We start from the raw sequence: 71,175 nt of genomic DNA on the forward strand, positions 1-71,175 counted from the left end.
ACTTTTCCGGAACTCTGAGGTCAGCGGGCAGCATGGTTTCCAGGTGATACCCAAGGCCGTTGCTGTTTTCTGGACTAAATCCACCACAAATACTGGTCCGTTGTCTGATCCGATGCACAGGGGCAGTCCAAACCTAGGGATAAGATCTCGAAGCAGCACACGGGTCACTTTATGGGCCTTTTAAGGCCTCTCCCCACCCAGAGTATGTGCACACCAGGACCAACAAATACTTATGTCCCCCACACTTGGGCATTTCAGTAAAGTCTACCTGGAGATCTTTACACGGAGCTGCCCCATAATACTGAATGCCAGGGAGAATAGTTGGGACCCTGCCTCGCGTTGTGTTGCCGACATGTAATGCATGCATCGCTGTGCCACAGTTTTAGTCAAGGCTGAAAAGTGTGAGTGTAAAAGTTCCAGCCCAGCATCTTTTCAAGTGACTCTTGACCTAAACGAGTGGTCTCATGTACGGCTTGTACGACCGCTGCACATAGCAGGCACTGGTATCTGGCAGGCTTACCAATGAGGTCTTTTGGTATTCATTAGAGTCACCGCTGTGTGGGGTGCTTTGATATTTAAATTCTTCCCAGAGTTGAGGCTAGAATCTTTGATTGCCATTTTTTTTTTTTTTTCTGACAGCATGAAAAGGCTGTGTTAAATCAGCTAGCCCCAAAGCCAGGGCTGACAGAAGTTTCACTTTTAGCTTCTGCCCCTTTTGAAGGGTGTCTTGTCTTCTCCCCTCCCCCTTTGTCACTTTGTGTAAGGGTTTGGCTATTACTGCGAAGTTTGGAAATCCACAATTTACAAAACCCACCGCTCCCAGGAGCTCTCTCACCTGCTTTTAGTCTCGGGTTCTGTGACTTTGCAAGCGGCTTGCTTCTTCTCTGCTTCTAGGCTGCGTTCCCCCTTCCGGAGGGTGAGCCTCAGATATTGCATTTGCTTTTTGGCTAACCTGGGCTTTCCTTTTAGACCCTTTATACCCACAGTCCTCCAGGTGCCGAAGTAAGGCATTTGGTTGCATACTCGACTGCCGTGGGGTGTCCCAATAGAAGGTAATCAGCATACAGGGGCAGCAGGCAAGCAAGAAGCTTCTAGGGGGCAGTCACAGGCTGATGCCTCCCCAGTGATGATGAGCTTCCGAGCCCCTGGGAAGCTGGGTCCAGGTGTATTGAGTGGTTACACCTGCTTCTGGGTTTCTCCCATTGAAATGCAAATAGTTTTTGACCCTCCAAGGCCAGTCCAATGCTAAGGAGGTATTCTTTAAGTCCAATTAAGTGAACCAACTATCCTCTGCTGGCAATAATCCCAGCTGCATGTATGAGTTGGGTGCAAAGCCACGCAAGCCCTGCACGGGCCTGGGCCATAATATCAGTCTTCTGCTTTTGGCTAGGAAGTCTCCACCCTCCTTCCCAAGGGACCATGAGAGCCTGGATAACCCCCGACGGAGGCAGTTTTAACTGCAGGTAGTCTTTTTTTTTTTTTTTTTTTTAATGGGATAGTGGCCTTTGATTTGCACAACAGGTTTTGCTGGAGAAGCGGGGCAGGGGCAATTCATTAAGTACAAGAACGTCTGTTCTCTTAATACCTCAATAGATTTAACAACACTGGCTTTGTTTTTCTCAATAGGGGGTTACAGGGCTGTCGTCCGGACCATGGGCTCTTTGGGGGCATATGAGTCCAGCCCCTCTTTCTTTCAGTCCAGTGACTGTTCCATTAGATTGAACAGAGCCCCTTCATGCTCATTTGGATCCTCGTGCTTAGGATCATCCTATTCCTCAGTTAACTGTGGACATTTTTTCTTCCAGTGTCCTATTTCTCGACAAAATGCACACCGATCGCAGTGCAGGCACAGGCGGGCAGACTGTGGGGCTTTCCAGGAACTCCCTTTTCCTGCCCTCTAGGGGGCGCTCCTTTAATAGCGGCAGCTATCAAGACAGCATTTCGCCTGAATTTCCTCTTCCCTCCGATTTTCCCTCTGGCTTACTGCCTCTCGGTTTACAAATACCTGGTTAGCGATTTCCAATAACTGTGAAGCATTCATACCTGCAAATCCTGCCTGTTTCTGCAATTTTCGTCTAATGTCTTCTGCACACTGACTGACTAATGCCATATTTATCATACGCTGATTTTCCAGGCTCTCAGGATCAAAAGGTGTGTAAATGCGGTAAGCTTCACAGTCTTTCATAGAATTGGGTAGGGCTTTCCTCTTTTCCTTGAAGAACCTCAGAGACTTTATTAATGTTCGTAACTCTCTGGGCCCCTTTTTTTCAATCCTTCCAGCAAGGCTTCTCTGTACCGGATTATCCTTTGCATGCCCTCTGGAGTGTTTGGATCCCACTGGGGGTCAGTTCCTGGTAACTGGACCCTGACATACTCTTGGGGGTTCTGGTAATCTGCAGGAACATGCTGCTCCAGCCAATTGGAAGCAGCTTGAAGTATTCTCTGCCTTTCGTCAGTGTTAAAAAGATGCATAAGCAGCTGATGGCAATCAGCCCAAATGGAGTTCTGAGTCTGAATAATAGTTTGCAGTAGATCAATGAGAGCTTGGGGTTTCTTGGTATAAGACGGGTTATTTTTCCAATTGATAAGATCAGCTGAGGTGAACAGCAGGTACGTGAAAACACACCTTTCTACCATGCGGCCGTCCTCGTCCACTCCCGTGTATGTCTGCTCTCTTTTTTTTTTTTTTTTTTGAGTTTCGCTCTTGTTACCTACGCTGGAGTGCAATGGTGCGATCTCGGCTCACAGCAACCTCCGTCTCCTGGGTTCAGGCAATTCTCCTCAACCTCCTGAGTAGCTGGGACTACAGGCACGCGCCACCATGCCCAGCTAATTTTTTGTATTTTTAGTAGAGATGGGGTTTCACCGTGTTGACCAGGATGGTCTCGATCTCTTGACCTCGTGATCCACCCGCCTCAGCCTCCCAAAGTGCTGGGATTACAGGCTTGAGCCACCGCGCGCGGCACCTCTGCTCTCTTAAAGGCATCTGCACCCCGGCCTTGGGTCACAGATGGGCTGCCAGAGGGAGAGTTCCCTCCAGGAAGCGGGCAGCAATGGACGGAGTTTTTCCACACTCTTTTGTCTGCTCTGGAGGATTTAGGGGTGTGCAGCTCTAGTGGGGATGCTGAGCCTTCTGGCCCAGGGGCAGGGAGTCCTTGAGGAGGAGGAGGAGGCATTATTGGCAAAAACTCTTCTGCCGCTGGGTCGTCCAAAACCTTGGGAGTCCACTTTTCTCGGTGGTGAGGGGGATGATGGTTTCTAGCAGTCTGTCCCTTGGCTACTAAAACAGTCGCTGCCTGCTCTCTTAGCCACTTTGGAAGGTTTAACACTAACTGCAACCAGGAGTCTGTGTATGGAAATTGATCGAGGTGTTCTAGCTCGCCGTATATAGCCTCATGCCTTACTTTGAAGACAAGGGACCTACCTAGGGTCCCCTCTGAGGGCCAACCGACCCTAAATGCTGGCCGATCTTACCTACATAAAACCCTTAATTTCTCTGATGTCATAGTTGCTTTATAATTCCCACTAAATCCCTTCTTGAAATTTTTCAGCTTGGTTTCTAAAGGGGTGGAATGGCTATGGGAGTGACCCACATGAACACTCAGAGAAACAATTCCCACAGTTAGGAGAGTGTTAGTTCACTCACAGCAGCACAGAGCACTCTGTGATTTACATTCACTTCAATCCTTTCACAATGCCCAGAGGCTTCTTCACTCAGCCTTATGTGGCTGTCTCTAATTCTTATAATTGCTCGATGCATGAGGCCCTTTCTAATGGGCCCGATACCTTTCACAACTGATGAGTCCAGTCGGACACATCTACACACACAGACACACATGCAGTCTCTCTCCTTCCAATTCAAAACCATAAGCAAAAAGCTTCCAAGGTTAGTTACAGAGAGGGCTAACCTCAAAAGTGCCGATCTGGCACCCGTAGGTGATCAGGCCATGCTTCCACCCAAAATGGGGTGGGCTACTTTCCCGGGTTCAATCTTACCAAATTCAGCGGCCCGGACTTCCCCAAATGCTCGTTCCTCCTCGGTGTTCAGCCACTGGGTGGATCCGCACTGCAGGGCCTCCCTGCTCCGCTCTGGTGAGGCTTTCCCACCGGGCAAATACCCGCCCGGGAGCGCTCTCAGGATGCGTCACCCCAGCGAGCAGGAGTCCCCCTGCAGGGATGCTCTACAGGGCTAGGCAAACCACCTAAGAGACTTTTTCCCGCCGTCTGCTATCCGAGACTCACTTCCTGGCCAACACACCAAAAATGTAGCAGGAGGGGCCGTGGGAAATGGATCTCTTGAACACCTAATAAAGGAGGGAAGAGTTTATTCGGCTGGGAGACCAGGTGGTAATTTGTCAAAAGCCCAGCTGATTTAACAAAGGAAGGTTCTGCCTTTATATAAGCTCATACTTTAGATGTTACATGTGGAAGAATTTTAGGTTTATAGCTTTAGGAATCACATATGAAAGGGTTCCGGTTTACAGTTTTAGGAATCACATGTGAAAAGGTCTCTGTTTACAGTTTCAGGAATCACATATGAAAGGGTTCTGGTTTACAGTTTTAGGACACACATGTGAAAAGATTTCTGGTTTGATCTTGTTTTAAGTAAGAATAGTGTCTTCCAGAGAGCTTCCCCAAGACCAAGCGTGTTATTTTCAGGAAGGAGATTCAGGAGGTGCCAGCTGGCCTGCTCTCTCTTCTATTGAGATGCACAGTGGATGACAGAGGGGGAGGGAATCCCAGATGCCTGGGTCTCCTTCCTCATCGGGACAGGAAGAGTTCTCACATTTGCGGGTCAAAGGTAGCTAAAAGAGAAACGTGTAACTGATAGATTTAGGGGTAGGAACCTGATGTCTGCAACTGACTTTAGACACATAAAAAAGTCGTATAGAGTGAATACAGTAAAATGTTAAGGGCACAGGTAGTACGTATGCAGATACTTGCCGTATAATTCTTTTGACTTTTCTGTTTGAAAGTTTCACTAAGAAGATAGAGAAGAAAGGATATACAAAGAAATTGAACAAAGTTATCAAAAGAAAAAAGGATAAAAGCAACATTAAAAAAAAATTCAGAGGCCAGGCACAGTGGCTCACACCTGTAATCCCAGCACTTTGGGAGGCCAAGGCAGGCAGACCAGGAGTTCGAGACCAGCCTGGCCAACATGGTGAAAACCCATCTCTAATAAAAATACAAAAATTAGCCACATGTGGTGGTGCATGCCTGTAATCCAAGCTACTCGTGAGGCTGAGGCACAATAAGTACTTGAATCCAGGAGGTAGAAGTTGCAGTGAGCCAAGGTCACTGCGCTCCAGCCAGGGTGACAGGGCAAGACTGTGTCTCAAAAAAAACAAAAAATCTGATGAAGAATATGCCACTGAAAAATGCTGGTAGGCCAGGAAGTCCAACAAATCCAAAGAATAAATAAATAGAATAAAATAGATTAAAAAAGAACAAAATAAATAAAATTAAACATCAATTCACTTTTTTTTTTTTTTTTGAGACAGAGTCTTGCTCTGTCACCAGGCACCAGCCTGGAGTGCAGTGGAACAATCGCGGCTAACTGCAACTTCTGCTTCCCAGGTTCAAGCAATTCTCCAGCCTCAGCCTCCCAAGTAGCTGGGACTACAGGTGCATGCCACCACACCCAGGTAATTTTTGTATTTTTAGTAAAGATGGGGTTTCACCATGTTGGCCAGGATGATCTTGATCTCTTGACCTTGTGATCTGCCTGCCTCGGCCTCCCAGAGTGCTGGGATTACAGGCGTGAGCCACTGCGCCCGGCCTCAATTCACTTTTTAAAAGAATAATTTAAAAAGCATGTCTAGAAACCACAGAATACCAAAGACAATGAGATAATCTTAAAAGTGGCTAGAAATAGGGCTGGGCACAGTGGCTCATGCCTGTAATCCCAGCACTTTGGGAAGCTGAGGTAGGTGAATCATGAGGTTAGAAGTTCAAGACCAGCCTGACCAATATGGCGAAACCCTGTCTCTACTAAAAATACAAAAACTAGCCAGGTGTGGTGGTGCTCACCTGTAGTCCCAGCTACTCGGGAGGTTGAGACAGGAGAATTGCTTGAACCTGGGAAGCAGAGGTTGCAGTGAGCTGAGATCATGCCACTGCACTCCAGCCTGGGCGACAGAGCGAGACTCCATCTCAAAAAAAAAAAAAAAAAAACAAGCGATGGGAAATAAAGAATGGATGACACATATGAAAACAAAATTAGACTTTCCACTGATTTCTCAATAGCAAAAATGGGAACAAGAAGATGATGGAAGAATACCTTTGATGTGCTGGGAGAAAACGAACACCAATCCACAGCTGCAGTCCCAACAGTCTTTCAAGGATGAAGATGAACTAAATACACCTTCAGAGAAAAACTGAAATATTCTGTGACAAACATATCTCCCTAAAGGAAATTCTTAAAAAGTTAGATCAGGGCCGGGCGCGGTGGCTCAAGCCTGTAATCCCAGCACTTTGGGAGGCTGAGGCGGGTGGATCACGAAGTCAAGAGATCGAGACCATCCTGGCCAACATGGTGAAACCCCGTCTCTACTAAAAATACAAAAGATTAGCTGGGCATGGTGGTGCGTGCCTGTAATCCCAGCTACTCAGGAGGCTGAGGCAGGAGAATTGCCTGAACCCAGGAGGCGGAGGTTGCGGTGAGCCGAGATCGTGCCATTGCACTCCAGCCTGGGTAACATGAGTGAAACTCTGTCTCAAAAAAAAAAAAAGTTAGATCAGAAGAAGGAAAAGTAATACCAGAGGGAAGATAGGAACTGCAAGGTAACAGGCAATGAAAATGACAAATGTGTGGGTAAATCTAAATGGACAGTGATTGCTTTAGTCCATTTTTTGTTGCTATAATGAAATACTACAGACTGGGTAATTTGTAGTGAACGGAAATTTATTCAGCTCGTGGTTCTGGAGGCTGGGAAGTCCAATGTCAAGCAGGTGGCAACTGGTTGGCTTCTGGTGAGGGGCTAGTGCTGCATCATAACATGATGGAGAAACAGAAGAGAACAGGGATGTGTCAAAGGGGAAAACGTAAGGAAGCCTCACTTCATAGCAGCCTGCTCTTGCAATAACCAAGCCAGTCCCAAAAGAGTGAGAACTCGCTGCCTCCAGAATTAACCCCATCTCAAGAGAATGGCATCAGTCTCTCTTAATGATCAAATCACCTCTTAAAAGTCCCATCTCCCCTTGGCCGGGCGCGGTGGCTCAAGCCTGTAATCCCAGCACTTTGGGAGGCCGAGGCGGGTGGATCACGAGGTCAAGAGATCGAGACCATCCTGGTCAACATGGTGAAACCCCGTCTCTACTAAAAATACAAAAAATTAGCTGGGCATGGTGGCGCGTGCCTGTAATCCCAGCTACTCAGGAGGCTGAGGCAGGAGAATTGCCTGAACCCAGGAGGCGGAGGTTGCGGTGAGCCGAGATCGCGCCATTGCACTCCAGCCTGGGTAACATAAGTGAAACTCCATCTCAAAAAAAAAAAAAAAAAAAGTCCCATCTCCCAACACCACTGAACTGGGGACCAACACATGAATTCAGGGAGACACACTTAAACCATAGCAGTGACTGTATAAAACAACATATTTTGGGGTTTCAGGTTAAAAAAAAACCAGGATAGGCTGGTCTGATGGTAGTGGGTTATCAGAACTTATTAACGTTAGTGTCACTGAAGTTGTTATACAACCCATTGCTAAATTTGACGGTTTTAAAAAAAAAAAGTGTGAGGCCGGGCGCGGTGGCTCAAGCCTGTAATCCCAGCACTTTGGGAGGCCGAGGCGAGTGGATCACGAGGTCATGAGATCGAGACCATCCTGGTCAACATGGTGAAACCCTGTCTCTACTAAAAATACAAAAAATTAGCTGAGCATGGTGGCGCGTGCCTGTAGTCCCAGCTGCTCAGGAGGCTGAGGCAGGAGAATTGCCTGAACCCAGGAGGCGGAGGTTGCGGTGAGCCGACATCGCGCCCTTGCACGCCAGCCAGGGGAAAAAGAGCCAATCCCCCGTTAAAAAAAAAAAAAAAAAAAGTGTGATAGAACTGAAGTATACAATAATAGCAGCCTAAAGTTCAAGATGGATGATTGGAAAGAAAGCGTCCTAAAGTGTTTGTGTTGATCAAGGAGAGTAAAGATGCTGATTAGACCTCCTGGGCTCAAGTGATCCTCCCGCCTCTGCCTCCCAAAGTGCTGAGATTACAGGTGTGGGCCACTGCGTCCAGCCTGATACAAAGTTTTGTGAATACAAATTTTTCATAAACGTTTGTTACCTAATTTGGATGTGATCCAACATGAGCTGAAGGAAGGGGCTTAGGCCTTGAAGAAGTGGGAGAGTTTAAAGACTCTGGGGGCCAAGTGAAGGGAAAGATTTGGGCTCTTACAGCCTCTTCCTTTCCTTGGGCCCCAACTTACTTAGTCAGAATACTCTTTATCAACGTCATCATGAAAGTTTCTTCCCTTATAATCTGAGAATGGAAAAGCCAAGTTTCCATTTCCTTCATGGTGGGATGCAGTCTATGAAGCTCTCCAGCCTGTGACCCCTCTCTGAGCCTTCCTATTGCCAATCAAATGCCCTCTGGGGGTAGCCTCTTCCTTTATCATCACCTGCCCCTCATGAGGTCCTAAGTACGGACCTAGAGCCAATACAGAAGGCCTACTGCACTTCAGATGGCAGACACTGATTCTTGGCCCAAAGAGCAGAAGGGGCTGAGCTGGAACATTGGCCCCTTGGCCACAGCACCACCCTGAACTAGCCCCGCAGACTCTGGGCGCCATCTCTCAGGGAAGAAAGTGGAGGAGGGTGGTAGGACAGCAATGAGGAGAAGGGCAGGTACAGCTGGCCAGTGCAGGTGGGCCTGTGGTATGGAGCCTCAGAGTGTCCTGATGAAGCAATGTTATTGGACCAACAGGCTCACACGCCCACTGTGCAGTGACAGGTCATGTCACTGAGACAGCAGGGTTTGCAGCAGAGAAACAGTGTCATGATCACAGGGCGCCAAGTGAGGATATGGGAGGAAACCCTCAAATCCATCTCCCCAAGGGGTTCTGGGCTGGCAATTTTAAGGAGATCATGAAAGGATGAGGGGCTGGAGGATTGGGGTTGTCAGTTGGTTGGGGTCAGGGTATGAAATCAGTGTGCAGAAAATGCATTCTTTGGTGAGTCAGCTCCTATGGGTTCCTTCAGACCAAGTGGCATCAGTGGTTTCATCAGTATACAGAACCTGAAAGAATATCTCAAATGGAAAACTTAACATTCCTTTTTTTTTTTTTTTTAATGGAGTCTCGCTCTTGTTGCCCAGGCTAGAGTGCAGTGGCATGATGTCAGCTCACTGCAATCTCTGCCTCCTGGGTTCAAGCGATTCTCCTGCCTCAGCCTCCAGAGTAGCTGGGGTTACAGGTGCCCACTACCATGCCAGCTAATTTTTGTAAAGTAGAGATGGGATTTCACCATGTTGGCCAGGCTGGTCTCAAACTCCTGACCAGGAGATCCACCCGCCTCGGCCTCCCAAAGTGCTGGGATTACCAATGTGAGCCACCGTGCCTGGCCAAAACTTAACATTTCATAATGTTCAAGTTCTTACCTCTAGAGCAGTTAAGCGGAGCTATCATCTTGGAACAGATCTGTGTGATGACAACAGGCACCAAACCACTGTGAGGAAGGGCAGGTCAGAAAGCAGATGACCTCATGATGAACGCTGAATGTGTTTCAAGCTTGGTTCATTTTCATTTCTCCCCCTCCCTTCTTCCCTGATTAATTTAATAAAGTGAATATGGACAGTTTCAGCAGAAACACTGGTGGTGGAGGAAGGGCATGTCATTCACATCCTTCCTGCAACTGATTTGCCTCAGGGAGGAGCACTGCCTGGGGACCACAGAAGGAGAAGGGATTCTGACCCCAGAGGAGTGAGGACAGTTTATAGAAAAAAAGGCAGGGAGCAGGGGAGAACTTTACTGAAAGTCAGTATCCAAAGGCTCACTGAATTCTTCAAAGAGCATTTCATCACTTCTTCCTTTTTTTTTTTTTTTTGCTACAGAGTCTCGCTCTGTAGCCCAGACTGGAGTGCAGTGGCACAATCTCAGCTCACTGCAACCTCCACCTCCCAGGTTCAAGGAATTCTCCTGCCTCAGCCTCCCGAGTAGCTGGGATTACAGGTGTGCACCACCATGCCCAGCTAATTTTTGTATTTTTAGTAGAGACGGAGTTTCACCATGTTGGCCAGGCTGGTCTCAAACTCCCGACCTCAAGTGATCCATCCACCTTGGCCTCCCAAGGCGCTGGGATTGCAGGCATGAGCCACCCTGCCCTGCCACTTTTCAGTATTTCATTTGAGCAGAGAATACATCCTGAAGAGGAGCAGGAAACGGGAAGAAGATGCAGGAAAGTTAGCCACTATTTGAGAAGGTAAAAGCCACTCTCCATGGTGCTGATAGTAATTCTTTGTGCACCATCGTTGACAGCTCTTGGTCCGGAGGTTACAACCACGCCCACCAAACCACCTGAAGACTGGCCCTGGGTTAATTTCCTGCGTCTGCTTCCTCTCTAGTTCACATTGAACTTTGCAAATCCCCTTCATCGATTATTCATTTATTCCACAAATATTTGTCGAAGGTGCTAGAGATACGATGGGAAATAAGTTTCCTGCATTCAAGAAGCTTTTAATGTAATGAAATCATTGTCTTTGCTAGCACATATTGAGAATTTACACCTGGTGAATCTAACTTCAAAAATGAGAAAGCAGGTACGTCAGTGGACATTTATTTGGTAGGAGATTAACAGAGAATTCCAGAATGACGAAACAAACCCACAATTTTGGGGAGGAGAACAAAAAGAAAGAATGAAGACAAAATCCTCCAGAAATACTCGTAACAGTGAGGAAAGAGTGGTCAGAGGCTGGGTATTGCTACATCCTGGAAAGAACATGTAGGAAATTAGGAAATTTAAGAAGGTGATTTCTTGTTCTAACTCTGCCTGACTCATGCCAATTCCAGCATATCTATTTATGCCTCTGTCCCTCGGTTTTCCTCATCTGTACAGCTAACCTTTCTAATGCAGATGGGTGTTGCAAAAATGCAACAGTGCACCTAAGTCCATTGGGAACCAAGAAGCATTTTTTGTTTTTTTTTGTTTTTGTTTTTTGAGATGGAGTCTCACTCTTGTTTCCCAGGCTGGAGTGCAGTGGTGCGATCTCGACTCACTGCAGCCTCCACCTCCCGGGTTCAAGCAATTCTGCCGCAGCCTCCCAAGTAGCTGGGACTACAGGCACGGGCCACCACACCCAGCTAATTTTTGTATTTTTAGTAGAAACAGGGTTTGTCCATGTTAGCCAGGCTGGTCTTGAACTCCTGACCTCATGATCCACGTGCTTTGACCTCCCAAAGTGCTGAGATTATAGGCATGAGCCACCATGCCTGACCTGAAGTTCTATATAAATAGAAAAGAATAAATATTTTTAAAGTCCCTCTTAACATTGCTGATGTCTATCTTCCAGGCACCTTCCTTCCTGGAGTACAGCTCACCAATTCCACCATCTGCTGGTTTCTTCCTAGATCATATAAGCAGTTGTGAACAGGGCTCCATGGAGAGGAGACCCTACTTGTTTACTTCTCTCAGGGGGCCCACAATGGAGTTAGAATGGCGAGACCAACAAACACAGGAAACTGCCATGAGCCCCATCACTGAGCATGGGGTGGGGTGGGTGAACTAGAATTTGCAATCTGAGCAGCTGGTGTTTGACTTGAATCTTTGAAGCACCTGGAAAATAAGAGCACACGTCCTTGCTGTTCCATGTTTGCCCTGACCGCACCATTATCTGAAGGCCCCTGAGGCCTGAGGAGACCCTTGAGGGTCGGGGCTTTACATGTTTCTTTATGTGTTTCACACACAGGTGGCGTGGAGCTCTTCCATAGCACAGTTCCATTCATACGCAAGTTTCTTACAGTGTGCAATGACCCAGACTTGCAGCCTTTCTCAACCTTACCTGCACAGTAGAATCCCAGAATCCCCAGGGAAGCTTTTAACAATCCAGGTGGCAGGCTGCACCCCAGACCATCACAATCACAATCCCTGGGGGGTGGTCCCTTGCATCAGAGATGTTAAAAGTTCCTCTGGGCGGGGCGCAGTGGCTCATGCCTGTAATCCCAGCACTTTGGGAGGTGGAGGCAGGCAGATCGCCTGAGGTCAGGAGTTCGAGACCAGCCTGGTCAACATGGTAAAACCCCGTATCTACAAAAATACAAAAATTAGCCGGATGTGGTGGCGGGAGTCTGTAATCCCAGCTACTCGGGAGGCTGAGGCAGAGAATTGCTTGAACCCGGAAGGCAGAGGTTGCAGTGAGCTGAGATCGCACAACTGCACTCCAGCGTGGGGACAAAGCAAGACTGTCTCAAAAAAATAACGTGTGAAGACAAAAGGAAAAATAGGTGGTTCGAAGACAATGCGTTGAAAACAACTTGTGTTTGTCACATGATGTAAGTGAGTGGGTCTGGGAGCAGGGGGGAAGCAGAAGGAAAAGAATTCAGCAGTCATGAGAAAATAAGGCAGCAGGAGGTACAATCCTTTCTGCCTCGTCTCCCATGAGAGCAGGGGATTGGGAATGAATCCATCTGCCTGAACTAGAGAAGAGATTTGTGCAAGGTCACTGGGCGGAGCCTGTAGGTTTGGGCTTCTCGGCAGGCCTGTTACCATGAAGGCTGTTCTCTTCTATGGCTGCACACCAAGTTACCATAAACTTAGCAGCCTCAAACAACACCCGTTTATTATCTTGCAGTTTTGTAGGTCAGGAGGCCAAGCAGCCTCGCCTGGGCTCCGCTCTGGTTATGGCAAGGCTGAAATCCAGGTGTCTGCCAGCTGGATTGTGGGGAAGAGTCTGAAAATCATGCAAAAATTCTGTTAGCCAGGGCTTCTAACATCAGTTCTTCTCGGCGGGGCGCTGCTAGGGACGTTCTGACCACCAGAGGGCACTAGAACCACAATCCGGTCCCAGGAAACTTGGCCTGTGCTCCAGCCCCTTTCTGCCAAAAGGCGGTCCAGACACTAGCGGCAGCAGCATTCGAAAAGCAGAACCTCGTCTTAGCCAGGCTGGTCACCAGAACTACAATCCCGGTTGTGGTTCTAGTGAACTAACATCAATTTACTGAATTAACTGAACTAACAGTTCACTGAACGAACTGAACTAACATCAGTCCTCGGATGGGCGCTGCTAGGGACGTTCTGACCACCAGAGGGCACTAGAACCACAATCCGGTCCCAGGAAACTTTGCCTGTGCTCCAGCCCCATTCTGCCAAAAGGCGGTCCAGACATTAGGGGCGGCAGCATTCGAAAAGCAGAACCTTATCTTAGCCAGGCTGGTCACCAGAACCACAATCCCGGTTGTGGTTCTAGTGAACTAACATGAGTTCACTGAACTAACTGAACGTCAGTTCTTCTCGGCGGGGCGCGGCTAGGGACGTTCTGACCACCAGAGGGCACTAGAACCACAATCCCGGTCCCAGGGAACTTTGTGCTCCAACCCCTTCTGCCAAAGGTGGTGCAGACACCAGCGGCAGCAGCATTCGAAAAGCAGAACCTCGTCTTAGCCAGGCTGGTCGCTAGAACTACAATCCCGGTTGTGGTTCTAGTGAACTAACATCAATTTACTGAACGAACTGAACTAACATCATCAGTTCACTGAACGAACTGAACTAACTGGACATCAGTTCTTCTCGGCAGGGCGCTGCTAGGGACGTTCTGACCACCAGAGGGCACTAGAACCACAATCCGGTCCCAGGTAACTGCGTGTGCTCCAGCCCCTTTCTGCCAAAAGGCGGTCCAGACACCAGCGGCAGCAGCATTCGAAAAGGAGAACCTCATCTTAGCCAGGCTGGTCACCAGAACCACAATCCCGGTTGTGGTTCTAGTGAACTAACATCAGTTTACTGAACGAGCTGAACTAACATCAGTTTACTGAATGAGCTGAACGAACATCAGTTCTTCTCGGCGGGGCGCTGCTAGGGACGTTCTGACCACCAGAGGGCACTAGACCCACAATCCTGTCCCAGGGAACTTGGCCTGTGCTCCAGCCCCTTTCTGCCAAAAGGCGGTCCAGACATCAGGGGCAGCAGCATTCGAAAAGCAGAAACTCATCTTAGCCAGGCTGGTCTTGAACACCTGACCTCATGATCCACCCCCCTCAGTCTTCCAAAGTGCTGGGATTTACAGGCGTGAGCCACCGAGCCCGGCCCACACGTTAAATTTTTTTTTTTTTTTTTTGAGACGGAGTTTCGCTCTTGTTACCCAGGCTGGAGTGCAATGGCGCGATCTCGGCTCACCGCACCCTCGCCTCCCGGGTTCAGGCAATTCTCCTGCCCCAGCCTCCTGAGTCGCTGGGATTACAGGCACACGCCACCATGCCCAGCTAATTTTTTGTATTTTTAGTAGAGACGAGGTTTCACCATGTTGACCAGGATGGTCTCGATCTCTTGACCTCGTGATCCACCCGCCTCGGCCTCCCAAAGTGCTGGGATTACATAAATTTTTAATTTACATTCTGTAAACCTGAACCAAGCACTGCCCACCGAGAAAAACAGACATGCTTTGGTTCTCAAACACTGGAGGAAATCTTTCGGACACTCGCGTCACATTAGCAGTGGTTTCCAGGGCCACACGTAGAAGAGGATGTTTTCTATAGTGTGGAGCTAGGCATCCCTTAGTGGCCACCCCATTTTATGAAAAGGGATTTAGCAAGACTAGAGGCATTTTTACTGACTCTAGTATTACTCTGCACACAGCTGCAGTCAATTGGAGCCACAGTGGTCTTCACCCTCTGCTGAAGAGAGATTACCAGGAGTTCCCTCCTCCCATGAGAGAGATCCATGTGCATTCTCTTTTTTTTTTTGAGACGGAGTTTCGCTCTCGTTACCCAGGCTGGAGTGCAATGGCGCGGTTTCAGCTCACCGCAACCTCCGCCTCCTGGGTTCAGGCAATTCTCCTGCCTCAGCCTCCTGAGTAGCTGGGATTACAGGCACGTGCCACCATGCCCAGCTGATTTTTTGTATTTTTAGTAGAGACGGGGTTTCACCATGTTGACCAGGATGGTCTCGATCTCTTGACCTCGTGATCCACCCGCCTCGGCCTCCCAAAGTGCTGGGATTACAGGCTTGAGCCACCGCGCACGGCCCATGTGCATTCTCTATGGGGAAATCCTCTGAATTTTTCTATGAGAACCAAGGGAAACTGGAGACACACAGTCTGGTGCATTGCAGGCAACAAAGAACAGCGGTTTTAGTAGAGGACGTGTTGGCAGACCTGAGCACTAATATTTTCGTACAACAACTATTGTATGAACTACTCTCTAGTAGGTTTCAGGCACTGCCTTGGGAATGGTGTTATGGAGGAAGGCAAGGCACGTAGCCAGCAACTCAAATCAGGATCCGTTCCAAATGCAGCAAACCCTCATCGTAAAGCACAGAAACCATGAGATACTATAAGTAAATGTGGAAGAGTATTTTTTTTTTCTTTTTCTTTTTTTTTTTTTTTTTTTTTTTTTTTTTTGAGACGGAGTTTTGCTCTTGTTACCCAGGCTGGAGTGCAATGGCGCGATCTCGGCTCACCGCAACCTCCGCCTCCCGGGTTCAGGCAATTCTCCTGCCCCAGCCTCCTGAGTCGCTGGGATTACAGGCACGCGCCACCATGCCCAGCTAATGTTTTGTATTTTTAGTAGAGACGGGGTTTCACCATGTTGACCAGGATGGTCTCGATCTCTTGACCTCGTGATCCACCCGCCTCGGCCTCCCAAAGTGCTGGGATTACAGGCTTCAGCCACTGCGCCCGGCTTTTTTTTTTTTCAAATTAATGTCAGCATTGGGGCAGCCTGTCTATATATGATACCATTAAAACTAAAAGTATCATCGGTCACAGTGGGTCACACCTATAATCCCAGCACTTTGGGAGGCTGAGGCAGGTGGATCACCTGAGGTCAGGAGTTCAAGACCAGCCTGGCCAACATGGCGAAACCCCCATCTCTACTAAAAATACAAAAATTAGCTGTGCCTGGTGGCAGGCATCTGTAATCCCAGCTACTCCGGAGGCTGAGGCAGGAAAAGCGCTTGAACCTGGGAGGTGGAGGTTGCAGTGAGCCGAGACCATGCCACTGCAGTCCAGCCTGGGTAACAGAGTGAGACTCCATCTCAAATAAATAAATAAATAAGAAAACTCATTTTAAGAGATATGCAAGTGAGTTTCCATATACTTTCCTCTCCTCTTCCCCAATGCCAACATCTCGCAAGACCACAACACAATTCTCAAAACTAAGGAATTCACGTTGGTACAATCCTATTAACCAAACTCCAGACTTTATTTGGATTTCATCAGCCAATGTTTGCATTCCAGGGTCCCACGTTGCACTTACTTGTTATTGTCTCAGTGATCCCCAATCTGTGATCGTTGCTCAGTCTTTTCTTAAAGAAGGACACTCGAAGGCCGGGCGCGGTGGCTCAAGCCTGTAATCCCAGCACTTTGGGAGGCCGAGGCGGGTGGATCACCAGGTCAAGAGATCGAGACCATCCTGGTCAACATGGTGAAACCCCGTCTCTACTAAAAATACAAAAAATTAGCTGGGCATGGTGGCGCGTGCCTGTAATCCCAGCTACTCAGGAGGCTGAGGCAGGAGAATTGCCTGAACCCAGGAGGCGGAGGTTGCGGTGAGCCGAGATCGCGCCATTGCACTCCAGCCTGGGTAACAAGAGCGAGACTCCGTCTCAAAAAAAAAAAAAAAGAAGGACACTCGAGCACCACCCTGATAGGCAGAGGAAAATGACCCTGCGGAGTCCACCAGTGAAGGAATTCCCAGAGGGGTCTCAGAAGATGTGAGGGAGACTTTCTCACTGTGGAGGTGGGGCATGGAGAAATGGTCTCATTCCCATTCGTTGCAACTCCCTCTTGACTGTGCATCAAAGCCTCCCTTCTCCCCAGGACAGAGGTGCAAACTTCTCTCCGTGGGTGTGGTGGTGCATATCTGTAGTCTCAACTACTCGGGAGGCTGGGGTGGGAGAATGGCTTGAGCCCAAGGGGCCAAGGCTGCTATGAGCTGTGACAGCACCACTGTACTCCAGCCTGGGTGAGAGAATGAGACCCTGTCTCAAAACAGAACAAAACTATGTGAAGGGATGCATCTGTTAATTAGCTTGATTTGGTCATTCTGAAGCAGGATATTTCCTTGACCCCTTCCTCAGTGGAAACTAGAGTGCATGGGCTCTGGCAGGGACGAGGGGGAGTGCAGGTGCGCAGGTGCAGGAGCTGGAGTGAGCTTTTGGATGCCAGCAAGAGCGAATTTTATACTGGCCCTGCGGCAGCACCTAGGGGAAAATGACTGTGACTCTGAAGTCCCAGAGGAAGTGTTACAGTGTCCTTTTAGCTTTGCCATCTATGGATGGCTTAATTGTTAACAGCTCAGTGGAAGGTCAGCGTGACAGCCTTTTGTACCCACACTCGTGGTACCCAAGTTCTTGTCTGGCATCCAGGAGGAATGAGATCACACAAATGAATTGAAGATGGTAAATACAGGCGATTTTATTACTGGTGAAAGTGGCTCTCAGCAGGAAGAAGAACTGAAAAGGGGATGGAGCAGGAAGGTAATCTTTCCCTGAAATTCAGCCATCCCTGGCCATCCTCTCCAAAGCTACACAGTCAAGCTGTCCCTCTGAAGTCAGGCCACTTCTCTCCAACATCCAACCATAGTCTTTGATGTCCAGCTGCTTGCTTCTCTTCTCTCTGCTGGGTGAACCTGAGGTTTTTATGGGCACAGGATGGGTGGCAGGGTGAACCACGGGTGGTTTTGGAAACAGCAACATTTGAGTGGGAAAACAGGGATGTAAGTTCTCACTTTGGGCTGTGGTATCAGGCTTTTCGGCTTGATAGACCCACCCTCTTCTGTCCAGAATTTCCCTGCCTCCTGTCCCTATCAATTCCACAATGTATGTGTATTTCAAAGCATTATGTTGCATATAGTAATTACATATGATTTTATTTGTCAATTTAGAAAAACAAAAAAATGTAGCTATAATAAGAAAATAAAATCAAGTAGGCAAATGTTACTACAGTGTCTTTTCATAAAAATCGTAACTATTATTTCTGAGGCAGTACCTGCTGAGTTAGAGTCATTGTATATTTTGACAAATATCTAAAAGACTGCACAGAGGTATGTCTTCCCTGCCACCCCACAGCAGTGTTTGTGAGATTCTTGTGATGATGATGTTGGTAATGACAATAGCTTTTATGCAGGCAGCAGGAACTGTGTCCTGGGCCCTGTTATCTATCATCGTGAACACCCAACGGGTTCTTCTTGCCCACTGCAAAAAGACCACAACATTGCAGTAAACAAAGTGTTTAATTGACAGGAGGCTGGCCACGCCATGCGAGAGACAGACAGATTTATTACTCAACTCAATCTCCCTCAAAATTCAGGGATCAAAGGTGTTTTTGTTGCTGTTTTGTTTTGTTTTAAATAAAGACGGGGTTTCACCATGTTGGTCAGGCTGGTCTTGAACTCCTGACCTCAGGTGATCTGCCCGCCTCGGCCTCCAAAGTGCATGGATTACAGGCGTGAGCCACCACGCCTGGCCAGGGATCAGAGGTTTTTAAGGACAGTTTGGTGGGTGGGGGGCCAGGTAGTGGGAAGTGCTGATTGGTTGGGTTAAAGATAAAATCATAGGGAGTTCAAGTTGTCTCCTTGCGCTAAGTTCCTGGGTGGGGACCACAGGACCAGATGACCCAGTTCATTAATCTGGGTGGCCCTAGCTGATCCATGGAGTACTGGGTCTGAAAAATATCTCGAGCACCAATCTTAAGTTTTACAATAGTAGGCCCCGCGCGGTGGCTCACGCCTATAATCCCAGCACTTTGGGAGGCCAGGCGGGTGAATCACGAGGTCAAGAGATCGAGACAATCCTGGTCAACAAGGTGAAACCCCGTCTCTACTAAAAATACAAAAATTAGCTGGGCGTGGTGGTGCACGCCTGTAGTCCCGGCTACTCGGGGGGCTGAGGCAGGAGAATTGCTTGAACCCAGGAGGCGGAGGTTGCAGTGAGCGGAGATCGCGCCATTGCACTCCGGTCTGGGTAACAAGAGCGAAACTCCGTCTCAAAAAAAAAAAAAAAAAAAAGTTTTACAATAGTGATGTTATCCCCAGGAGCAACTGGGAAGGTTTAGAACCTTGTGTCCTCTGGCTGCATGACTCCAAAACCACAATCTCTAATCTTGTGGTGAATTTGTTAATCCTACAAAGGGAGGGTTTGTTTTGGGAATGGGCTGTTATCTTTATTTCAAAGTAGAACTATAAATTAAGTTTCTCCCAAAGTTCAATAGGCCTATGCTCAGGAATGAACAAGGACAGCTTGGAGGTTAGAAGCAAGATGGAGTTCGTTAGGTCAGATCTCTCACTGCCATACTTTTCTCAGTTATAATTTTTGCAAAGCTGGTTTCGCCATGAGACATGTAGTGTTATTTTTCCCATTTTATTTACTGGATTTCAATGGAAGTCCCTGCTCTAAAATTAGAGCCACACTGGAGTCCCCAGAGGGTTTGTTAAAACAGAGAAGGAGGCCTGGCACCGTGGCTCACTCTCATAATCCCAGCACTTTGGGAGGCCGAGGTGAGAGGATCACTTGAGCTCAGGAGTTTGAGACCAGCCTAGACAACACAGGGAGATCCAGCCTCTACAAAAAATTTAAAAATTAGCTGGGTATCATGGTGCACGCCTGTAGTCCCATCTACCTGGTAGGCTGAGGCAGGAGGATGGCTTGAGCCCGAGGTGGAGGCTGCAGTGAGCTATGATTACGCCACGCCACGGCACCCCAGCCTCAGCAACAGAACGAGACCCATCCCCCGCCTCCCCGCGAAAAGCAGAGAAGGCTGAGCCCCATCCCCAGAATTTCTGAGTCCTTAGGTTTAAGTTGTTGCCCCAGAACTTGCATTTTCAGCCAGTCCCCAGGTGATGCTGACGTTGCTGGTTTGAGAAGCCCTGAATGACAGCAACATTTAATATCACTACGCAAAGACCCCGCCCATTGGGTACTATCAACATTTTTCAGTGTGAATTTAGGTCCCTTAGGGGTCAAGCGGCTCGCCGCCGCCCACACGCGCAAGAAGCGCACTGCCTAGGCCTCTCCTGGACCTCCGAGGTGGGCGGGGTGTAGCTGGCAGCCGCAGGCTCGGGAGCTGCCCCTTTAAGACGAACGCCCGAGGGCTGCAGGCGGCGGCGGCGGGGACGCGGCGAGGTGGGCTCTCAGTCCCGCCCCGGACCCCCCACCAGGCGAGAGGCTGTGCAGGAACTCGCGATCCCCAGGCCCGGCCTGTGTGTCAGCGGCGGGCGCCAGCCCTATGACAGTCCGGGAGAGGGCGCCTCTCCGGGCCGCCTGGGTGGGGGCCGGAACTTCCTGCGCTGCAGCCTCACAGGTCATTTCCCGGCGGGGAGGCTGAGCCCCCAGGAGGTGGGGCCGACCCCGTGAAGCAGACCGCGCGAGGGACTGTGAGGCCGGGACCCCCTCCGCGCCTTTGCACCAACCGTGACCCCTTGCAACTGGGGTGCCCGGCGGAGCTGCGCGCTCTCGGCGCCCCCAGAGCCTGCGCGCCGGGCCCCGTGCGCATTTTGCACGGGGGAGACTGAGGCTGGGAGTGCAAACCTCGCACGGGACACCGCCAGGTGGTGGTAGCCTGAGCCCGCGAGACCCCCACCCCCGCCCCGCGGTCGCCCGCACCCTGGAGCCCTGCTCAGATCACCGACTCCAATGGCGGCGGCGGCGGCGCTGCGGGACCCCGCGCAGGTGAGTGCTTGCGCGTCAGGCCCTCCTGTTCCTGGCGTTGAGATGCAAAAGATGGCTTTGTTCTAGGACTTTTCGCCTTTCCCATTTCCTTGCTTTTTTGTCAGGGGACCCTGGAAGGGAGACGCTCCCAGCTGGGATCCTGAATCAAGGCAGGGTTTATATAGAGAGGCTTCCGTTTCTGAAACGTAATGGGATGAAGGGAGAAAGGACTTTGTAGGCAGAGGAACCAGCTGCGCAAAAGCTTGGGGGTGGGGTGGGGTATGGTGTGGAGACTGAGTTGGGAGTGTTCAGGAACCCCGTCCAGGTCACTGTTACTAGTATTATGTCTGCTGGAACCGGAGAGCTGGTGGGCCGAAGACAGCCCAGAACGGCAGGCCGGAGAGTTGGGCCTCTGTTCTGAGGGCGATGGGAGCCATGGAAGGTTTAGGGCAGAGGAGGGGGATGCTGTGACTCTGGTCTTAATAGCCTCCCTATGGATGCAGAGTGGAGAACTGAATACGGGGTGAGCCGCAGGCAGGAAGGCCAAGGAATAGCCTAGTGGAATAGCCTAGGCCAGCGCTGCTGCCGGCCGGGCGGGGGTGGGGACTAGAGGTAGAGAAAGTGATTGGGAACCTGATGTCTTTTAAGTCAGACTGACGAAATTTTCTGATGTGGAGGGGGAGAAAGAGGGAGGAATTGGTGGTTTTTGTTTGATGAACCCAACTTCGTGAACTAAGTTGGTTGTAGGAGGAATTTTCCATGGAACCAGTGGAAGTTAGATTTTGGCCAGGTCGAGCCTGTGATGTCCCAGAGACCCAGGAGTGGAGTTGAAGAGTGGGCCAGCTAGACACACAGTTAGGGTGTTCTGAGGGATTTGTTAAGGTTATGAGAGACTGGATATTCATGTGAACAATGGCCAGATCGTGCCCCAGAGCCTGCCCAGGAAACCAACCCCCTATCTACAATAAACAATCCATGCAGCAGGAAGCCAGCCTACTGTCTGTCAGACCGGAGGGAAGCCAGATTGCTATCTGGACTGACAATCCAGGAAGTTAAAACAATAACTTCTGTAATGAGCAGTCCCAACGGCCAGGGTTTGATTAACAACAGACACCTTCCCTCATTTTAACTCTTGCTTCTGACTTAAGACCAACCAGAGAAAGGCAGTTATACACCCTAACCAATCACATAGGATGCCCACTTCTAGTTCACCCACCTGCAAATAGGATCCTCCAATCATGGCACGCCTGAAACCTTCCTTTTCTTTCTCTTCTTTCTTTTTTTTTTTTTTTTTTTTTTTTTCGAGACGGTTTCTCACTCTTTTTGTCCAGGCTGGCGTGCAATGGTGCAATCTTAGCTCACTGCAACCTCTGCCTCCCGGGTTCAAGCAATTCTCCTTCCTCAGCCTTCCCAGTAGCTGGGATTACAGGCTTTCCCACTCTTGGCTTGCATTGAGTCTCTTGCTATAGCGAACTTTGAATAAGTATCCTGGGCTTTTCTCATTTCGTTGGTCTTTGTTTATTTCAGCAGTTAGAAACATCCAAAATGTGGCATCTGGTGTGTGGACGGGAGCGTAGCTGTGTGTCAGATTTTGGAGGTAAAACTTCAAGTAGTGGTGACAATGATGTTGAAAAAAGAGGAAGGTGGGGCTGGAAAACTGAAAGGAGGGTTCTTGCTTGGGAACTGTGGCTTGTTTGGCATCGTAAAGACAGGTGAGGAACAGTAGTGGTCACGGTGGTGGCGGTGGGGGTCTGTGGGGGTGTCAGAGTGAGGGACTGTGTTAAGGAAAATTGCCTGTTTCAAAGGCGAGAATTTCCCAGCGCCATACCTTCTTCGTCCACCCCCCACCCCATCCGGGTAGGTAGAAATTCCAGGTGAGCTTCTTTTGTTCAGAAAGCCAGCTAAAAGCCCTGGGAGAAGGGGCTCTGTTGTGGGCCCAAACAACCAATCCAGGATCCGAGTCAAAGGTCAATCACTCCAGAGGACGTTTGAAAGAACTCCTCTCATTGGACAAGAACATGAATAAGGCGGGAGTAACTTCAGGGTTAAAATCCCACTGCCCCCATACCTACAGGGATTTCCCTCTCTGGGATCCCTTCCCTCAACAGCATGGGAGCGCTCTCAAGCACGCTCGTGCGCTCGCTGGCTCTCTCTCTCTCTCTCTCTCTCTCTCTCCCCCTCCCTCTCTCTTTCTCTCTCTCCCCCCCCTCCCTCCCCATCTCCCCCTCCCTCTCTCCCTCTCTCTCTCCCTCCCTCCCTCCCCCTAATAAATCACTTTCTGCAAAACTATTTGGGTCCGATATTTACTTGAATGGTAAGCTCACCACGCCGCCAGGACCCTTTCCCCATTCCTGGGGCAAGTGAGCCCAAGAACCTGGACACGCCTGGTTACATCTTTGGCAAGCACGGGGAGGGAGCTAAGCCCCTGTCTTCCCGCCAGCCTGCCAGTCGGTTGGTTACAAGAGGGTCTGGCAGGTGGCCGGATCTTCCCAGAGAGTGTAGACATGAATGAGATGGATGCTGAGGGTTAGCAGTAGAGGAGGTAATACTGCAGTGAGGCTTGGGCGGGAACTTATATGCTCATCTGTGTTCTCTCCAGGCTTCTGTGGTGACCCTTGATGGCGTTTGTCCTCAGGCTGGGGAATTAGCTTGGGACAAGAGGGGGGGTCAGTTGGCAGAGTTACTGGCCTTAGGTGGGTGGGGGGTAGGATGGCCAAAGGGGTTCACTTTTTTTTTTTTTTTTTTTAAATGACTGTGAGTGATGACAGGGTCAGAATGTGCAACAAAGAAGGCCAAGGGTATGTGACATCCATGGGTGGCTTAGGTTGAAGCCCAGGCCAGGGGAGTTGGGGGTCTCCAAGGCAAGGGTGGAGTGCTCCCTCTCCCCCTTACCTGGGTGTTGCCCTTCGCAGTGGAGGCCATCAAAGGTCTGGGGCAGTCTGGGATTGGGGTTGTGTTTGCCAGGCACTCTCCAGATGCCGTGTGCAGAGTGACAGGTGGAAGCCCATGGAGATGGCTGTGATAGGGGCTGGGATGGGGAGAGAGTAGCAGTGGCAGTGGGAGGCCGTGGTGAGGTCTGGAGCTGTGAGGATGGTGCAGTCCAAAGAATGAAATTGCATGTGGGAGGGAGTGTGAGCTGTTCACCCCAAGGCTCTGGACTGGGGTTTAAGGGAGAAGACCACGTTTGGATCTGAGAAGCGTGGCATTGGCGATACTAGGGAAAGAGGATGCACTTCAGGCCCAGAGCTTACAGGGTGCCTCTCTGCACCCTGCCTGTTGCTGCTGTGTGCTGGGTGCCCACAGAACCAGGGCCTGCCACCTCCTGGAGCTGGGGAGGAGAGTGAGCAGGGGATGGATAGGGAGTCCCAAGGACAGAGACTGATCGTGGAACGAACTGTCCCCATCATGGCAGGGCTGCGTGACCTTTGAGGATGTGACCATTTACTTCTCAAAGGAGGAGTGGGGGCTCCTCGATGAGGCTCAGAGACTCCTGTACTGCGATGTGATGCTGGAAAACTTTGCACTTATAGCCTCACTGGGTAAGGCCGTCACCCCTACCCCAAGGTCCCGAGCTCATCTCTGCCTGTCCCCTTTGCCCAAGAAACAGCTCTTTCCTTCCCACAGCCAGACCACTGGTACTGCTTCCATCCCTACTTTCCTGGTATGCGTGTTGCGGCTTCTAGGGCTAAGCTATGTGCATTGCCCACTCCTCTCCCTGAGCGGCCCCCACACCTGCTGCCTGAAGCCTTGCAGGGAAGCTCCAGGCATGAGGGGTGTTGCAGTCAGGTGCACGACTCCCTCTGACTCTGCCATTCCCTCCCTCCTGGGCGATTATCCAGATCTGACAGTTCTGTGGTTTAGATTCTGCGCCTTTCATTTTGCTATTATTTCCTAAGCCTGACTGTGCCAGGAATTCCAAGCACTGATATGGTTACTGCTTGTTGTAACCACCAGGATGTCTCTTGTGTCTATGGATTTCCCTCTCTGGAATCCACCCCCACAGCAGCGTGGGAGCTGTCTCTCCCTCTCTCCCTGTACAGATATCCTCTTCAGATTTCCTGTCCCATAGTCTGTCATGGGGTAGTTCAACTGGGCAGGTGCTGGCCACTGACCCACCCTGTCTTTCCCTTAGGACTTATATCTTTCAGGTCCCACATTGTTTCCCAGCTGGAGATGGGGAAAGAGCCCTGGGTGCCTGACAGTATGGATATGACTTCAGCCATGGCCAGAGGAGCTTATGGCAGGCCTGGCTCTGGTAAGCAGCAACAGGAGCTGGGGGAGGATGTGACCTCACCACTGTGTTTACATCATACAGCATATTCACTCCTTTTCATCATCTTTTAGTACTGATGCCAGTAGCCAGACCTCGTCTCTACTTTTCCTTCCCCGTGCTTGATACATTGTCCACTTGTCATTGCTATTCTGAATTGGACGCCCTGGCTGTGCCCCACCTTTCTGGCCTCCATTTCTCTCTTTCAGCTTCCTCTGCGTCACTTTGCAACATTGGCCTACACTTAGTATGTTGTGAGATATGTGCTTTTTCTTTGACATGCTCGAACACCAGCTACTCAGCTGCAGGTTTTTCTGGGTCTAGATGCTCTCACTGCATAGCCTTGACAGGCTACCAGCAGCCCCGACCTTGCCAAAAGCCCTTTAAAGAGAAGTGAGTGAGAGACCCTGCCTCTCTGCCCAAGACTGTCCCCCTTCCTGTGTCCCTGGTCCTGATAAGGCCTCCCATATTTTGTGACCAGGTTAGGCACAGTATATGGCAGAGCAGATTATTCCTTATCCTGACCTGAGCATTCTCTTGTTACCAGCAATCCTGTGGACTCATTCTTAGGTCAGCCAAGCATAGGTGATAGGGCACGTTCCTTCTAGGTAAAGTTTATACGAATGTCAGCAGCATTTCTCTGCTTTCAGATTTTTGCCATGGAACAGAGGGCAAGGAGTTACCTTCTGAGCATAATGTTTCTGTAGAAGGAGTGGCACAGGACAGGAGTCCCAAGCCAGCTCTGTGCCCCGAGAAGACCTGCCCCTCTGACATATGTTGCCTGTGCTTGAAAGACATCTTGCATTTGGCTGAACACCAGGCAGCACATCCCAGGCAGAAACCATTTGTGTGTGAGGCATATGTGAAAGGCTATGAGTTGAGTGCAAACCTTGCCCAGAAACAGGTGCAGCAGAACGTACACAACCCCATTGGAAGGGAGGGGGACGAGGTTTCGCCTGTGGAGACCGACGGAGACCACACATCAGAGCAGCTTTTCACCTGCAGGGAGGACGGGAAGGACTTTGTGGCCAGAGCAGAGTTTCTGCAGCATGAGGTCACTCCTAGCAATGGGGAGCCACATAAGGCCACTGAAGTTGTGGTGGATTTTCACACCGCACAGAGGCATAACAAGTGCCGTCAATCTGGGGATGCCATCAATGACAAATCCACTCTTGTTCAGCACCAGAGAATCCACAGCAGAGAAAGGCCTTATGAGTGCAGCAAATGTGGAATCTTCTTCAGTTATGCCGCTGGCCTCATCCAGCACCAGAAAGTTCACAATAGAGGAAAACCGTATGAGTGCTGCGAATGTGGAAAATTCTTCAGCCAGCACTCCAGCCTTGTTAAACATCGCAGGGTTCACACCGGTGAAAGCCCTCACGTGTGCGGTGACTGTGGGAAGTTCTTCAGCCGAAGCTCCAACCTCATCCAGCACAAGAGGGTTCACACTGGCGAAAAGCCGTATGAGTGCAGTGACTGTGGGAAGTTCTTCAGCCAGCGTTCCAACCTCATTCATCATAAGAGGGTTCACACGGGAAGAAGTGCCCATGAGTGCAGTGAATGTGGGAAATCCTTCAACTGCAACTCCAGCCTGATTAAACATTGGAGAGTTCACACTGGAGAAAGACCTTACAAGTGCAACGAATGTGGGAAATTCTTCAGCCACATCGCCAGCCTCATTCAGCATCAGATAGTTCACACTGGTGAGCGGCCTCACAGGTGCAGCGAGTGTGGGAAAGCCTTCAGTCGAAACTCTGATCTCATGAAACATCAGCGAGTTCATACTGGTGAGCGGCCTTATGAGTGCAACGAATGTGGAAAGTTGTTTAGCCAGAGCTCCAGCCTCAATAGCCATCGGAGACTTCACACTGGCGAACGGCCCTACCAGTGTAGTGAATGTGGGAAATTCTTTAACCAAAGCTCCAGCCTCAATAACCACCGGAGACTTCACACCGGCGAGCGGCCTTATGAGTGCAGCGAATGTGGGAAAGCCTTCAGGCAGAGGTCCAATCTGAGGCAGCACCTGAAGGTTCACAAACCAGATAGGCCTTATGAGTGCAGTGAATGTGGGAAAGCCTTCAGCCAGAGGCCTACCCTTATTCGGCATCAGAAGATTCACACCAGAGAAAGGAGCATGGAGAATGTGCTCCGTCCCTGTTCAGTGCAGCAGCACACAGCAGAGATAAGCTCTGAGAACAGACCTTTTGAGGGTGCTGTCAACTACAAGTCGAACCTTTTTCATCCACGTACCCACCCTGGGGAGGTTCCCTAGGAATGCTAGCTATGTTGGAAGCTTTCTGGAGCCAAGTTACATTCTCTTACCATGGATTTTATCAGCATTTTTTCACTGCTGGGGTTGTGATAGAAGCCACATCAGCACCACACACTGCAGTTCTCCAGAGAATGTGTTGACCACTCCACTGTGCTCAGGGAAGGCAGACCTCTCCTCTCCCTTTCCAGTCCCTAAAGGGAATTGAGAGTAGTCTGAAGCCATGGGGAGACGTCATTCCCACCCTGTGTGGCTGGTTTAGCTGTGGACATGATCAGCCTTTGGCTGTGAAGACCTGAGCAGGGTTCTGCTGACAGCTTGTTCTAGAGAAGGTTTCCCTTTCTCTGGGACATTGTTGGTTTTGTGTTATGCCTGTGATGGATTCATCCAGCCTTCATGTTACTCAGTGCAACAACTTGTCTCTTGTGTATCACCCTGTTTTGTGCGATGATAAAGGCCTTACGATAAAGCTGCCTTTAATCTTCCATGGTCTGATCACTGTGTAAGGTGGTTCTAGAACAGAGCTAAGATCCACCAAACTAAAGGGGTGGCCAGATTATCTTGGAGGGGACAGGAGGATGGCAGAGAACAGCTGTCAATCCAGACTGGGCCTCATTTACATTGCTACCAAGTCCTGCTAGGAAAAATTGTAGGAATTTATTATGATCTGAATGGCATGAATTTGTACCCCGAGGAGGGGGCAGTTGTGACAACCTCCAGTTCATGTGGGAGCAGCATGAATTGGGTCCCTTATTCCCAAGGGGTGCCCCATATTCCCCAACACTATAAAGCAGATGCTGTTTAGCACCTGCCAAGGGGCCATATGCCCTGAAGTTCAGCATTAGGCAGGTGTCTCTTAACTGTTAAGACCTACAAGGCCCTGCTGGGACCATAAATTGTACAAAAACACTGGGTGTGATTAACAGGGAGTAGGTGAGATTATAGTAAACCAGGAGAAATGGACCTGTTCTAAAGGTGCACCCATGAATGTTCCCTTGAATGTGGCTATGCAGGATTCAGGGTTTGCAGAAATTCTCAGGACCTCTAGACCTCTGTCCTAGGACTAATGTTACTGGCAGAGCAAATAATCTCAAGATTTTAGTTTTATGGATTACTGTCTCTGTGCTGTGCAGCTCAAGGCCAGTGCTGTGCTTGCAGGAAAATAGGGACTAAGAAAAAGCAGATCTTATACTACAGGGATTATAGCATCTATGACGTAGCCAGCCATTCTTTGTTCCCAAAGCAAGAAGAAAGAGATGGCAGAGTCAATATAGGGTTGCCAAATCTGATTTTCTAACATGAGTAGGAGGTTGGATTTTTATGTGCAACAGTTCCTTTCAGTGCTTTGTTGATATGTAATTGTCATGCAATAATTGTACATATTTGGTAAGTTTTGTTAACTCAGGGAACCAACACCATAACCATGATAATGAACGTATCCATCACATGCAAAGCTACCTCATGCCCTTTACAAGCCCTCCTTGCCTTCCCAGGGAACCATTGATTTACATTTTTCACTTGAGATTTGTTTGCCTTTTCTAGAATTAATACAATTGGAATCATAAAGTATTTATACTTTTTTGTGGTCTGATTTCTTTCATGCAGCATAATTATCTTGAGAATCATCCATGCTTTGTGTATATATGGTTCATTCCTTTTACTACTGAGTAGTGCTCTGCTGGGTGAGTGCACCATAGTTTTTTATAGTTTATTTTAAAATGTTAAAAAATATGATGAAATACATATAATACAAAATTTACCATCCTAACCATTTTAAGTGTATACTTCAGTGGTAATGAGTAGATTCGTATTGTTATGCAACCACCACCACTGTTCATCTCCAGAACTCTTCAATCTTGCCAACCTTTAGAGTTATCAACATGTAAGATAACATCACCTGTGATCAGAAATAATTTTACTTCTTCCTTTCCGATCTGGCTGCCTTTTACTTCTTTTCTTTCATAATTACACTGGCTAGGACTTCCAGTACCATGTTGAACAGAAGTAAAGAAAGAGGACATCTTTGCCTTGTTCCTGATCAGAAAGCTTTTGGTTTTTCACGATTGAGAATGATTTAACTGTGGGGTTTTTTTTATATATGGCTTTTGTTACATTAACATAGTTTTCTTTTATTCATTTCTTGAGTGTTTTTTTTTTAAACATGAAATGGTATTGAATTTTTGTCAAGTGCTTTTTCTGCATCAAGATAGATGATTTTTCCCGTTTACTCTGTTACTATGGTATAGTATATTGATTGTTTTTCATGTGTTGAACCATCTTGCATTCTAGGAATAAATTCCACTTGGGCATGCTTTATAATCCTTTTAACATGCTGCTTAATTTGGTTTGCTAATATTTGATTTGGAATTTTGACATCAATTTTCTTAAGGGATATTGGTCTGTAGTTTTCTTGTGTTTGTCTGGCTTTGGCATCAGGGCAATTCTGGCTTCATAAAATGAGTTAGGAAGTGCTCTCTCCTTCGATTTTTGGAAAAGTTTAAGAAGGATTGGTGTTAGTTCTTCAAGTGTATGGTATCATTCACCAGATAAGCTGTCCGGTCAGGGCTTTTACTGGTTTGTTAAAAATTAGTTGGTTATTTTCTTTGCATGTTTCTGGGTTCTCTATTCTGTTCTTTAGACCTACGTTGTTTACCCCTCCTCAGTACCAGTGTCTTGTGTCCTTATCTATATAATAACCTGTAATATCAGACAGGGTGATTTCTCCAACAAAGGCTTTAAAATCTGCCCACATTCACATCAGCTGACACATTTGTTAGCGCCCTAAGAGATCCCTTCACTGTCAAGGTTTGGCAACCTTTTCTCATGTGTCCTTGAGTCTCTAGACCACATCTGATGGCCAGAAGTTTCCCAAGGGCTTCTGATAAAAGAAACTGCCCTTCTCAAATTCATGCTAGGCCTCCATTAAAACAAAAGGACTAGCTACATAGTAGGCTCTTCTAGAAACAGAGACTTTCACAGACCTAATACCTAGCTGCCCATTTGTTTTGGGTCAAGAAACAGCAACCCATAAACTTGGCATGACTACCGAGGCCTCAACAGGATAGAGCCAAATCTGGGCCCTCTGGCATATTCCATCTACAAGAGGGGTGGTCTCCTGTGTCCTCAGTCTCTTGCCACATGCCATGGTACTGGAGGAAGTCACCCCCTCTCCTAGACCGGTTGGCTACCTGGGGAGCCCCTTGGGATTAACCAAGTAAACAGCAATAGGAGTTTGCAGACTGTGTGAATGATACTGTCAGCCATCATAAATATTGATTTTGTGTGTGTGTTTTTTTGTTTTTTTTTTTTTGAGACAGAGTTTCACTTTTGTTACCCAGGCTGGAGTGCAATGGCGTGATCTCGGCTCACCGCAACCTCCGCCTCCTAGGTTCAGTCAATTCTCCTGCCTCAGCCTCCTGAGTAGCTGGGATTACAGGCATGCGCCACCATGCCCAGCTGATGTTTTGTATTTTTAGTAGAGACGGGGTTTCACCATGTTGACCAGGATGGTCTCGATCTCTTGACCTCATGATCCACCCACCTCGGCCTCCCAAAGTGCTGGGATTACAGGCGTGAGCCACCGCGCCCGGCGTGTTGTTTTTTAAATTAGTGGAATCTTGCTACATTGCATCTCTTAGGATGTCCCCAAGAGTCAACACAATTGGTCAAACTTCAGGCACAATTGGTCAAACTTCAGGCAGTCATCTTAGCACTGGATGACCTGGTCAACAAATGGCCACATCTTCACATTTATTGCAAACTTCTGGGCCATTCCCTCAGAGTTGTCCATTTCAGAGTAAAAAGCTCTAGGAATCTCCTACCTCACAGATACCTAAAGCATAAATGTAAATCACACATGTCTCTACATCTATGGCCACAATACAAGGCCAAATAACTCTTTATTTCCTTCAGAGTTAGATATGACTGATAATAACCAAGGCATACATTTCATTTCCCAGAATACACAATTCTGGGTTCTTGGTGAAGCTATCCAATGGAACTTTCATGTCCCTGATAGATGCCAGATAGTCAATTTATTCTATTTTATTTATTTATTTATAGAGACAGGGTCTCATTACATTGCCCAGGCTTATCTCCCAGGCTCAAGTGAACCTCCCATCTCAGGCTTCCAGCCTCCCAATGGAATTGTGCCCAGCTGAGATAGCTAGTTTAATTGAGGTCTCCTCAATTTCTTTTCAAATTCCAGTCTAGCAAGTGGACCCCTAAATGGGTCTCTATGTTGCTGGAGGTCCTAATCTATCTTAATAAATGTTCAGTCTTCCCTCATTCCGTAAGTGCTGTAGGCCAGATCAAGGGTGCATATTTTCCCATGATCCATTAATCATAGATTGTCCCAGGGACCAGGCAATTACTCATCTGCTTTCATTGATCTGCAGTTCAGGGACCCAAACCCTTCAAATCAGCCATTGTTTCAATCAGATGATACATGTTGAGGCCTATATGCTTGCATTTGCCTAATACAAGCCCTACCATCCAAAGATCTTGCCAGTTTTTCCATCACCAGTCAAACCAACAACTGAGGCAAAAGGCCCACAATAATTGGCCAAGTTAGAAGTCCTGCCTACAGGATGATGCTGAAGCTCCCGCCTCTCAGCTTCATTCTAGTACCATAGAGCCATTAAAACAACACACATATCAACTCGATTGGATATTCTCTTTAAAAGGGATACCCCGGTTCCACATCCCAGATGATGTTGCCCTGGGCCAGGAGCTCACCATGGTCTCCAATGACATCACCCTAGCTATCTTAGTCCATTTGTGTTGCTATAAAGGATACTCGAGGCTGAGTAATTTATAAAGAAAAGAGGTTTATTTGGCTCACAGTTCTGCAGGCTGAACAAGAAGCATGGCACCTGCATCTGCTTGGCTTTTGGTGAGGGCTTCAAACTGCTTCCACTCATGGTAGAAAGCAAAGGGGAGCGGGAGTGCAGAGATCACTTGGCAAGAGCAGAAGGAAGAGAGAGAGTGGGGAGGTGCCAGGCTTTTTTTTTTTTTTAACAATCAGCTCCCAGGGAACTCTGGCAGGAACTCACCAAGGGGGAAGTGATTCATCACCATGAGGACAACACTAAGCCCTTCAGGAGGATCAGCTCGCACGACCCAAACACCTCCCATTAGGCCCCCACCTCCAACATTGGGATCAAATTTCAGCATGAGATTGGGCGTGGTGGCAGATGCCTGTAGTCTCAGCTATTTGGGAGGCCGAGGCAGGAGAATTGCTTGAGCCTGGGAGGCGGAGGTTGCAATGAGCAAAGATTGTGCCGCTGCACTCCAGCCTGGGTGACAGAGCAAGACGCCATCTCAAATAACTCAGGGGAAATAACTCAGAAGCAACTCAGGGGAAAGATGAAAATTCCACTCTGTTTCAGGGCTGCCTAGTTGAAGCTTTCAGAAATATACTAATGAAGACTCTTTGAAGGGGTGAGCTCTCCTGGGTGTGTATTTTATTGCTCAATCTGCCCCTGACATTAGGAGGAAGCTACAAAAGGAAGAAGTGGGACCTCAAATTCCAATGAGCCAACTCTTGGGAGTTTACAGCAATAGGGATAGAGGAGTTAATAAGGCAGTGGTCCCAATAGTTGCTAATCCTTACACAATATAGACCCAAGTTCCTGAAGATGTTAACTGGTTTACAGTATTTGACTCATAGGTTGTTTTCTTTTGTATACCTTTACACCTCGACTTCCAATATATTTTTGCATTTGAATGGACTGATCCACACATTCATGCTACACCTCAGTTTACCTGGACTGTCCTCCCCTAAGGTTTTAGGGACAGTCCCCATCTCTTTGGGAATGCATTGGCAAAAGAATTAAGGGAAGTACAATTAACTATTGAATTCCTCCTACAATATATGGATGACCAATTGATATCCAGCCCTACTAGAGAAGACTCTGATAGAAATACAGTTTAGGCCCTTAACATCACTGTGCTGACTTCCATCCCCATGCATTGGATTGGCCTCTTCTTGAAGGTTACATGTATGGATTCACATGGTGTGCACTGCTTTTTGTCCAGGGTCTTTCTCTTGATATCCTGTTTGTGAGATTGATAGTACAAGGATTAATTTCTGTCTTGAGACTGTTGATGCAGTTGTTCCTTAGTTTATACAAATTCCCTTTACCTCACTTGCACCCTCAGAAATCATAGCTCCAAAATAGCAGAACACCCAACATTCTCTTTTCTTTTATTTTTTTTAGAGACGGGGTTTCACCATGTTGGTCAGGCTGGTCTTGAACTCCCGAGCTCAGGTGATCCGCCCGCCTTGGCCTCCAAAGTGCTTGAATTACAGTCATGAGCCACCATGCCCAGCCACCCAACATTTTCTGAAAAAAAACAGAAACAGAGCAGAAAGTCGGTCATCAGTCAATTTAGACCCATGCTTTTCAATCCTCCCTGAGTACCTGGAGAACTTTTAGAGCTCCTCATGTCCAGGCTTCATCCCAGAATTTTGTTACATTTGGCCCATAGTCAGGGCATCCCCAGGTGGTTCTTTTGTTCAGGGAGGTTGAGACACACTGACTCGAGTTAATTATAAAATAATTGCTGGTATGAAATGTCTCTTTCTCAGGGTCCCATGGCTGTAAAGGGGGAAGGGCTTGACCCTGAACAGTGTTGGATTCTGTAGGATGGAGATTGAGGCGGATGAATGTTACATAGATGGTGATCATGACCCTCTGTAGACTCTTGCCCCAGGGATGTTTTTTGTGCTCTTGGTTTGATTTCCAGGTTACAGGTCAACATTTTCTTTGCATGGAAGGGAGCAGCCTGATTCTGGGCTCCTGCTCTTGTCTCGAACACCAGACTGAATATAGAGCTTCATTTTTATCTTTACCCAAATATTGCTGTCCTATTTCTCCATGATCGGGGTGTCTTCTTCCCAAATCAGAACTGAGCTACCTGATGGAAAATGAGCAAGATTATTGCGTGATAAAGAGACACCTCTCCTAAAGTTCCTGTCCAGGTAGGTGACCAGGAGCTGGGCAGGTGGGGGACCCTGAACTCCACAGATCAGTTGGGGACCTCTTTGGGAAGAGGGAAGCCTCTTGTTGTAACCTCCCTGGGGGCTTGGGATCCATACAGCCCTTTGACCATCCTCTTACCCCCTACATGCTTCCCTGCTACTGGAGGAGGTATAGGTTGTATTAGGTTAAAAATCAAGTTCCAAGCTCCATGTCTTTGGGCTTAATACTTGACATCGCCCCTCTCCAACCTTGTGAGATACTGCATGATTTCATCAGTGTAAAAACTGGCTAAGTTAATGCTGGCTATTGTAACACGAAACACTTTGTAATATCAGCATCCCAGCACAGGGAGAGTTTTTGGTTTTTGCCTTTTTCTTTTCCTCATTCATGCCAAGATCCACTCAGGTCAGCAAGGAGCTCTGTACCACACAGTTATTCTGGGAACAAGAAACATTCTATTATCAACATGTGGCTTAACTTAAAGTTTTCTTGGCATTATCTGTCAGCAGAAGAACAATGAGAAAGAGAAGTCATACCCACTTGCACACACACATTGCCATATGGGCAATGTATGGACCAAACTGGGCATTTGGCCACACCTGGATTCTCAGGGCTAGGAAGTGGTTTGGCTGTGCACCCAAAAAGGAGAGAAAATGGGTTTGGGGGACAACTATCTCAATCTGCTACACTTAGCCTACATTTAGCAAATGGTGGTAATAATACTTTTCATCTCATTGGATTGTCTGAGGGTGTAGTTAGATAATATGTGGAACTATATAAGGTGATGCCTGAAACACAGTGGCTCTAAAAGACTTAGCTATTTGTATTGGTATTGTGCCTGTAATAACATTCATTACAATGAATAATAATGACACATTTCTTTTTTCTAATTTCTTTTATTTTTAATTGACAATACATATTTATGGAGTACAATATGATATCTTGATACATATTTACAATGTGGACTGATTACATCAAGCTAATTAAATCTATCATTTCATATATTAATATCAATTTTTATAATAAAACATTTAAAATCTACTATTTTAGCAATTTTAAGATATACAGTACATTGTTTATTATAGTCACAGTTCTGTGCCGTAGATTAATAAAACTTATTCCTCCTTTTTAACTGAAATGTGTACCCTTGATCAACATCTTTCCCTCCTCTTCCTCTCCCCCTCCTCCCAGGCCCTCTATTCTCTACTTCTATGAGTTCAACTTTTTTCAATTCCACATATAAATGAGATCACACAGTGTTTGTCTTTCTGTGCTCGACTTACTTCAATTGGTGTAATGTTTTCCAGGGTCATCATGTTGTTTCAATTGACAGAATTTCCCTCTTTTTTTAAGGCCGATTAGTATTGCATTGTCAATATATGCTATACTTTCTGTATTCATTCATCCATTGACAGACACTTAGGTTGATGCTTATGAATGATGCTACAATGATCATGACAGTGCAGATATATTTTAGGCAAACCGGTCGAAATTTATTTGAATATGTAAGCAGAACTGGGATTGCTTGATCACATGATAATTCTATTTTCAGTTTTTTGAGAAATTTTCATACTGTTTTCCATAATGGCTGCATTAATTTACATTTCTACCAAGAGTGCACATTTCTGTCTGGACTCAGACAGAAAAGAGCCTTTCTTCCTCTATCAGTTTCTGTCTCCATTTACACTCTGCATCCCACCATGTCCCACCTTCTTCATCCACCTATCTGTCTGTGTGCACATGCATTGTTCCTTTTGTCAGACACTCAGAAGCAGTCATTTCTCCATGCCTACCTCCTCCTCCTGTCCCATAAAACCTTGAGGTATCTCTTGGTCTTGTTTGTCCCACATCTGGGCTGCTGAAGGTACCTAGGAGCCATCATTGTGTTAATTGGTACCACCAGAGATTGACGGTCTCCCTTTCTGGTAGTTCCTCAGACTGCACAGTCAGCTGCATGTTTCTGGCCAACCCCTCCTCAGCCTCTTGGAGCTTGTTCCAAAACTTTACCCTTCTCCCCAATCCCATATCCCCATGTGAAAGTCTCAAAGGCATTTCAGAATCATCATGCCTAAAAAGGAACTCATGATCTTGTCCGCGGCTCCCACTTCCCCAGTTGTAGTGACTGGCTCTGCCATCTGGAAAATTGAGAGAGTAGAAAAAAAACCTCACACAAAACCTCAACATTTTAACCCAGCCGATCACTGTGAAACCCAACCTCCCAAGTTCTCTCCGTTTTACATCCAACACTTCCGAATTCATCGCCTGCATCAACTCCGTCAGCTCTACCACTAACCCCCTAGTCCACAGCATCATCACCTCTTGCCTGCATGATGCTGACAGACTCCTAACTGATCTCTGCAGATCTGCTCTGTGCCTTTGTTCAGCTCTCTCTCCTGCGTCAGTTCCCCCATACACTCAGATCTTATTCCAAACCTTCTTTCTTTTACTCCCTCCCTCCCTTCCTTCCTTCCTCTTCTCTTTTTTTTTTTTTAGACGGAGTTTCACTCATGTTACCCAGGCTGGAGTGCAATGGCGCGATCTCGGCTCACCGCAACCTCCGCCTCCTGGGTTCAGGCAATTCTCCTGCCTCAGCCTCCTGAGTAGCTGGGATTACAGGCACGCACTACCATGCCCAGCTAATTTTTTGTATTTTTAGTAGAGACGGGGTTTCACCATGTTGACCAGGATGGTCTCGATCTCTTGACCTCGTGATCCACCCGCCTCGGCCTCCCAAAGTGCTGGGATTACAGGCTTGAGCCACCGCGCCCGGCCTTCCTCTTCTCTTTCTTGCACAGGATGTCACTCTGTTATGAAGGATGGAGTGCAGTGGTACAGCTACAGCCTCAACCTCCTGGGCTCAAGCAATTCTCTCACCTCAGCCTCCCAAGTAGCTGAGACTACAGGCACACACCACCACACCCAGCGTACTTTTAAAATTTTTTGTAGAGACAAGGTCCCATCACGTTGCCCAGCCTGGCCTCAAACTCCTGACCTCAAGTAATTCTCCCACCTCAGTCTGCCAAAGTGCTGGGATTACAGGCATGAGCCGCCACACCTGGCCATGTGTGATCTACTCTGAAAGACACTTTGCACCTGGTTAGATACCAAGTAACACACCCAGGGCAGAAATCACACGCATGTGGTATGTGGAGAAAATTCTGAGTGAGTGTAAACCTTCCCCAGCAACAGGTGCAGAGAATATAGAGAAGTCCATCAGAAAGGAGTAGGGCAGGATCTTGCTTATGAAGACCTGAAACAACCACATGTCAGAAGAGCCTTTCCCATGCAGGGAGGATGGAGACTTTCTAGCCACAGCAGGCTTTCTCCAGCATAAGGTCACTCCTAGCACGGGGGAGCCACACAAGAGCGTACCATGTGCAGCAGCCTTTCTTATCATGCAGAGGCATTACCAGTGCAGTGAATTTGGAAATGCCTTCAGCCACAATTACACAGTTGTTCAGCACCAGAGAGTCTGCACTGGGGAAAAGGCCTTATGGGTGTAGAGAATATGGGGAATTCTGTAGACAGGCCTCCACTCCCAATATGCATCTGAGTTCACACTGAAGAAAAGTCTGTGTAGCAAATGAAATGCCTTTAACAGCAAGTGAGATTTGCTCAGCATCAGCAAATCCACATTGGATAAAGGCCTTATGAGTGTACCTCCTAAGAGATGTGAGCTGGGGACCCTGCCTTTCTATCTGGAGCAGTGGTTAAATTTGACAATCACTACTCTGACCTCTTTGAACACCAAAGAGTTCACACCGGAGAAAAACCTTATGAGTACAGCAAATGTGAGAAATTATTCAAAGCTCCAGCCTCAGTAAACAGCTTATGCCCAGCAACTAAAGATCACCAGATCTTGTCTCATCAAGACACTGTCAGCTCACCCACCCAGACATGTAGCCCACCAGAAGAGGTCAATAATTCTGGGCACTGTGAAAAGTGAAAGCATTATATCCAAAGAGGCACCCCAGGATGGAGCAGAAATGAGAAAACAATGAAAACACAATTTTGCGATCACTTCTGCTCATTTCCATGGCCCACTCAAATAGCCCCACATGTAAGAGAAGCTGGGATGTGCTGTCCTCCAGAGGAACCAGAAAGAGATAATAGGACTGATAAGCCCTGACCATTTTCTAGCAAAATCCACTTATTTAGTCATCGGATTTCCATTCCATTATTTATCCTATATATTCTACATTCTCACATGCTTCTTAATATGAGAAGCCAAGGCTGGGCGCGGTGGCTCAAGCCTGTAATCCCAGCACTTTGGGAGGCCGAGGCGGGTGGATCACGAGGTCAAGAGATCGAGACCAACCTGGTCAACATGGTGAAACCCCGTCTCTACTAAAAATACAAAAAATCAGCTGGGCATGGTGGCGTGTGTCTGTAATCCCAGCTACTCAGGAGGCTGAGGCAGGAGAATTGCCTGAACCCAGGAGGCGGAGGTTGCGGTGAGCCGAGATCGTGCCATTGCACTCCAGCCTGGGTAACAAGAGCGAAACTCCGTCTCAAAAAAAAAAAAAAAAAATATGAGAAGCCAAAATCTCCACCCATAATTTTTAATGGCAAAAACCTCAATTACTTTTGCAGCAACCTATAGCATAAAAACATTCATATTCCTTATTAACTTTTACCTATAGGATCTATAGAGATGTTTTCTCATTCCTCATATTGATAATTTGTATATTTTCTAATTCTTGACAAAACTTTGCTAGGTTTATCAATTTCATTGATCTCAAGCTTCTAGTTTCACTGATTTTCTCTAAGTTTTTTCTGCTTATTTCATTGATTTCTATTTTGATCTTTAGTACATCCTTTTTCTGAATCCTTTTGTTTCTTTTCTTTTTCTGATGTCTTAATGTGGAAACTAAGACCCATGATTGAGACCCTTCAGTAGATCTCTAGAAAGTATTCACCTTGCATACTGAAACTTTGTACCCGTTCAATATCTCCCCAGTTCTCCTCCCAGACCTGGTACCCACCATTCTGCTCTCTGCCGCTATGAGCCTGACTGTTTAAGATACCTCATATAAGTGGGATCATATAGTATTTGTTCTTCTGTGACTGGGTCGTTTAAATTAGCATAATGCCCCCTGGGTTCATCCAAATTGTTGCACATGGCAGGATTTCCTCTTTTTTAAAGGCTGAATAATACTTCATTTTATATATATCCAGAGCAAATGTTTTTTAAATTGATCAGGTTTTTGTCCCCTTTGTGCTTTGGTATCATGTCTAAGAATTCTTCACCTCACCCTTGGGCCTGACAATTTCCTCATAATGCTTTTATGGTTTTGAGGTAGGAGGCTAGACTCAACTCCAGAGGTAGGGTCAGACATTAGACCAAACTGAGGACTAGCTAAAACAGGGATGAAGTGTACGTAGCTTTCCATAAAACACACCCACCAGTGTGCCATGTTAGTTTACATTTCCGTGGCAACACCAAATGGGGCAAAGTATTATGTAAAAATTTAAACACTATTCTGAGGCTCCTATTGAATCAGTCAACATATTTTATATTTTGACAAATATCAGAGTCTGCAAAGAAGTATCTCAGTCCCTCCCCCAGCAGTGTATTGTGATGATGTTGCCAATAATACAGAATATTAATAATAACAGCAATAGCTTTTATGTTCTTGTCGGTATGTTCCAGGCCCAGTGCTAAGCAGTTCTTAGTTACTTCCCACCAAACAAGTGGCTTTGTCTCATTTATTTACTGACATTTAAAGAGTCCGGTTCTCAAATGTTTGTAACATCCACTTTTCCTGGACATCTTAAGCAGAATGCAGGGCCCCACCCCCAGGGTACCTGCTCCGGCCTCAGTGGGATCTGGAGTGGGGACTGAGAGCTTGCATTTCAAACAAATTCCCAGGTAATGCTGATGTCATCTGAAAATTACTGATAGGGGAAATTTTAATATTATCATATTAAATAATTACCATCACCTTTCTTAGGAATCTCCATCTCAAGGCTCAGAGAGATGAAGTGCTGGCGCAGGGGTACAGAGGGAGGAAAGTCAAGGTATGGGTCACTTGGTAGCGACCTTTGAGAGTGGGTGATTGCCTCAGGTCATTTCTACGGAAATCTGTGTGCCTCTCCTTTAAGAGGAAAATAAGCCACTCCCTCTCTTGGGAACCTTGAGAAGTAGGGTTTACCGAGAGCAGAAAGTGCGCTCCAGGTACCACCTGGATTCCGTCAAACTACATTACCCAGAAGGCAGTGCTACAAGGGACGGAAGCCGGCGCCAGGCCATAGACGAAGGGCGCAGAGGGGCGTTTCCTGTAGCGGCGTGGGCGGGACTTCCGGCGTCGAGTCTTCAGACCCCGTTCGGTCTTGGCTGCAGTCGTTACCGTCACTACAGCGGCCAGAACGCCGGACAGGGACCACTTTTCCAGGTCGCGTAGAAACGAACAGTGAGAAGGAAAGGACTCACACGCTTTTATATCAGCCGCGATCCCACCCCCACAAGCGTCTGCAAAACGCTTCCTGGGGCCTCGGCGCCAGCCCTGTGTTTCCACGGCGCGCGGAGGCGGCCCCGCGAACCTTGTACGCATTTTACACGGCGGCAGGGACTGATGTCCCTCGCAGCCCAGAGCCGGAGCCAGGGGTCGCCGGCGGACTGGCTTCCTCGCCTCCTCTCAAGACCTCACTCGGCCCCCTGGGCCCATGGCGGCGCCGGCGCCGGCGTTGGTGAGTGGAGGGTTCTGCAGCCCGCGCGAGCTCGGGTCACCGCCCGCACCGTCCCATCCGCTGTAATACGGGGGAATCCTGGGATCTGCGCTTCTCCGTTTTGATGCCCTAGGATCTGGAGATCCCAGAAGAGGGTGGGATGAGGGGGCAGGGCTAATCACTTCCAACCCAGGGGCCTGAATCCAGGACAGGGGTTGTAAGGCGAAGTCCCTGTTTTTGGCTCTAACTTTGAGCTATCGCTTGGCTGCCCTCGACCTCTATTCCCTCAGGTCTAAAATGCGAGTCTCAATAATTTTCTCTATTGAGGGAACTGGAGCGGGTACCCTTGTGACTGACGTGAGTCCTATCCTTCAGTGCTGGGAGAGCATCTCTCTAGGTACCTTTTTTGGGGAGGGACTCCCCAGATCCTGCTGTTGTTTTAGGGGATCACTCCAGGGGGAGTCTGGCCCTACCAAAAGCTAGGAGAGGGAATGAGAGCCTCGAGGGCAAGAGGTGAGGCGGGAGCAGCATTTTTGGCATTGCTGAGTAGAAAGATTATCATTGTCTTGTATCATTTTCCAGTGGCTTCCAACATAGGAGGCTTTTCTCTCCCACATCCTTATATTCTGTCAAAGGCACCATCTGCCTCCACAGAGCTCAGTGGTTCTTAGGAGATGCTCAGTGGTTCAGGGTCTCTGGACCCTTTGCTGATATCCAAGAAATGGGCTCTAATTTCATCTAATAGCTCCACAGCCACCTGTCACCTCTGTTTGGCTTCCCAGGCATTAGTATCATTTGAAGACGTGGTTGTGACCTTCACTGGAGAGGAATGGGGGCACCTGGACCTGGCCCAGAGGACCCTGTACCAGGAGGTGATGCTGGAGACCTGCAGGCTCCTGATCTCACTGGGTAAGACCTCATTACCCTCCCATGTAGGGGACCCACAGCCTGTTTGAATTCATCCTTTCTAGGCATGGCTAGTCCAGAAGCCTGAGGACCCAACCTTCTCTGACCCCTGCAGCCTCAGCATATTGTGGTCCGACCTCCTCTTGCTGGGTTTCCCTGTGTCTCCATCAGAGATTATCGTGTAAGGAACAAGTCCTCCTCAACACTTTTATCCCGGTGTCTAGCACAGCTGGCCTCAGTCTGACATCCTTATCCCAGATTTCCATAAGAGGTAATTGGCCCAGCTTGGTTGAGTCAGATGTCCTCACAGCCCAGTTAGCAGGACCTGTGAATAATGGAAGGTTCTGCAAGGAGCGGTTGATTGACACAGGCACTAAGAACGTGTTTGTTATCAGTGCTGCTGGTATCTTTCTAAGCAACACAGTCTCAGCTGAAAGGTTTCTTTGGCCCCTGGCACCTGTACAGTTAACCCTTATTTCCTAAGGCCTGTGCCTTGCTCCTCTGCTGCTACAGGAGATATATAGAGGCAGCTTAGACACATTATCAAATGGCATGTATATATGCTAAGAAAGCTCTTCTTTTTTTCTTTTCTCTTTCCTGTCTCTTGAATGTTGAGCATTGGCTTAGAGCTGAGTCTTTAACACTCCTGTAGCTGTTGGCTAATTTCTTCCTCAGTAGAAAGAGTAGCCTCAAACTCCCAGCCTTGAGCAGGCAGCATGAACTTACTGGGACCTAATATCATTTTGATTTTGCCCTTTTATTTTTTTGAGACAGAATCTTGCTCTGTCACCCAGGCTGGAGTGCGGTGGTGCAATCTCGGCTCACTGCAACCTCCACCTCCCGGATTCAAGCAATTCTCCTGCCTCAGCCTCCTGAGTAGCTGGGACTACATGCGTGTGCCACCACACCCAGCTAATTTTTTGTATTTTTAGTAGAGACGGGTTTCACCTTGTTAGCCAGGATGGTCTTAATCTCCCGACCTTGTGATCCACCCGCCTCAGCCTGCCAAAGTGCTGGGATTACAGGCGTATGCCACCTTGCACAGCCTGATTTTGCCATTTTTATAGTAACCTGTCACAGCCAGTTAGCTAATATTTGTAAAGTGCTTAGAATAGAACTGGAAACATAGCAAGTGTTCCACATGTGTTTGTTTTATTTAACGTATGAATAAATACCAAATGCTCTCCCACCTAAACCTTTAATGGCCAGTTTTCCCAGAAGTTGGTCTGAGTAGGAATTAATGGAGGCCCAAGGTCTGGCTTCTTCCAGGTGTTCAAATGGTTACCTTCGACAGGGCTCTCCCAGCCCTGCGTCCTCACAAGGAATCAGTCATTAATGAAGTAAACACGGTATTCTTTTATGACAACTGTGATTAGCAGTCAAAAGGAGATGTATGGGGAACAGCATTCCAGGAGGAGGGACCAACACGAGCCATGTCCCTGTGGGAGGAGGCAGGCCTGATTTCCCTTTAACACTGCTCATTACCCAGCTCAGCACCAATGGGAGAACGTTTGCTGGGTGTGTATATGGCATTTTAGTGTGTGTAATCCTATGGTGAACATTTGCTAAGTGACAGCTGGATGCATGCCAGGACAAGATTTTCCAGTTGATGCTTCTGGGTCCCCGCGCCTCAGTCATTGACTTCTCTCCAGAGGCTTCTGTCTTTTAGCCTTCACAGTTGGCAAAATGTGTGTGACTGCATGTGGAAGAAGACCACCTCATGCCAGTTTCACCCTGAAAATAATGTATTACTTCATCTAATGAGAAGCCCTAAGGTGCTGCTGGCTCCTGGTTTGGTCAGTGCCAACCCTGTTCTCTCTGTCTGCTTTTTCTCCTTGGTCGAGGGCCCTGGCCAGTACTCCTGCAGAGCAGCAGGCCTCCACGTTCAGCTTTGGTCCCCGGCCTGCCACACACAACTGATGATCAGTAGATGCCATTCATCAGGCGATTTAGTCCTGTGTTTCTCAACCATCGTGGGCACCAAAATCACCTGGGGAGCTTTAAAAACTGCCAGTACTCAATCCTTCTGCTCAGAGATTTGGTTTAATTTGTTCTGTTTTTGGAACTGGGTGTTGCTAGGTAGTTTTGATGCACAGGGTGGTTGAATCCTACTGACTTAGGTTAATTAGAAAATACTTTTGGTGAGGTACGGGAGGGCCCTTTCTGGGGTTTCACTGCAGTATGTTAAAGTATGTATCCCCTTTACACCTCAGACTTTTCTGTCTTTTCCTATTTACCGTACTCCATTTATTTCTCCATGCACAGGGCATCCTGTTCCCAAACCAGAGCTGATCTACCTGCTGGAACATGGGCAGGAACTGTGGACAGTGAAAAGAGGCCTCTCCCAAAGCACCTGTGCAGGTTGGTGACTGACAGTCTGGCAATGGGTATCAGGGCAGCCTGCAGACCACCTGGACATCACTGTGTCTGTAATGCCATGGGCAGCTTTATTGTGGTCTTAGGCAGTCATGGAGCCCTTGACCCCATGGTCCCCCATCTTCCCACTGCTATCACACACTGCTTGCCTTTATTCAGGTTGGAATATATTAGGTAGGAGACAGACTCTAAGCTTTAATGATTTGCCACTCACTAGCCTCATGACTCTAGAGAAGTTGTGTGATATCACTGTGCCTTTGGTATACAAGTTAGGCTGAGTTAATTACCTCCTCTGAAAAATAAACTAAAAAAATCCTGGTGACTGAAAGATTAAGTTTTGTTTTGTTTTGTTTTTTTCATCCATGCCATAGTCCAGCGTGGGTCAGCAGGAAAGCTCTGTACCCTGTACTTATTTAGGAATCAGGAGCATTCTGTTGTCAGTATGCAGCTTTAAGGTTGCCCTGGCCCAGAGGAATGGGAGAGAATGGCAGTAGTCATTTCCATTTGCACACACACGTCACTTCCATTCACATTTTATTGACAAGAACTGGGTATTAGGCTACATGTTGTATCAGGCTGGGAAATGTGGTTTAGCTTTTTTATGCCTAAGGAGAAGAGCCTATGGGTATAGTGAACACATACTTATCTGATAAACTTAGCCTACATTTGAAAGGTAGTGTTGCTAGTTTCTGCATGATTGGATTGTTTAGGAATGTGATTGCATAACAGGAGACTGCCTAGTACACTGCCTGACCCAGAGTGGCTCAGTGGAAGTTACCTGTTAGTAATCTTCATGTAGTGTTAGTCATAAGGAATAGTGCTTCTGCACTCAGAAGACAGTCCTTTCTTTTCCTGCAGATTACTGTTTCAAATTACACTCTGCATCCCACTATTTTTCACCTTCTCCAGCCCGTCATTTATTGATCCATCCATCCATCCTTTCATTTGTGTATCAGATGCGCAGAAGCACTCCCTATTCCTGTTGTTTTCTGGTCTTCCTGTCTTAGAAAACCTCAAAGTGACAATTGCCTTTGTCAGTCCCACAACAGGGCTGCCAAGGGAAGCCAAAGCCATCAAGCAGGTGGATTTGTGACACTGCAGATTCACCTTTTCGCCCCTCTAGTGTCCTTCTTGCCTGCTCAGCCAGCTTTCACTCCTCTCCCCAATTCCACATCTTCACTTGAATGTCTCAGAAGCACCTCACACTCATCATGCCTCAAAAGGATCGCATAATCTCCCCATTTTCCGCTAATGGCCCTTACAGTGAGTGGAGAAAGCTAAAAACAAACATGGACAACCCCTCAACACCTCCATCTCCCTAATACCCAATATCCAACCATCCCCAAATCTTGACCATTTTACATCACTCATGTCTCCTGAATCCGTCACCTTTACCAGTTCCATCAGCTCCAGCATTAGTACTCTAGGCCAAGTGATTATCATCTCTTGCCTGCATAATGCTAACAGATTCCTCCCTGTTTTCCCCACATGTGTCCTGTACCTTTGGTCAGCCCTGTGTGTAATATCTGTATCCACTTACATGTTCCATGTATTACCACCGCCCTTGCCACTGATGTCAGAGCATCTGACCTACAGCTAGTGCTCGACTTACGACCACGATTGGTTCCGACAGACCAGTCGTAACACGATTTGGTTGTAAGTTGAGTAGGCTATATGTACAGTACTGTGAAATGATGTTATAAAAATCTTTAAGCCATATTTTATCATAATTTTCTTTCATTATTGTTATATACCATAATTTTCTTTGTTCATTTTATGCCATTTGTATCATCTCTACACCATTTTGTTTCTTATTTTTACGTTCGTCAGGTTTAAGTAAAACACTGCATTACCAGTACAACTGGTTTAATATTTGCAAAACATACAAAATTACAAAATACAGGTGCATACAAAAATACAAAATACAGGTGTGAAAAATACCATAGGAAACATTTTCCCAATTGCAAAACATATCAAAATATATAAACATGTACGAAACATTATATTGGCCGCTGGTGCTTGGCCGCGGATTGTTGATGTCGTCATCTGAGGCAGCAGTTGAGGTTACCGGAGTTGGTTTTTTCATAAACATGGTGAGCTTTGTCTGAATTGTATGTTTCTTTTTTGCTTCATAAATTTCACAATACGGACGAAACACATCGTGCGCCATCTGTTCAATCCCTGCAAACCGTTCGATGTTTGGGTGCATTGCTTCGAAATGTATAAGAAGTTTATTCAGTAAAGATAAACCGTCTGATAATCCCTTAGTGGTGAACTTTCTTTCTGGCTCCTCCTCTTCTTTCTCTGCTTCTCTTCTTTCTTCTGCCACTCTTTCTTCTTCCAGTTCGATTAGCTCTTCATTTGTAAGTTCTCCGGATTCTTTGTCTAGCAACTCTTCGACATCTTCCATTTCACACTCCAAAGAAAGGTCTTTAGCAAGTTTTACTATTTTTTCCCGAATCATTTCAAGTTCATGTTCACTGTCAAATCCGTCAAAATCATTAACATAGCGCTTAACACAATTTTTCCAGATGCCATTCACGCACTTTGTCGTCACAGCCTGCCAGGCGGTAGCGATATTCTTGATACACATCAAAATGTTGTAGTGCTTCCAAAAATCTACAACGGAGCAGTCGTGGCTAGCGATTGTGGTTGTAAAGTCGAATGGTCGTAAGTTGCATAGGTCGTAAGTCGCATAGGTCGTAAGTCGATCAATACCTGTACTTTATGAATAAAGGCTACACCCTTGATTTTCTTGCTTTTTGACATTTGCTGATTCATGTGCATCTGTCTCATCCCTGCAGCTTCCTTCTCACTTCCGTGGAAGAGTTTTCTTCCTGGCCATGGCTAATTTCTCCAATAGAATCTAGATCACACCTTCTGCCTTCTCAGGTGTACTAGCCATCTACTGCTATTAAAATGTGACAATATTACCACAAACACTGTAGCTGAAAACATCACTCATTTTGATCTCCCCCTGTGGATTGGGAGTCCAGGCACAGCCTAGCTGGGTCCACACAAGCCTGTCATAGGCAGCTAATAGCTCATCATCACAGTCAGCCCACTTCTTCAAATCAAGCTACTCTGTGAGACGCCAGCAAGACAGATGCTACAGTCTTAAAATATTACGTTTATCATGTACATTCCATCATCTTTGCCATATTCTATTCTTTAGAAGCAAATCGAGGTCCTGCCAACATTCAAATGGGGGAGCTATAAAAGGGTATGAGCACCATGACTTGGGGATCATGAGAAGCCATATATGAATCTCTCTGCTGCATCAGGGAACATGTTTCTTCATTTATTTCCTGCCTCTTCTATATTTTCATCCCCTCTCATCATTAAAATAAATGATGATGTTTTTGATACCTTGGGGAAACTTTTTTTTTTAATGCTCTTACCTCTCCAGCAGCATCTAAATATTGTTGACTCTGTTTCACCTGAACAACCAAGCTTGTTGGAGGAGTCTTCTCATTCTTTGAAGAGACATCTACACAAGACCTTCCTTTATTTATTTTTTCCCTTATTTTTGTACTGAGGGGCAATTTACACATAAGTGTACAAATCATAAAGGTTCATTTCTATAAAATTTTATGTATGTCGGGGCCGGGCGCGGTGGCTCACGCCTGTAATCCCAGCACTTTGGGAGGCCGAGGCGGGTGGATCACGAGGTCAAGAGATCAAGACCATCCTGGTCAACATGGTGAAACCCCGTCTCTACTAAAAATACAAAAAATTAGCTGGGCATGGTGGCGCGTGCCTGTAATCCCAGCTACTCAGGAGGCTGAGGCAGCAGAATTGCCTGAACCCAGGAGGCGGAGGTTGCGGTGAGCCGAGATCGTGCCATTGCACTCCAGCCTGGGTAACATGAGTAAAAGTCCGTCTCAAAAAAAAAAAAAAAGAAAAAGAAAATTTTATGTATGTCCAAATCAGAGAAACCACCTCACAGGTCAAGAAATACAGTGTTTTTACCACCTAATAGGTTCCTTGTGCTCATTCTTTGTCAATATCCTCTTCTACAAAAGTAGCCAGTGTTTAGACTCTATCACCATACATTAGTTTTGAAGGCATGTAAATAGAACCCCCCAGTACATACTCTGCCCTGAGTTCTTTTGATAATCTTTATGACTCAGATTCATTCATGTGGCTGCATATAATTGGAGTTAGTTTATTACCATCATTGAATGAATAGACTACATACACCCATTTTCCTGTTGATGGATATTTGACTTGGTGTCCATTTTTGGAATATTATGAAGACTACTCTTATGAGTATTCTTGATTGTATTTTTTGTTGGATATAAACCCATATTTCTGTTGGGAATATACATACAAGTGGACTGGCCAGATCATGTGTGGGCACATGATTAGCTTTAATCGAAACCACCAGTTTCAGAGTAACTGTACCATTTCATGTTTCTACCAGCCACATATGAAAGTCTTCATTGTTCCACATACACCTAAGCAGTTGTTATCTTTCCCTTTACTCTTTGAGATAGGGTTTCACTTTGTCTCCCAGGCTAGCATGTGGTGGCACAATCTTGGCTCACTGCAGCCTCTACTTCCTGGGTTCCAGTGATTTTCGTGCCTCAGCCTCCTGAGTAACTGGGATTACAGGTACACACCACCACACCTGGCCAAATCTGTGTTTTTAGTAGAGAAGAGGTTTTGCTATGTTGGCCAGGCTGGTAACTCCTGGCCTCAAGTGATCAGCCCACCTCAGCCTCCTAAAGTGCTGGGATTACAGGTGTGAGCCACCATACCTGACCACAAATGAACATTTTACATGCTTTTTCTCCTAACAACTTGTAGGCAGGAACTGAGAGTATCCCAGCCTTTCAGATGAGAAAAGTGAATCTTAGAAAAGTGTGTTAGTCTGCTGTGGCTGCTGTAATAAAATACTATAGACTTTATGGCTTATACAGCAGAAGTGTATTTTCTGTCAGGTCTAGAGGCTGCAAGTCCAAGGTCAGGGTACCAGCATGGCTGGGTTCTGGTAAGGGCTGTCTTCCCAGCTTGCAGATGGCTGCCTTCTCACTTTGTGCTCACATGGCCTTCCCTCCGTGCCTTCACACACAGTGGAAGCTCTCTGGTGTCTCTTGCAAGGGTGCCAATCCTGACAGTTCTCAGCCCTATCCTTATGATCTCACTGCACCTTAATTACTTCTTTTTTTTTTTTTTTTCTTTTTTGAGACAGAGTTTCGCTCTTGTTACCCAGGCTGGAGTGCAATGGCGCGATCTCAGCTCACCGCAACCTCCGCCTCCTGGGTTCAAGCAATTCTCCTGCCCTCAGCCTCCTGAGTAGCTGGGACTACAGGCATGCACCACCATGCCCAGCTAATTTTTGTATTTTTAGTAGAGACGGGGTTTCACCATGTTGACCAGGATGGTCTCAATCTCTTGACCTCGTGATCCACCCGCCTCGGCCTCCCAAAGTGCTGGGATTACAAGTGTGAGCCACCGCGCCCGGCCTCTTAATTACTTTTATAACAGCCCTCCCTTTTAAGGAAACACAAACTTTCAGTCGATAACAAAAATCTAATTTGCCAAGGACATCTAGCTTGGCAGAGGTAGAATCTGTTTTGTTGTTGTCGTTGTTGTTTTGAAACAGAGTCTTGCTGTGTCATCCAGGCTGGAGTGCAGTGGTGCCATCTTGGCTCACTGCAACTTCTGCCTCCCAGTTTCAAGCGATTCTCCTCCCTCAGACTCCCAGGTAGCTGGGATTACAGGCGCACGCCACCATGCCCAGCTAATATTTATATTTTTAGTAGAGATGGGTTTTCACCATGTTGGCTAGTCTTGTCTCGAACTCCTAGCATCAAGTGATCCACCTACTTCGGCCTCCCAAAGTGCTGGGATTACAGGTGTTAGCCACTGCTCCTGGACAGAAGTGGAATTGGAACCCAAGTATTCTGGCTCTGTACCCAGCTCTTAACCATGATGCTCTACTGTGTCTCAACTCAACAGAAACTCTTCCCACATCATCATACTTAATCTTTTATAGCATTTTGCCCACTTGTTTTCTTTTTCCCTCTTCTGATGACCTTCACTTGTCTTTTCACTCTGATCACTTCTTCAACATTGGCTTCAACAGGCATCTCCTCACAGACCTTTCTATTTATACTTCCCCTGGGTGTACTTATTTACGTTTATACTGTCAACTTCAACACAAGTGTGATAGGTCTCATACTATAGACTCAATAGCTAATACACTGTTTGCCAACTTGGTTCCTGGTGCCTTACTAAGCACCGTGTATGTGCTGTTTTACTTCATCCTTACCACAGCCCTTTCAAAGAAAGGGCAATAAAGGCCACAGAAGTAATGTGGAGTATTGATAGAATTTCACACTGAGGTGTTTGTCTTCAGAGACCATGAAGTTAACTATGATCCTCTGCAGGACTCCTTTTTTTTTTTTTTTAATTTTGAGATAGAATCTGGTTCTGTTGCCCAGGCTGGAGGACAGTAGTTTGATCTTGGCCTGCTGCCCTCTGCCTCCTGGATTCAAGGAATTCTCCTGCCTCAGCCTCCCGGGTAGCTCGGATTGCAGCCATGCATCACTATGCCTGGCTGATTTTTGTATTTTTAGTAGAGACAGGGTTTCACCATGTTGGCCGGGCTTGTCTCGATCTCCCAACCTTCAGTGAACTGCCTGTCTTGGCCTTCCAAAGTGCTGAGATTACAGGCATGAGCCACCACTCCCAGCCCCACTCTGACTTATATAATTTTCCCTAGGTGTGCAGAATTAGAAAAATTGTAAATAGTGATTTATGACACACTGTCATCATTAGTCAATGCATGTCCTGGTTTTTTATTTTCTTTCAAATGAACAGCTACAAACCTTTCACCAAGTACAAGAACATTTCCTGCTTCCTACATCTGTTGATGTGTTTCTTTCCTTTCCCTTTCCTATGCTACCTCCCTTGCATACATAGCCACTTGATTTAAGATTTGTTATTCCATTGCTTATTCCGTAGGAAAATTCAGGTTTTTTCCATAAATATAGGCTATTCAGATAGTCTTTTTGCTTGTCAGTTTTGGTAATTTAAAAAATTTAAAATATTTGCCCCCCTTAGCTTTGTCTTCCTGCTACTTTTTAAGATTGTTTCATCTTAAAATGGTAAATTTTATGTTTTATCCCAATAAAGTCAGAAAAATAAATTTAACATATCTACATATCTTTTTATAATGCCATTTAAAACTGATAAACCTCAAAAAAAAATAAAAGGCTGTTACATAGTATTTTCGTGTGTAGATTTTGCTTTTTTTTTGACCATTATAAAAAGTGTATTATGGTTTATATTGTCTTCTGAGGTTTCACTCTTTATTCAACAGTAAGTTGCTAACATTCCTGATGCGTATAGCTATAGTTCACTCATTTTCTTCCCGCTATAATCAATTGTGTGAATATAACACAACGTATTAATCCATTTTCAGAGAGAGCTGGAAAATGTTTGCTTATAGTTTTTTGTTCTCACAAACAGTGCTGCCATAAATTCATATTTATGTGTCCCGAGGCTCATGTGTAGGAGTTTCTCTTAGTAAGGTTCCGTGGACTGGCATTTCTGAATTATAAGGTAAGCGAAAGGAGAATTTTACTAGATGATGCTCTGTTGTTTCCTAAAATGGTTGTACACATTTCACTTCCCTCGTCTTATCTGAACAATTTCATAAAACATCGTCTTTAATACTTGATATTGTTAGGTTCTTTAGTTTTTTCAGCCTAGTGAGTATAAAATGGCATATCTCATTATGGTCCTAATTTGTTTTTCCCCCATTACCAAGAAAGTTGAACACTTCTTATGTTGATTGGTCAATGTATATCTTCTGTGAAATATCGGTGCATAATATGTTCATTTTTCATTTTTGGATAAAGTGAAGTTCCCAACCATAATTGTGCATTTATTTCTCCTTTCATCTGTTTTTGAGGATCATGTATTTTGAGGATCATGTATTTTGAGGCCCTGGTGTTTGGCATTTCCAGATTTAGGATTATTTTGTCTTCATGGTGCCATGGTCTTCTCTTCATCTTGTGATGCCCCTCTTTGTCTCATTTTCTTTGGTCTGTAGTTTGCTATCTGATACTAATATTACCATTTTTGTTTGTCTGCTTTTTTCTTTATCATATTTACTATAGTCAAATTAACTATTCTTTTCATTTATTAATGCTTTACAGCTTGTTTAGGAAATCTTTCTCAAAATATATTCATTTTTATTATATACTAAATGTTTTTAATGTTGGCGTCTGACAGTTAAATCTTAATCAGTCTGGAGGTAATTCTGTATGTGGTATGAGGTAAGAATATTATTTCATTTTTTCTTATGTGGCAAATAATTTTTCTAGATCCATTTACTGAATGGCTCCTCCTTTTCCGGGTGACCTTCTCTGCTGCTTCTGTCATATATCAAAGTTACATATATACATTTCTGAGTTCTCTATTTCATTTTTCCCTTTCACCATTTGTCTTAAATCTGTGCCTAATCACACTGCCTGAATGCATATAATTTCATCATAATATTAATTCCTAATGGCGTAAGTCCCCTGCTTTATTCTTCAGAGTTATCCTGGCCTCTATATCAGCTGACTGATCTCCATCCACAGTCAGCTTATCAATATCTATGAAAAACCCTATTGGGACTTCAGGAAGAATTGACAACTTTATATTCATTAATCTCTTTTCGTATAGATTTTCTTTAATGTGTTAAGTTTTATAATTTTCTTCATGTAGATCTTACCTATTTTCTGTATGTTTTCTTAAACTTTATTCAGACACGGTGAACTCATTATGTTCATCCAGCTGCTTCTCACCCTCCACCCTCCTCACCCACCACCCTCCTCACTTTTACACAAGTGAGAATCCTGAGAATCTGTTTCGCCTCTGTCTGCCTTTCCATCTTCATCTCCATCATTGTCTCATCCCATTCACATTACTCAGCAATCAGCATTCTCTCAAGACTCTCAACCCTTGTACATTCTGTTTTCATCTGCTGAAGTTTCCCTCCAAATTACTCTGTCTGGGAACTCCTACTCTCCATTTGTTTTTCTTGTTTTTTTTTTTTTTTTGAGACAGAGTCTCACTCTGTCGCCCAGGCTGGAGTGCAGTGGCACTATCTCGGCTCACTGCAACCTCTGCCCCCTGGGTTCAAGCAATTCTTCTCCCTCAGCCTCCTGAGTAGCTGGGATTACAGGTGTGTGCCACGACACCCAGCTAATTTTTGTATTTTTTAGTAGGGACGGGGTTTCACCATGCTGGTCAGGCAAGTCTCAAACTCCTGACCTCATGATCCACCCACTTTGGCCTCCGAAAGTGCTGGGATTACAGACGTGGGCCACCATGCCCTGCCCTGCTCTCCTTTTTAAAGAAAGCTCACGTAGCACCTTTTTTTGGTGCTGTGATCTAAGAGATCTACTGATCCCTCTCTGTCTCTCATCTGGGCCATGTTAAGTTTACCTTCCCTGCATTGTCATAGTGCCCCACGAGACTGCCTCTGTCAGAGCACATTTATCACACCCATTGTAATTATTAGTCTGCCCACTCTCCCTCATTTGAAACAGTGAGGAACAGCCTCCATTCCAGATTCTTTGTCCCCTGCCCTTGCTTTTCCTGCTGGGTTTCCTTTGGAAGATGTCAAGAGTCCAAGAATTAGGAAAGAAATTGCAAGCCTGATTTTGAGAGATCTAAAAAATGCAGTAGGTATCAGAGACAGTTTTCATCTTCATTCTTCTGCTAAAGTGGTGATTTTGTTGGTTCTATGTTGACATCACTAATGTTCTTTTATTCTTTAATATTGGATTTCCTTCAGGTGAAAAAGCAAAACCCAAGACTGCAGAACCTACTGCTTCTCAGCTGGCCTTCTCTGAGGAATCCTCTTTCCAGGGACTACTGGCACAGAGATCCTCAAGGAATTCCAGGTTGGGGCAAGCTAGAGATGAGGAAAAGCTTAAAGAAATTCAGGAAGGGAACTTGAGGCCAGGAACAGACCCCCCCAAACAGATATGCCCTGGGAAGTTGAGCTATAAACATGATGATTTGGAGCCAGCTGATAGTCTGGGTTTAAGGGTTTTACAGGAACAAGTCACTCCACAAGATGTTCTCCATGAACATGACACTCAAGGACCAGGAAAAGATCCCATGATTGATGCAAGGAATAACGCTTACACATGCACGGAATGTGGGAAAGGGTTTAGCAAGAAGTGGGCCCTTGTTCGGCATCAGCAGATTCATGCTGGAGTAAAGCCCTATGAGTGCAATGAGTGTGGGAAAGCCTGTCGTTACATGGCCGATGTCATTCGTCATATGAGGCTTCATACTGGGGAAAAACCATATAAGTGTATTGAGTGTGGGAAAGCCTTCAAACGCAGGTTTCACCTCACGGAGCACCAGCGTATTCACACTGGAGATAAGCCCTATGAGTGCAAAGAATGTGGCAAAGCGTTCACCCACCGCTCTTCTTTTATCCAGCATAATATGACTCACACTCAAGAAAAGCCCTTTTTATGCAAAGAATGTGGCAAAGCTTTTTACTATAGCTCTTCATTTGCTCAGCACATGAGGATCCATACTGGAAAGAAGCTCTATGAGTGCAGTGAATGTGGAAAGGCCTTTACACACCGCTCCACATTTATCCAGCACAGCATGACCCACACAGGAGAAAAACCATTTTTATGTAAAGAATGTGGAAAAGCCTTTTGCCTCAATTCATCCTTCACTCAGCACATGAGGATTCACACTGGAGAGAAACCCTATGAATGCAGTGAATGTGGAAAGGCCTTTACTCATCGCTCTACTTTCATCAGGCATAAGAGGACCCATACTGGAGAGAAGCCCTTTGAGTGCAAAGAATGTGGGAAGACCTTTTGTGACAGCTCTTCCCTAATTCAGCACATGAGGATTCACACTGGTGAGAAGCCTTATGAATGCAGTGAATGTGGAAAGGCCTTTACACACCACTCTGTTTTTATTCGACATAACAGGACCCACAGTGGACATAAACCCTTGGAGTGTAAAGAATGTACAAAAGCCTTTTACTATCTCTCTTCCTTCACTCGACACATGAGGATTCACACTGGAGAGAAGCCCTATGTTTGTAGAGAATGTGGAAAGGCTTTTACCCAGCCTGCAAATTTTGTTCGGCATAATAGGATCCACACTGGAGAAAAACCCTTTGAATGCAAAGAATGTGAGAAAGCCTTTTGCAGCAACTTTGCTTTAACTCAGCACATGCGAACTCACACTGGAGAGAAACCCTTTGAATGCAGTGAATGTGGAAAGACCTTCAGCCACAGTTCATCGTTCACTCACCATCGAAAGATTCATACCAGAGTTTAAAAGATACAGGAAGGTCTTTTACAAGTGTGTACATCTTTAGTGAACTCATAGTAGTAACATACCTTTCCTTTTGAATATAACTTGAGGAAAATCTTTTGGCCAGAGAAACATCTTAATATCTGAAAATTCATACGAGAAACATAATTGTCCCTGTGAAATCTTTTTATGGCAGGTAATCACTTGTCATTCAAGGAATTATGTTAAAGACTGATCCAGTTTAGAGCCTTACACTGTACCTGAGAATAATTGAGGGGAGAGACCTGGAAGTTAACGTGCATTTAGGTAAAATGTCAGCAACAGTGTTCCTCTTATTAATACTGCAAATCCATCTCAAGCATATTTTAAAATAATGACAGATGGAGTAAACAATCCAGAAGAGAAAAGAAAAAGAAGTGCAAACTTGTTTTCAGTTTCCCTGTTTATGATAGTTCATTTGGCAGGTTGGGGGATGGAGCAGGGAATGTCTCATCCCCTTTGTGTGTTTTATCATACATATATATATATATACATGCTAAAACACGCGCTTTGAATGAAGAGACCCCCAAAACAGGCTTTGTGTGAGCAACATGGCTGTTTATTCACCTGGGTGCTGGTGGGCTGAGGCCAAAAAGGGCATTAGCGGAAGGGCAGTGGGATAGGAGTTGGTTTTATAGGTTTGGGGTGGGCCGTGGAAAGTTACAGAGTAAGATCAGTTACAGTGGTGGGGGTAGGGGCAAGGAGTATACATTACCATAAGTTCAGCTGCAATGGCGGGTGAGGTAAAAGTAGTTAAGATGGTAGGGTAGGGCGAGGAGTATTCACATTATCATAACAGTTAAGATGGCAGGTTAGGGTGAGAAGTATTTGCATCATCATAATAACAGTTAAGATGGCAGGGTGGGGTAAGCCATCTTAACCAGGAGAAGCTCCACTGGGCTATCAGGGATAATGGTAAATGCAGGCAGGGGTGGGAGGATGATCAGCCAAGGCAGGCAGGACTTCAGACTTTCTGAATCCAGGCTTGTACATGGAGGCCTGACAATATATATGTATATATGTCTCCAGAGCCAGGAGAATTGTGAGGGCAGCTCTGCCAACATTTATTAGAAGTATTTATTGTTCCAAAACTGTCATCTCTACCCTTGAGGGAGTGTAAGTCTTTGTGAGAAATATAAAGGCTTGAGTCATGACATACTTAACGTGTACATGCACACACATACATTTACATATATGCAGTGAATTGTTCTTCATGGTAGTTAGGTTCTATGAATTTTTTGTGCACACTGAAGTAGTGAATGCTGAATGATTATTGCAAGGGAAAATATAGGGTTAGTGTCTGTGAGCCTCTGATCCAAACATTTTTATCAACCAGTCAACATATAACCTTCTATGGTGTTTGTTTGTTTAAAGGCACCTTATCAGTGTTTTGTTTCTTAATTATAATTACAATAGAAGTATAACTCATGATTGAATGTGTCTTATTTTTTTTATTTGAGATGGAGTTTCACTGTTGTTGCCCAGGCTGGAGTGCAATGGTGCAATCTCGGCTCACTGCAACCTCTGCCTCCCAGGTTCAAGCAATTCTCCTGCCTCAGCCTCCCAAGTAGCTGGGATTACAGGCCCCTACCACCACATGTGGCTAATTTTTGTATTTTTAGTAGAGACAGGGTTTCACCATGTTGGCTAGGCCGGTCTCAAACTCCTGACCTGAAGTGATCCACCTGCCTCCACCTCATTCAGTGCTGGGATTACAGGCATGAGCCACCGCACCCAGCCTGAATGAATCTTATTTAACACACATTTTCTCTTTAAGTCACATCACAGCCTTTTTGTATTTAGGGACACTAGACAGCATTTGAACACTGCTTGGGGGCCATTTTACATAGCAAAATTACCCCCAATAAAAACCACAAACATCCAAAAACATGGCACTAAATAGACTGAAAATGATACCACATTATGAATGCTGACACAAGAAAGTAAGCATCACCTTTGATCTCAGCTAGTAACATGCAGGCTTGGTGACTCATTTTTTTCATCACTCTGTACATGTCTGCAAATAACTGCAAAAATGCAAAAACCTCAAAGTATTGATTTTGGAGTTATAGCAAAGAGCTGAAGACCCCATTCTCCCTCACAGTTGCCACCTCTGCTGTAGCTATGGCTGCACCTATACTTGAGCCTCGTGGCTAAGAGCCTAGATGATGGATTGGGATTTCAGATAATTTAGTGTTTACATGACCCATTGGGTGACCTTGGCCATGCCACTTCTCCATGGAGTTGCATTACTCTCTCTAAGAGTAGGAAGGTGGACATTAAAACATTAACACGCTGGGCACGGTGGCTCAAGCCTGTAATCCCAGCACTGTGGGAGGCCGAGGCGGGTGGATCACAAGGTCAAGAGATCAAGACCATCCTGGTCAACATGGTGAAACCCCGTCTCTACTAAAACTACAAAAAATTAGCTGGGCATGGTGGCGCGTGCCTGTAGAACCAGCTACTCAGGAGGCTGAGGCAGGAGAATTGCCTGAACCCAGGACGCGGAGGTTGCGGTGAGCCGAGATTGCGCCGAGCCGAGATTGTGCCATTGCACTCCAGCCTGGGTAACAAGAGCAAATCTCCGTCTCAAAAAAAAAATTAACACATGTGAAAATGAACCAGCAGTATGTTAGGTGACATGCAGACTCAGGAAGCATATAGGAACCCAGAAGAGAGAACCAGATATCCAATACCTCAAGAGTGTCAAAAGCTTGGTCTGTTGGTGAATACAGCTCAGTGCTAATGTGGTTTGACAGAATAGAAATTAATGATGGAGTGGAGTAGCAGGGCCATATGCATAGATAGGGTACCTAAAATTCTGATTTAATTCTAATTGCTATGTCAAGTCATGGGATGGCTTTAGCAGATACACAAAAGACTTTTCCTTTTTTCTAAAAATTTAATAGTTGTATGTTTTACACTTGGGTCAGTTTCTCAACCTTCTAAAGCTGAGGTCATTAATTTGAGACCCTTTTATTCTAATATAGGCCTTTAATACTATAGATTTCACTCCAAATACTGGTTTAGTAGGTTTCCATAAATTTTGACATAATTTTCAATCAGTTCTAATTAATTTCCCTTTCGATTTCTTCTTTGATCTATGAAGTTTGATTATGGTCTGAAAACATACTTTGCATGACCTGAACCCTTTTCTATTTATTGAGGTTTGTTTTATGACCCAGAATGTGGTCTATCTTGGAAGAATGTTCACACATTATTACTGAAAATAATGTGCACTCTGATCTTGTTGGGTAGTGTCCTATAAATGTCAAGTAAGTCAATATGGTTGAGTGTTCCTCATGTCTTGAGTCCTGATTTTCTGCTTGTCCTGTCACTTATGTAGAGAATGGTGTTTTCTTTAAAAAAATAATAATAGGCTGGGCGCGGTGGCTCAAGCCTGTAATCCCAGCACTGTGAGAGGCCGAGGCGGGTGGATCACGAGGTCAAGAGATCGAGACCATCCTGGTCAACATGGTGAAACCCCGTCTGTACTAAAACTACAAAAAATTAGCTGGGCATGGTGGCACATGCCTGTAATCCCAGCGACTCAGGAGGCTGGGGCAGGAGAATTGCCTGAACCCAGGAGACGGAGGAGACGGAGGTTGCGGTGAGCCGAGATCGCGCCATTGCACTCCAGCCTGGGTAACAAGAGCGAAACTCCGTCTCAAAAAAAAAAAAAATAATAATAATAATAATAATAATGTAATTATGGATTTGTCTATTTCTCTTTGCATGTCTGTCATTTTTAAGTTCTTTTATTAGGTACATAAATATTTAGGTAATAGTCTTTGTTCTGAAGTCAACTTTGTGTGATATTAATACAGCCTCTCTAGTGCTCTTTTGCTTACTGTTAGAATGGTGTATCTGTGTCTTTTGATTTTTAAATAATTTTTGTAGTTATATTTAAAATGGTTTTCTTGTAGGAAACATTACTGGATCTTGCATTGTTATCTACTTTGAAAATCTTTGCTAAAGCACATTTAATTTAGTGTGATTATATTGCTGGGTTTCAGTTTATCATTTTGCTATTGGTTTTCTCTTTATTTAATCTGTTCTCTTTGTTTTTTTGCCCTCCCCACTTCTGCCTTTGGATTGAATATTTTGCATGATTCCTGTGTTGTTAGAACTATTTAACTTGTGTGCTCATAGGACTGTCAGTCAGGTGTAGGCACAGGAGGAAACATAGGAGAGGCTTGTAGCAGAACAAAGTTTATTATACTTCCAAGTCCTAGAGAGACAGTCATTGCACACCAAACGAACCAAGGGTGCACAGAGAAAGCTTCCAAGAAGCTGGCTTAACTAAGCTGTTAGGGAGCCAAGAGAGAGAATGAAGATGGGGAAGTGCCTTTTCTGGCAGCCAGGATGGAGTACACACACAGCACGAGAGAACTGTGGCAGGGCCAGCCTAATCAGACTAGTGTAGCTTGCTGGGAGCTCACAGCCTGTTTGTGGGGATATCGAGGCAGCAGGAAAATACAGAGCTTTAAAATTTACATTACAGTTTGTGCTGTGGTGCCATGTTATTATAATAGTAATCAGATGGATAACACTTGCCACCTGGGTTGTGGAGATGTTAAAGTGCCTGGGACAGCATGGCTTAGCCACTGAAGATAAACTTTAATCAAGGTAACAGTTCAGAGGAGTCCTGTTAGGCATATGATGAGGGTTTGGTATCCAATTTGTAACAAGGCATCCCACTTTGTGGAAGAAAGCCAAGAGAATGGGCCAGGCACCTCTGGATTTAAGGGAATCTGTTGGAATATTCGGCTAAGTCATGAAAAACCTTTACCACTTGACCTATTCCTCATAGTTGGCATGTACCTGTCCAGAGATATTCATGTACATACAGTAGGAGGTATCCTGTATAGCACAAACTCCTCTTCCCTGGCTAATAGTCAAGAGCCAGCCTGTTCTCTGTTGCCATTTGAGCTAGAGACTCATGGGCTTATTGTATTGAGGACAGTATTTTGTGCAGCCTTTGAATAGGATCTGAAAGGGCTACCTAATGACACTGCTTGGCAGTTATGCTTTGGACTTATTTGACAAAGGCCGCTGTACCGGTGCCAGCAGTGGTGGCTCCTGTGCCTATGGCAGGTCCTATTAAGATAGGGATAAACAGTGCCCATTTTGCCTTGTGTCTGTGGGTTAATGGAAACAGGGAGGTACCCAGGGACAAAGAACCATGGCAATCCCCAGCATAATCACTGTTTACCAGATTGTATTAGGGAAAACATGCAGGGGGATCAGCAAGGAAAAATATGTAAGGTGCTGTGCCTGTGACTTCTAGCCACAATAAAACCCAAATGTGCCATTATTCAGAGTATACTGTACCCATCAGACTATCATTGTAAGGAGAGTGAAGGCCTCAGGGTGGGGAATTGGCCACTGGTGGTTGGCTCCTGGGCACAAGCCCATAGGGGTGACTTGGTCATAACATGTCGCCATCCCTGGTGAGGAATGAAGGCAGGTAGTGGATTTAAACAAACGGGGCTTTGGGAGGTTTTATTATTTATATGATATTAGCCAGGACAGTAGGTCTGAAATCTTTAGGGTCACTAAAAATATCTTGGTAGTGTTATTAAGTGCATTAGAAACATGTTCGGTCAAAGTGACATGTTTGGCAGCTGTATTATTGGAGGGTATGAAATAATAGGTATATGTAAAGGTTAGTAGTATTTCTGTGTGATCAAGGGGAAGGAGATTGTAATAGGAGATGCAGGGTGAGAGAAGAAGAAGGCATCAGGGGGTAGATGGTACTCTTTCCAGGGGGAGAAGGGGTTGACTGATTTGAAGCAGATGCCTCCTGAGGAAAACAGTAATTTCCACTTATTTTTAGAATGGCATAGATAGTAGTAACCTCTACTAGATTTCCTATTGGACATGGAAGCATAGGGTATACATTTTGGCAGAGAGCAAGGAATATACCAGAATCATGAGTTAGGCAGACAGCAAGCTCAGAAACATAGCAGAATCTTTAACATCCAAGAGAAAAAAGCAGAAATGTCCCATGTCTATGCATGCCTTAGGAGAGGCAGTCCACAGGCACCACTGGGGCAGAGGTTTTCATATCTGGGATGCAGTTGTCCCTGGCACAAGAGGTAAAGTCATCTACAATGGCAAAATCTTGGGCTGGGGCAATCTCATCCCCAGCAGCGAGCTTCTGGGCAAGGGTGAAGTCATCTGGGATGTGAGTGTCCTTTTTAAATGGGTACCCACTCAAGTTGATGTGCAACTCAGCATTTACCATGTTTGGTTGCGGCTTATTTGAGGAGTTTAGACCTCTGGATTGAAAATCAATGAAATCCCAACCAGCAGTAAGGAGACCAATAGTTACCAGAATGGTGTGCAGTGCATTTAACAGATCTTCCATTTTTGTTTGTGGAAGTGTAGGCTCAAATGGGTGCCAAAGCAGATGAGTTGCTGCCTGAACCATGGGACAGTCTCTATGGTCATTGAGTCCCAGGAAAATGCACACCCTTGATCCAGCCTTCAGCCCTGTGCTCCTGGAGAAAGATGGATGTAGCTATGACTATCTGCAAGACTGTGTAGTGGCAGAGCTGTTGGTACCCCATAGGTAGCCTGAAACAGGAGTATTGTATCCCTTCAGAAGTGAAGGTGAACTGTAGTTAGAGGCTATTGAAATAGGCATGGAACAGAACACACTCCAAATCTATGAGAGCAAAATACTTGCGGGTTGTTGATTTAATAGAATCAGTAATTTTAATAATAATGGTTATTTTATGTGGGGACCCTAATTGGTGGGAACACAGTATTAAGCTTGTAGTAATGCACCATGAGGCACTTTACCCTTTTTTTTAATCCCCAGGGTTTAACAGGCAAGACTGGGCTATCAAACAGAGAAGCAGTTGGGATAATCACCTTTTTATTAATTAGGTTTTAACCCTTGAAGGCCCTGTTGTGCCCTATACTGGACCAGATTAACTGTTTTAATTGGAGATTCATGGGGTCCGATTTTATCAAGCCGGTTTGTAAAAGACTTACCTTAATTTATGATTTATGTTAGAGTATCTTTGCTCCAGTAGGAGATGTTTTAGGGCAATGGGTATTATGACTTTGGAAATTTAGGCAAGGCTACATTTAAAGTGAGGCATTCCTACTTTTTCTCTATATGTAGTGACTTTCTTAAGATTATAGGAGAGGCACAATGCTTAAATTTAATGGGATCCCCAGGTATAAGTGTAATATGAACTCCAGTACTGATTATGTTCATGGAGTTTTGTCATTGGGTACATTTTAGCTTCTTTTAATTTCAACCTGATAGACTTCCTTTAGCATTTATTTTTCAGAGCAGATCTAGTGATAACTCCCTCCATTTTGTTTATCTGGGAATATGTGAACTTCTCTCTAATTTTTAAAGACGATTTTGCTGAATATAAACTTCTCTATTGACAGCTCCTTTTTTTTCTTCACCCCTTTACGTTTATTGACCTGCTTCCTTCTGGCTTCCAAGGTTTCTGATGAGACACTGGTTGATAGCAGTGAGGATCCCTTGGATGACAGGAGTTGCTTCTCTCTAGCTATTTTCAAGATTATCTGTCTTTGGCTTTTGATATTTGATTATGTGTCTCAGTGTGGGTCTCTTTGCAATTCTCCTACTTAAGAGTTCATTCATGGTGAAGTCTTGCTGGATTTGCAGATTCATCCTTCATCAAATTTGGAGACTTTTCAGCCATTATGTCTTCAAATATTTTCTCTGCCCCTTTCTTTCTCTTCCTCTTCGGGGATTCCCAAATTGTTGGTGTGCACAGTTCCAAAAAGCTCTGTTCACTCTTCCTCATTCTTTTTTATATTGACAATTTATATTTCCCTATTTTTAAGTTTGCTGAATCTCTCCAATTGCTTGTCTTTTGAATCCCTTTATTGTATTTTTTTTGTTTCCATTAGTGTACATTGTGATCCAGAATTTTTTTTGTTCTTTTTAAAAATTATTCTCTTTATTTCTACCCTCAGTTTGCTCATACATCTTTTTCCTTTGTTCATGTCTTTCTTTAGCTTTCTAAGCATCTTTAAGACAGTTGTCCTTTTCTGGTGGTGACATCTGGGCTTCCTCAAGTATGTTTTCTGCCCATTCATTTTGTTCCTTTAATTTGACTATATGTTTCTGTTTTTTGGTATGCCTTCGGGTTTTTGTTGTTGTTGAAGACTGGACATTTGACTCTTACAATGTGGTAACTCTGAAAATCATATTTCCCCTCCTTTCGCTGGATTTGCTACATTTTTGCTTTGTTTTATTATTACGGGATAACTATGTGCCAGAGATCAGCCTAAAGTGAAAGCTGAAGAAGGTCTTTTCAGTGCTTGTATCTTTCCATGGGCATGCGAGGTGGCTTTCTGCATTCTTCCAAATACATAGTTGTTTTTTAATACAAAAAACAAGGTGCAATTATTTTAAATCTCCTGAAAGGCACTTCATCCAGTGGGGGTTGAAACAATGATGACTAGCCTACAAGCCCACAAGATCAGAAGCACCAATCCATAGTCAGAACACAGAACCTCAGTATTTTTGGGATAAGGTACTTATTGCCCACCCTGGCTCCAGAAATCTGCACGAGAATCACATTCCCATCCCCAAAGCTGCTTCATGGAGCTGGGAGTGAGGAATGGGTAGCCAACACCACTCTGATGGCTGCAATCAACACATATTAGGCAAGCTGAAAATTGCAAGTATTCAGATAAACTATGGATTCCAAAATAGTCACTTCAGAGAGCTGCCAGAATAGTTGTTCAGGTACAGGGGCAGATTCATGACACTTCCTATTTGGTCATTTTCCCTGACATCACACTCCACATATTTGGTTTTGTAGCCTTTCATAGCATCTGAAATAATCTGTCTCCAAATATTTATGTCATCTGTTGCAGACAGTAAAATATGGAAATATGGGTACTCACCTTTAAGATGTGAAGTACCACTCTCTTCGTAAGAGTCTTTTGATGCTCCTTCCTAGTGCCCCTCTGGGTGCTACTTAGCCATTGCCTCGGAGAATGTGAAGAGCCACATTACCCAGAGGATGTGCTTCATATGCCCAAATGACAGCCTAGGACAGGAGTGTTTCCTGCAGCCTGCATTATCATGGGCTGGACTATTGGCACTGCTAGAGTGGACTTTCATTTGTCTTATGACCTGACCACAACACCCAGGGGGAGCAGGTGGCTCTTTGGGACCAAGGTAGAAAGGCCAGTAAGGAGGATGGGACGCATCTACACACCTCTGTACGGCCGGGGAGACAGTTCAGCTGAGTCTGAAGAACTTGCACAATCGTTTCCCTCCTAGCACAGGTGTATTAAGTATCCCCAGTCTCACATTCTTGGACTCTCAATCACATGGCTGTGGCACACTGACATGGAGGATCGTGGCATCCTGATTCTTCAGGCCTTCTCTTTCTGCTGAGAGGGTCACTCTCAGTCGAGGGTCCTATATTTAGATCAAGTATTACAAGTGAAAGTTCCTCTTTCTGGCAATTGATGTTATGTGGTAGGAAAGTATGAACTATAACTTCTCAGTATCCCCCATTCACATATGGCAGCACGTGCAGATCCTTGGGAGAGCATGGCCTGCAGAATCCGAGACCTGTTTGAATCGTGCTGTGCCCTGACTCAGGGCTGCGGCCTTGTGCAAGTTTCCTTGCTATCCTTCACCTCCATTTTCCTCAAGGAAGGCTTAAAGGGGAAATCTTAACAATCATTCATTCCAGGTGAGAGTATCAGAGATGACTAATGTGTGAGGTGTGTTCCTGGTACACAGCACCACGCAAGGACCATCCCTCTGGATGCTATTACTAGGGAGACACAGCCTTAGGCCTATAAATCTGTCCTCTACTCTATCTTCCTTTGCTCACTGCTCTCCTGCCAAGCTGTCCTAATCATTCCAAGCTCTGTCCCACTTCCCAGTCTTTCCTTCTGCCTGGGACACTGAGTCCAAATCTCTCAGTGCCACTCCTCTCCTCGCTTGCATCCTTCCCTGTTCTTCACCAATGTCGCCTACTTGGAGAGTCTTCCCCCCCCTGCCCTTTGGCCTTGCTAGTTCTAGATTAAGTATTTCTCATCTTCTGGAATCTTTGTGCAGGGAATGTGGCAGACTTACAAAAGTAGAGATCAGGACTTCGTTGGGTTTTCCAGGGTGGTGTACAAGCAAAGACGAAAAATAACAATCAGATAATAGCCGCCTTTATTGAGCTATGAGGGTACGTGGTTTTTGTAGCACATCATTTAATCCCAGTTTCCTCAGAGTTAGGTTCTATTATCATTCCTGCTTTATAGAAAAGAAACCTGAGGCTTCAAAAACGTAAGTTACCTTCTCAGGGTCACACAACTCTTGGCAGAAACTCACACCCTGTACCTTGATCCCTTGAGCCTGTTCTTTCCTCTTCACCACCATTCCGCCTCAGTGGGCTGGGGAAGCCTGGGGTGACACCTGACAAAGATTTTCTCTTCAACCAAACTCTAGCCAGGCCCCTCTGAGCCTTCATGAATGGGCCTGTCAACTGTGGCCTATTAAGACTTGAACAACACTAACAATTTCTAATAACTTTTAAAGTGCCAGCCCAAAAAACTCAAGACTGCCCAAAGAATTTATTCCGGCCAACACCTGGAGATAAGGCCCATCTCCCAGCCTCTGTGGGAGGATAGGAGCCTAACTCAAAGTGCCAGTAGCAAACCCAGATAGACCAACCCCCTCCGAGGCTTCCTGTGTTTTGTAATTTTTTGCGTCTCTGACTCTGAGCCCCTACTCACCACCCCCTCCCTGTTTCCTCACCCTCCCTTTAACATACTCACTGACGTTTGTACATATCAAAGCTGAGTTCAGTTCATGCCACATTCCTTTCCCCATTGCAATAGTTATCACCAAGTAACTCTGTTCTCACCACTGTCATTAATGTCCAGCTTTGTTCATCTTTGATACACCTAGTGAGCTTTGCAAGGTGGGCAGGCCTCCTTCGACAGGTAAGCGTGGTAGTAAATGAGCTATGTGACACATTCCAGGCAGAAAAAATGGCACGGCCAAAGGAAATGTTTTTCGTTCAAGGAGGCAAGAGAGGCTGTATGGTTGCCAAGAGAAACCCCAGTTTTCTGAGATCTGTCCTAGGAGGGCAATATTGTATGGCTTTTTGCTGAATGTTCAAATGTAGCCTATATTCCTAAGATGTGTGACCCTGAGAGACGTGCTAGAGCTGCCTGAGTCTCAGGTCGCTAGCATGAATATGATTATGGCATTTACCTTACAGTATGTGGGAAGATCACTAAAACCAGGAAAAACAGCAACAAACTTCCATGCACAGTCACTTTGTTGCTTGCGTTATAAATCTTTTAATTCAAAAGATTTAATTCTAATTTAAAAGATTTAATATAAATCTTTTAAACCTGGGAAGATGGGAATTATTTTTGTTTTGATGGAAAAATCAGGAAAGCAAGTGACTTCCCCAAGTTTATAGAGTAAGCCAAAGTCCCAATAGGCTGAATTCACACCTAGGAATTTGGGTCCACAACTGAGAACAGTTAATTGTTTGAAAGCAGCACACAGTACAAACACAAGGCTCAGTTGCTGATGCTATTAACAATATTGTATTATGATCATTATAATTTTTCCCTATTTATCTCTAATGCCAGAGTGCTTACACTCTGCACCTCTCGGGCCATACGGCCTTGTCATTGTCTTGTATCTTGCATCAATTACTTCTGCACATAAAGCTTTTTTCTCTAATACAATTGCAATTTGTTTAAAGCAGCAAAGAATTAAGCTCCCAGGAAGTGCTCAGTGATATGTGCCTTGGTTCTTTCTAGATGTTTACCAACAACTGAGCTCTAATCCCATCTGACTGGCCCAAGCCTAACAAAGAAACTTTGACTTTCCAGGCATCAGTGACCTTCACTGGCAGGCTGTAACCTCCATTCATGTCTCTGTACTGAGACATGACACTGAAGACCTGTAGGCTTCTGGTCTCAGTGCGTAAAGCCTCCCCTTTCCTCCACGTGGAAGCCTGACACCCCCTTCACTCGGCCCCTTTTCCAAATCTGTAGGGCACCCTCCTTCCTTCCCACAGACCTGCTGAGTTACCATCTCATCTTCTACCTGGCCTCTTTGTTTCTGCTCAGATTATTTAGGGCAAGAAACATTCTCTCCCTCAAAATGGCTCAGACACTCAAGAATCTGTTGGAAGGAAACGAGGGTGTAAACTCTTCTTCTAAACATGTGAAACAGTAAACACATAAGAGTGACAAGTGATTAGATGTGACATTTGAGACCAGAATGTTGAAGCAACCATGAGAGGATGATGATGAAGTAAATGGCTAATACTTATTGAATGCTATTGAGAGGCCGGGCATTGTTATAAACGCTTTGCACCAATTAACGCATTTAATCTTCTTAATAATGCTGTGAAATAGCTTTACCATTTTATAGATGGAGAAACTGAGGCATGACACAGTGAAATAGTTTGTCCCAGGTCACGCAAAGCCAGTATACATGCAACATGGATTTAAACCCAGGAACATAATTCCAAAGCTCAATGCTTATCACACACACACACCTTGGAGCTCTTAAAGGGCATGGTGTGTTTCTTACCTACCAGGCCCACAGTTGATGCTCAAGAAATGGATAATAGGTATGACCTATGAAATAATAAGATGTCAGTGACATAACATCATTATGACTTTGGCCCAATCTTCTAACAAAGTAATAGTCTCTTCTTGCTCTCTTAAAGCTATCTTCATTTAAAAATAAAGCCTTCTGGCCGGGCGCGGTGGCTCAAGCCTGTAATCCCAGCACTTTGGGAGGCCGAGGCGGGTGGATCACGAGGTCAAGAGATCGAGACCATCCTGGTCAACATGGTGAAACCCCGTCTCTACTAAAAATACAAAAAATTAGCTGGGCATGGTGGCACGTGCCTGTAATCCCAGCTACTCAGGAGGCTGAGGCAGGAGAATGGCCTGAACCCAGGAGACGGAGGTTGCGGTGAGCCGAGATTGCGCCATTGCACTCCAGCCTGGGTAACAAGAGCGAGACTCCATCTCAAAAAAAAAAAAATAATAATAAATAAAGCCTTCTTTTTCCTACTTCAGTATTGTGAAGGCACTTTAAATCCAGAAATGTAAAGCACTATCATGTGTATGCCCATGCTTTTTTTTTTTTTTTTTTTTTTTTGGGAGGGGGTTTCTCTCTTTTTTCCCAGGCTGGAGTGCAATGGCGCGATCTCGGCTCACTGCAACCTCCGCCTCCTGGGTTCAGGCAATTCTCCTGCCTCAGCCTCCTTAGTAGCTAGGATTACAGGCACGTGCCACCATGCCCAGCTAATTTTTTGTATTTTTTTAGTAGAGACGGGTTTTCACCATGTTGACCAGGATGGTCTCGATCTCTTGACCTCGTGATCCACCCACCTCGGCCTCCCAAAGTGCTGGGATTAGAGGCTTGAGCCACCGCGCCCGGCTGCCCACGCTTTTTAAATGACAAAGCAGTGGTATTTTGATGAATCCTCTCATAACAAAGTGACGTGGTAGCATTAAACTACGTGCAGTGGAAACAAAATCTGGGCATTATAGGACCACTTAATCTTTGTGGTACCAGTTGCTTGTGACAGCAGAGGCAGACAGATGATGGGAGAAAAGAAAGCTCCTCTTGTTATCCCATAAGTATATATGTGACAGCTAGTCTGTCCATAATTACAGCTGTTTGATACCACATCATGCTTCCTTAATCATATTTACTTTGGAGACAGGGTGTTGTTCTGCCGCCCAAGCTGGAAAGCAGTGGTGCGATAACTCATTGTGACCTTAAAATCCTATACTCAAGCAATCCCTCCCCGCTCAACCTTCTGAGTATCTGGGATTGCAGGCATATGCCCATACCTGGGTAATTAAACAATGTATTTTTTTTACAGACTGAGTTTTGCTATGTTGCCCAGGCTGGTCTCGAACTCCTGGCCTCAAGCTATCCTCCTGCCTCAGCCTTCCAAGGTGCTGGGATTACAGATATGAGCCACTGCACGTTGCCCTTCCTTAATTATAAATCTCTCAAAGATCCTTCAGTGTTCCATGGAATCTCAATATAAATTTCATGATTAAAAATAAATGAAAGATAAAAGTTCTGCAGAACAGTCAAAATTTACCACCCCATTCCAAACCTGCTGTCTTTTGCAAACTGCTATTGGACTATGCCTCTGTGCTCTGGCTTTCAGTTAAGGTAGCACATATATCAGAGGAGATATATTTTGTTCACATTCAGAAACCTTATCAGTCATTCCACACCAGAATTATGTCTATAATGTAATGTTCCTTTTTAAAATATCTTACTGCCGGGCGCGGTGGCTCATGCCTGTAATCCCAGCACTTTGGGAGGCCGAGGCAGGTGGATCACGAGGTCAAGAGATCGAGACCATCCTGGTCAACATGGTGAAACCCCGTCTCTACTAAAAATACAAAAAATCAGCTGGGCATGGTGGCGCATGCCTGTAATCCCAGCTACTAAGGAGGCTGAGGCAGGAGAATTGCCTGAACTCAGGAGGCGGAGGTTGCGGTGAGCCAAGATCGCGCCATTGCACTCTAGCCTGGGCAACAAGAGCGAAACTCCGTCTCAAAAAAAAAATAAATAAAATAAAATATCTTACTCTCACTTGTAATAAAGAACGAAATCTGAAACACAGCCCATATCACAGCCCTCTACTTGCATCAATGTCCATACACTCCAAATTGAATTGATCTTTATTACCTTTCTAATCACAAGATAAGATTCTAATCACAGGGCCAGTCAGACTATTCCATTTCTTACCTAGAACTTAGAATTTCTCTGAAGTCATCCTCCCTCCTTACAATCCATAATTATCTGTCAAGGATCAGTGCAGAGAACAAAAACTCTCTTAACTATTTCAAGACATGCAGTGCAGCAAATTCGTGCTTTTAAAATTGGTAGGTGGGCTGTAAACATAATGAGGACGCTTCTGGACTAGTGATTTCGAGGTAAACTCCCATAAGTATGACCCGGGGATGGAGAAATGACTGCTGCTGAAAGCAGTGATGCTGCCGGCAGTACTACCTCAAAGCCACAGAATCTGAAACTAGACAAGGGAACATGGAGTCCAGCTGAAGCAAGTATGACAGAACCCAACTGTCTGACCTAAAATAACGCCCAGCACACCACATACACACACTCAGGCACATGCAGGAATGCACACAGCTACATGAGTAGAACTCATTACATAATTAGTACTTATCATTTAGGATTCATTTCAAAATTATATCTAGGTGAGCCTGCTCTGATCTCTTATAGTATGTTGTTTCTTGGTTATGTCCTCATTGCACTTGTAAACGAGTATTTCAAATTTATTTGCTATCTTTCTTGTCAGATAACATCACTGTGAGAAAAAGATCACATTTGTTTTGTTCATTATTACAATGGTTATCAAAATGTGCTTTCTGGACAAACAGTATTAATGTCACCTAAGAACACATGAAAAATGCAAAATCAAATCAACTCATAAAGAAACTCTGATTCAGACTTAGTAATCTGTGCTTTAACAAGCCGTCCTAGTGATTTTGACAAACCACTAAAGCTCAGAATT

The 71,175-nt window shown here is 45.7% G+C and overlaps 2 protein-coding genes across 3 annotated transcripts; both read left to right on the plus strand.

Annotated features, from left to right (window-relative positions):
* Positions 1-20,203: 20,203 nt before the first annotated feature.
* Positions 20,204-29,642, plus strand: ZNF792 (zinc finger protein 792). 2 transcript variants are annotated; one of them, XM_032249093.1, is made up of 5 exons: positions 20,732-20,805; positions 22,315-22,381; positions 24,197-24,323; positions 24,917-25,039; positions 25,705-29,642. In XM_032249093.1, the coding sequence occupies exons 3-5, from the start codon at positions 24,290-24,292 to the stop codon at positions 27,324-27,326; spliced, it is 1,779 nt and encodes a 592-aa protein (XP_032104984.1). In that variant the 5' UTR covers positions 20,732-20,805; positions 22,315-22,381; positions 24,197-24,289; the 3' UTR covers positions 27,327-29,642. The 2 variants fall into 2 exon arrangements, with proteins under 2 accessions (XP_032104983.1, XP_032104984.1); XM_032249092.1 differs by lacking the exon at positions 22,315-22,381 and having other exon boundaries at positions 20,204-20,805.
* Positions 29,643-39,994: 10,352 nt separating this feature from the next.
* On the plus strand, positions 39,995-55,881 carry ZNF599 (zinc finger protein 599). The gene is made up of 4 exons (XM_032249094.1): positions 39,995-40,999; positions 41,761-41,887; positions 44,150-44,245; positions 54,063-55,881. The coding sequence occupies exons 1-4, from the start codon at positions 40,976-40,978 to the stop codon at positions 55,586-55,588; spliced, it is 1,773 nt and encodes a 590-aa protein (XP_032104985.1). The 5' UTR covers positions 39,995-40,975; the 3' UTR covers positions 55,589-55,881.
* The last annotated feature ends 15,294 nt before the right edge of the window (positions 55,882-71,175 follow it).

This window comes from Sapajus apella, unplaced genomic scaffold (genome assembly GCF_009761245.1).
Source record: "Sapajus apella isolate SASKATOON/1434 unplaced genomic scaffold, GSC_monkey_1.0 scaffold68, whole genome shotgun sequence".
In the NCBI taxonomy this organism is placed as follows: Eukaryota; Metazoa; Chordata; class Mammalia; order Primates; family Cebidae; genus Sapajus; species Sapajus apella.

Coding starts and splice junctions, on each gene's coding strand:
- ZNF599 (XM_032249094.1), top strand. CDS start 40,976: ATGGCGGCGCCGGCGCCGGCGTTG. Junction 41,000..41,760: donor CGGCGCCGGCGCCGGCGTTG/GTGAGTGGAGGG, acceptor TTGGCTTCCCAG/GCATTAGTATCATTTGAAGA. Junction 41,888..44,149: donor CAGGCTCCTGATCTCACTGG/GTAAGACCTCAT, acceptor CTCCATGCACAG/GGCATCCTGTTCCCAAACCA.
- ZNF792 (XM_032249092.1), top strand. CDS start 20,770: ATGGCGGCGGCGGCGGCGCTGCGGGACCCCGCGCAG. Junction 24,324..24,916: donor TGCACTTATAGCCTCACTGG/GTAAGGCCGTCA, acceptor TCTTTCCCTTAG/GACTTATATCTTTCAGGTCC. Junction 25,040..25,704: donor TTATGGCAGGCCTGGCTCTG/GTAAGCAGCAAC, acceptor CTCTGCTTTCAG/ATTTTTGCCATGGAACAGAG.